This window comes from Rutidosis leptorrhynchoides, chromosome 7, assembly GCF_046630445.1.
Source record: "Rutidosis leptorrhynchoides isolate AG116_Rl617_1_P2 chromosome 7, CSIRO_AGI_Rlap_v1, whole genome shotgun sequence".
In the NCBI taxonomy this organism is placed as follows: domain Eukaryota; kingdom Viridiplantae; phylum Streptophyta; class Magnoliopsida; order Asterales; family Asteraceae; genus Rutidosis; species Rutidosis leptorrhynchoides.
Genome location: NC_092339.1, coordinates 374606503 through 374678591, shown reverse-complemented (window position 1 = coordinate 374678591; position 72089 = coordinate 374606503). Strand labels below are relative to the sequence as shown.

General features: G+C 33.0%; 1 protein-coding gene across 1 annotated transcript; it reads left to right on the top strand.

The window, feature by feature from the left end:
* The first annotated feature begins 14567 nt into the window (after positions 1 to 14567).
* LOC139860531 (uncharacterized mitochondrial protein AtMg01250-like) lies at positions 14568 to 63514 on the top strand. The gene is made up of 3 exons (XM_071849282.1): positions 14568 to 14605; positions 14704 to 14791; positions 63128 to 63514. The coding sequence occupies exons 1-3, from the start codon at positions 14568 to 14570 to the stop codon at positions 63512 to 63514; spliced, it is 513 nt and encodes a 170-aa protein (XP_071705383.1).
* Positions 63515 to 72089: the final 8575 nt, after the last annotated feature.

Here is a 72089-nt window from a genome sequence, read left to right as displayed (position 1 = left end):
ATAGAGATAAAAATCATTCATATGGTGAACACCTGGTAACCGACATTAACAAGATGCATATATATAAGAATATCCCCATCATTCCGGGACACCCTTCGGATATGATATAAATTTCGAAGTACTAAAGCATCCGGTACTTTGGATGGGGTTTGTTAGGCCCAATAGATCTATCTTTAGGATTCGCGTCACTTAGGGTGTCTGTTCCCTAATTCTTAGATTACCAGACTTAATAAAAAAGGGCATATTCGATTTCGATAATTCAACCATAGAATGTAGTTTCACGTACTTGTGTCTATTTTGTAAATCATTTATAAAACCTGCATGTATTCTCATCCCAGAAATATTAGATTTTAAAAGTGGGACTATAACTCACTTTCACAGATTTTTACTTCATCGGGAAGTAAGACTTGGCCACTGGTTGATTCACGAACCTATAAAAATATATACATATATATCAAAGTATGTTTAAAATATATTTACAACACTTTTAATATATTTTGATGTTTTAAGTTTATTAAGTCAGCTGTTCTCGTTAGTAACCTACAACTAGTTGTCCACAGTTAGATGTACAGAAATAAATCGATAAATATTATCTTGAATCAATCCACGACCCAGTGTATACGTATCTCAGTATTGATCACAACTCAAACTATATATATTTTGGAATCAACCTCAACCCTGTATAGCTAACTCCAACACTCACATATAGAGTGTCTATGGTTGTTCCGAAATATATATAGATGTGTCGACATGATAGGTCGAAACATTGTATACGTGTCTATGGTATCTCAAGATTACATAATATACAATACAAGTTGATTAAGTTATGGTTGGAATAGATTTGTTACCAATTTTCACGTAGCTAAAATGAGAAAAATTATCCAATCTTGTTTTACCCATAACTTCTTCATTTTAAATCCGTTTTGAGTGAATCAAATTGCTATGGTTTCATATTGAACTCTATTTTATGAATCTAAACAGAAAAAGTATAGGTTTATAGTCGGAAAAATAAGTTACAAGTCGTTTTTGTAAAGGTAGTCATTTCAGTCGAAAGAATGACGTCTAGATGACCATTTTAGAAAACATACTTCCACTTTGAGTTTAACCATAATTTTTGGATATAGTTTCATGTTCATAATATAAATCATTTTCTCAGAATAACAACTTTTAAATCAAAGTTTATCATAGTTTTTAATTAACTAACCCAAAACAGCCCGCGGTGTTACTACGACGGCGTAAATCCGGTTTTACGGTGTTTTTCGTGTTTCCAGGTTTTAAATCATTAAGTTAGCATATCATATAGATATAGAACATGTGTGTAGTTAATTTTAAAAGTCAAGTTAGAAGGATTAACTTTTGTTTGGGAACAAGTTTAGAATTAACTAAACTATGTTCTAGTGATTACGAGTTTAAACCTTCGAATAAGATAGTTTTATATATATGAATCGAATGATGTTATGAACATCATTACTACCTTAAGTTTAGTAGGTAAACCTACTGGAAGTGACAAGAAATGATCTAGCTTCAAAGGATCTTGGATGGCTTGAAAGTTCTTGAAGTAGGATCATGACACAAAAACAAGTTCAAGTAAGATTTTTACTCGAATTAAGATAGTTTATAGTTATAGAAATTGAATCAAAGTTTGAATATGAATATTACCTTGAATAAGAAAGATAACCTACTGTATATAACAAAGGTTTCTTGATCTTAGATGATTACTTGGAATGGATTAGAAAGCTTGGAAGTAAATTAGTAAACTTGAAGGGATTTTTGAAGTGTTCTTGAAGTGTTCTTCCTATGATGATTATAGCTTGATTCTTGAAGTGATTTTTGATGAAGATGATGATTAACTACTGGAAAAATACATTCATAATAGTGTGTGTGTGTTGAGAGAGAATTAGAAAGAGAATTGGAAGTGAAATGGAGTGAATGATGAGTGGTAATTGGTGAGTGGTGAGTGGGGTTAAAAGGAGTTCTAGTTAGTTGACTAGCTCATGGTAGAAGTTAAAATTGATTAGTCATACATGACATAATCAAGAGTTGAATCCCATGCTAGTTCCTATTGGTATATACTCATAGTAAGTACGTTTTAAAGCTGTGTATAATACGGGTAAGAATACGACTAGAATTCTTGATGAAAGAAAAGAATGGAAAAGTAACTGTAACCATTTTCGTTAAGTATGAGTGTTTTGATATATGTCTTGAAGTCTTCTAAAAGTATTTTAATACATCTAAATACACTACATGTATATACATTTTAACTGAGTCGTTAAGTCATCGTTAGTCGTTACATGTAAGTGTTGTTTTGAAACCTTTAAGTTAACGATCTCAATTAATGTTGTTAACCCATTGTTTATTATATCTAATGAGATGTTAAATTATTATATTATCATGATATTATGATATATTAATATATCTTAATATGATATATATACATTTAAATGTCGTTACAACGATAATCGTTACATATATGTCTCGTTTCGAAATCCTTAAGTTAGTAGTCTTGTTTATATGTATATAACTCATTATTAATATACTTATGGAGATACTTACTTATCATAATCTCATGTTAACCATATGTATATCCATATATATATCGTCATGTCGTTTTTACAAGTTTTAACGTTCGTGAATCGCCGGTCAACTTGGGTGGTCAATTGTCTATATGAAACATATTTCAATTAATCAAGTCTTAACAAGTTTGATTGCTTAACATGTTGGAAATATTTAATCATGTAAATATCAATCTCAATTAATATATATAAACATAGAAAAGTTCGGGTCACTACAGTACCTACCCGTTAAATAAATTTCGTCCCGAAATTTTAAGCTGTTGAAGGTGTTGACGAATCTTCTGGAAATAGATGCGGGTATTTCTTCTTCATCTGATCTTCACGCTCCCAGGTGAACTCGGGTCCTCTACGAGCATTCCATCGCACCTTAACAATTGGTATCTTGTTTTGCTTAAGTCTTTTAACCTCACGATCCATTATTTCGACGGGTTCTTCAATGAATTGGAGTTTTTCGTTGATTTGGATTTCATCTAACGGAATAGTGAGATCTTCTTTAGCAAAACATTTCTTCAAATTCGAGACGTGAAAAGTGTTATGTACAGTCGCGAGTTGTTGAGGTAACTCAAGTCGGTAAGCTACTGGTCCGACACGATCAATAATCTTGAATGGTCCAATATACCTTGGATTTAATTTCCCTCGTTTACCAAATCGAACAACGCCTTTCCAAGGTGCAACTTTAAGCATGACCATCTCTCCAATTTCAAATTCTATATCTTTTCTTTTAATGTCAGCGTAGCTCTTTTGTCGACTTTGGGCGGTTTTCAACCGTTGTTAAATTTGGATGATCTTCTCGGTAGTTTCTTGTATAATCTCCGGACCCGTAATCTGTCTATCCCCCACTTCACTCCAACAAATCGGAGACCTGCACTTTCTACCATAAAGTGCTTCAAACGGCGCCATCTCAATGCTTGAATGGTAGCTGTTATTGTAGGAAAATTATGCTAATGGTAGATGTCGATCCCAACTGTTTCCGAAATCAATAACACATGCTCGTAGCATGTCTTCAAGCGTTTGTATCGTCCGTTCGCTCTGCCCATCAGTTTGTGGATGATAGGCTGTACTCATGTCTAGACGAGTTCCTAATGCTTGCTGTAATGTCTGCCAGAATCTTGAAATAAATCTGCCATCCCTATCAGAGATAATAGAGATTGGTATTCCATGTCTGGAGACGACTTCCTTCAAATACAGTCGTGCTAACTTCTCCATCTTGTCATCTTCTCTTATTGGCAGGAAATGTACTGATTTGGTGAGGCAATCAACTATTACCCAAATAGTATCAAAACCACTTGCATTCCTTGGCAATTTAGTGATGAAATCCATGGTAATGTTTTCCCATTTCCATTCCGGGATTTCGGGTTGTTGAAGTAGACCTGATGGTTTCTGATGCTCAGCTTTGACCTTAGAACACGTCAAACATTCTCCAACGTATTTAGCAACATCGGCTTTCATACCCGGCCACCAAAATTATTTCCTGAGATCCTTGTACATCTTCCCTGTTCCAGGATGTATTGAGTATCTGGTTTTATGAGCTTCTCTAAGTACCATTTCTCTCATATCTCCAAATTTTGGTACCCAAATCCTTTCAGCCCTATACCGGGTTCCGTCTTCCCGAATATTAAGATGTTTCTCCGATCCTTTGGGTATTTCATCTTTTAAATTTCCCTCTTTTAAAACTCCTTGTTGCGCCTCCTTTATTTGAGTAGTAAGGTTATTATGAATCATTATATTCATAGATTTTACTCTAATGGGTTCTTTGTCCTTCCTGCTCAAGGCATCGGCTACCACATTTGCCTTCCCCGGGTGGTAACGAATCTCAAAGTCGTAATCATTCAATAATTCAATCCACCTACGCTGCCTCATATTCAGTTGTTTCTGATTAAATATGTGTTGAAGACTTTTGTGGTCGGTATATATAATACTTTTGACCCCATATAAGTAGTGCCTCCAAGTCTTTAATGCAAAAACAACCGCGCCTAATTCCAAATCATGCGTCGTACAATTTTGTTCGTGAATCTTCAATTGTCTAGACGCATAAGCAATCACCTTCGTTCGTTGCATTAATACACAACCGAGACCTTGCTTTGATGCGTCACAATAAATCACAAAATTATCATTCCCTTCAGGCAATGACAATATAGGTGCCGTAGTTAGCTTTTTCTTCAATAACTGTAACGCTTTCTCTTGTTCATCATTCCATTCAAATTTCTTCCCTTTATGCGTTAATGCAGTCAAGGGTTTTGCTATTCTGGAAAAGTCTTGGATGAACCTTCTGTAGTAACCAGCTAGTCCTAAAAACCGGCGTATGTGTTTCGGAGTTTTCGGGGTTTCCCACTTTTCAACAGTTTCTATCTTTGCCAGATCCACCTTAATACCTTCTTTGTTCACTATGTGACCGAGGAATTGAACTTCTTCCAACCAAAATGCACACTTTGAAAACTTAGCGTACGATTCTTCCTTCCTCAATACTTCTAACACCTTTCTCAAATGTTCACCGTGTTCTTGGTCATTATTTGAGTAAATAAGTATGTCATCAATGAAAACAATGACAAACTTGTCAAGGTATGGTCCACACACTCGGTTCATAAGGTCCATGAACACAGCTGGTGCATTAGTTAAACCAAACGGCATGACCATAAACTCGTAATGACCGTAACGTGTTCGGAAAGCAGTCTTTGGAATATCATCTTCTTTCACCCGCATTTGATGATACCCGGAACGTAAGTTAATCTTTGAATAAACAGACGAGCCTTGTAGTTGATCAAATAAGTCGTCGATTCTCGGTAGTGGGTAGCGGTTCTTGATGGTAAGTTTGTTCAACTCTCGGTAGTCGATACACAACCTGAATGTACCATCTTTCTTCTTGACAAACAAAACAGGAGCTCCCCACGGTGATGTGCTTGGTCGAATGAAACCACGCTCTAAAAGTTCTTGTAATTGGCTTTACAGTTCTTTCATCTCGCTGGGTGCGAGTATGTAAGGAGCACGAGCTATTGGTGCAGCTCCTGGTACAAGATCTATTTGAAATTCAACGGATCGATGTGGGGGTAATCCCGGTAATTCTTTCGAAAATACATCGGGAAATTCTTTTGCAATGGGAACATCATTGATGCTCTTTTCTTCAGTTTGTACTTTCTCGACGTGTGCTAGAACAGCATAGCAACCTTTTCTTATTAGTTTTTGTGCCTTCAAATTACTAATAATATGTAGCTTCGTGTTGCCCTTTTCTCCGTACACCATTAAGGGTTTTCGTTTTTCTCGTATAATGCGAATTGCATTTTTGTAACAAACGATCTCTGCTTTCACTTCTTTCAACCAGTCCATACTGATTATCTCATCAAAACTCCCTAACTCTACTGGTATCAAATCAATCTTAAATGTTTCGCTAACCAGTTTAATTTCTCGATTCTGACATATATTATCTGCTGAAATTAATTTACCATTTGCTAATTCGAGTAAAAATTTACTATCCAAAGGCGTCAATGGACAACTTAATTTAGCACAAAAATCTCTACTCATATAGCTTCTATCCGCACCCGAATCAAATAAAACGTAAGCAGATTTATTGTCAATAAGAAACGTACCCGTAACAAGCTCCGGGTCTTCCTGTACCTCTGCCGCATTAATATTGAAAACTCTTCCGCGGCCTTGTCCATTCGTGTTCTCCTGGTTCGGGCAATTTCTAATAATGTGGCCCGGTTTTCCACATTTATAACAAACTACATTGGCATAACTTGCTCCGACACTACTTGCTCCGCCATTACTCGTTCTGACACCATTTGTTCCTTTCGTTCTATTAACCCCTGGTCCGTAGACCTCACACTTCGCCGCGCTATGACCATTTCTTTTACACTTGTTGCAAAATTTGGTGCAGAACCCCGAGTGATACTTTTCACACCTTTGGCATAGCTGCTTCTGATTGTTGTTGTTGTTGCGGTTATTATTGTTGTTGGGATGATTGTTGTAGTTGTTGTTGTTGTTGTTGTTGTTGTTGGGCCGTTTGTTGTAGTTGCGATTGATGTTGCGATTGTTGGAATAATTGTTGCGATTATTGTTGTAATTGCTGTTGTTGTTGTATTGGTGATTCTTATCACCGTTTTCCTCCCACTTTCTTTTGACTTGCTTCACATTGGCCTCTTCAGCAGTCTGTTCTTTAATTCTTTCTTCAATCTGGTTCACTAGTTTGTGAGCCATTCTACATGCCTGTTGTATGGAGGCGGGCTCGTGTGAACTTATATCTTCTTGGATTCTTTCCGGTAATCCTTTCACAAACGCGTCGATCTTCTCTTCCTCATCTTCGAATGCTCCCGGACACAATAGGCACAATTCTGTGAATCGTCTTTCGTACGTGGTAATATCAAATCCTTGGGTTCGTAACCCTCTAAGTTCTATCTTGAGCTTATTGACCTCGGTTCTGGGACGGTACTTCTCGTTCATCAAGTGCTTGAATGCTGACCACGGTAGTGCGTACGCATCATCTTGTCTCACTTGCTCTAGATAGGTATTCCACCATGTTAACGCAGAACCTGTGAAGGTATGCGTAGCGTACTTCACTTTGTCCTCTTCAGTACACTTACTTATGGCAAACACCGATTCGACCTTCTCGGTCCACCGTTTCAATCCGATCGGTCCTTCGGTTCCATCAAATTCCAAAGGTTTGCAGGCAGTGAATTCTTTGTAGGTGCATCCTACACGATTTCCTGTACTGCCAGATCCAAGGTTATTGTTGGTATGTAGCGTAGCCTGTACTGCGGCTATGTTTGAAGCTAGAAAAGTACTGAATTCCTCTTCATTCATATTCACGGTGTGTCGAGTAGTCGGTGCCATTTCCTTCAAAATAGTCAAATGGAACAAGTTAATCATACAGAATATTAAGAGTAGTTAATAGTATTTCGTAGCATAATATGAACTCATTTATAAAAGCTTTTTCTTCATATTAGCGTTTTATAAGTTTAAATTCGGGTAGTACCTACCCGTTAAGTTCATACTTAGTAGCTAATATACAATTCAACTACTACAATTCTATATGAAAAACTGATTGTAATAATATTTCGCGTTCAAACTTTTATACAATATTTTACAAACTTACAATACCGCTTATTTTACATAAAGCATGAAATATAGCACACAATAACTTTGATACAAGATAGTTGTGAAGATAATTCTAGCTAGTACACAAGTCGTTCAGCAAAGGCAATAAAGACACGTAATTCATACGTCCAGAAATAAGTCATGCATTCTGGTTTTACTAGGACTACTTCCCATCCTTGGTCTTGTGGAACATAACCGTTATGGTCATTGATAAGACAGCGTGTTGTAACGTCGTCAAAGGGACGAGGGTTACGTAATGACCAACAGTCTCGTAATAACCTAAAAACCTCATTTCTTACCCCAATTACCGACTCCGTCACTTGTAGGAACGTTTTGTTTAATAGTTGTAGCCCGATGTTCTTGTTCTCACTTTGGTGAGAAGCGAACATTACTAACCCGTAAGCATAACATGCTTCTTTATGTTGCATGTTAGCCGCTTTTTCTAAATCACGAAGTCCTATATTCGGATATACTGAGTCAAAATAATTTCTTAACCCGTTGCGTAAAATAGCATTTGGGTTCCCCGCAATATATGCGTCAAAGTAAACACATCGTAACTTATGGATTTTCCAATGTGATATCCCCCATCTTTCGAACGAAAGCCTTTTATAAACCAAGGCATTCTTGGAACGTTCTTCGAATGTCTTACAAACTGATCTCGCCTTAAATAGTTGTGCCGAGGAATTCTGACCGACTCTAGACAAGATTTCATCAAGCATGTCTCCGGGTAGGTCTCTTAAAATATTGGGTTGTCTATCCATTTTGTGTTTTTATACTGTAAAATAGACAAGAGTTAGATTCATAAAAAAAATACTTATTAATACAAGCAATTTTTACATATATCATAAAGCATAAGCACACTATATTACATATATTACACCACACGAATACAACTATCTTATTCCGACTCGCTCGTTTCTTCTTGTTCGGTTTTGGTTCGTTTTGCCAAGTTTCTAGGGATATATGATGTTCCCCTAATACGAGCCGTCGTTGTCCACATTGGTTTAGAAAAACCTGGTGGTTTAGAGGTTCCCGGGTCATTGTTACAACTTAAGGACTTCGGGGGTTGACGATACATATAAAGTTCATCGGGGTTGGAATTAGATTTCTCTATTTTTATGCCATTTCCCTTATTATTTTCTTTTGCCTTTTTAAATTCAGTTGGGGTAATTTCTATAACATCATCGGAATTCTCGTCGGAATCCGATTCATTGGAGAATTGGTAATCCTCCCAATATTTTGCTTCCTTGGCGGAAACACCATTGACCATAATTAACCTTGGTCGGTTGGTTGAGGATTCTCTTTTACTTAACCGTTTTATTATTTCCCCCACCGGTTCTATTTCTTCTTCCGGTTCCGATTCTTCTTCCGGTTCCGATTCTTCTTCCGGTTCCGACTCTTCTTCCGGTTCCTCTTCGGGAACTTGTGAATCAGTCCACGAATCATTCCAATTTACATTTGACTCTTCATTATTATTAGGTGAGTCAATAGGACTTGTTCTAGAGGTAGACATCTATCACATAATATCAAACACGTTAAGAGATTAATATATCACATAATATTCATATGTTAAAAATATATAGTTTCCAACAAAAATGTTAAGCAATCATTTTTAAAGAAAACACGGTCGAAGTCCAGACTCACTAATGCATCCTAACAAACTCGATAAGACACACTAATGCAAATTTTCTGGTTCTCTAAGACCAACGCTCTGATACCAACTGAAATGTCCCGTTCTTATTGATTAAAAATGTTCCATATTAATTGATTTCGTTGCGAGGTTTTGACCTCTATATGAGACGTTTTTCAAAGACTGCATTCATTTTTAAAACAAACCATAACCTTTATTTCATAAATAAAGGTTTAAAAAGCTTTATGTAGATTATCAAATAATGATAATCTAAAATATCCTGTTTACACACGACCATTACATAATGGTTTACAATACAAATATGATACATCGAAATCAGTTTCTTGCATGCAGTTTTTACACAATATCATACAAACATGGACTCCAAATCTTGTCCTTATTTTAGTATGCAACAGCGGAAGCTCTTAGTATTCACCTGAGAATAAACATGCTTTAAACGTCAACAAAAATGTTGGTGAGTTATAGGTTTAACCTATACATATCAAATCGTAACAATAGACCACAAGATTTCATATTTCAATACACATCCCATACATAGAGATAAAAATCATTCATATGGTGAACACCTGGTAACCGACATTAACAAGATGCATATATATAAGAATATCCCCATCATTCCGGGACACCCTTCGGATATGATATAAATTTCGAAGTACTAAAGCATCCGGTACTTTGGATGGGGTTTGTTAGGCCCAATAGATCTATCTTTAGGATTCGCGTCACTTAGGGTGTCTGTTCCCTAATTCTTAGATTACCAGACTTAATAAAAAAGGGCATATTCGATTTCGATAATTCAACCATAGAATGTAGTTTCACGTACTTGTGTCTATTTTGTAAATCATTTATAAAACCTGCATGTATTCTCATCCCAAAAATATTAGATTTTAAAAGTGGGACTATAACTCACTTTCACAGATTTTTACTTCGTCGGGAAGTAAGACTTGGCCACTGGTTGATTCACGAACCTATAACAATATATACATATATATCAAAGTATGTTTAAAATATATTTACAACACTTTTTATATATTTTGATGTTTTAAGTTTATTAAGTCAGCTGTCCTCGTTAGTAACCTACAACTAGTTGTCCACAGTTAGATGTACAGAAATAAATCGATAAATATTATCTTGAATCAATCCACGACCCAGTGTATACGTATCTCAGTATTGATCACAACTCAAACTATATATATTTTGGAATCAACCTCAACCCTGTATAGCTAACTCCAACATTCACATATAGAGTGTCTATGGTTGTTCCAAAATATATATAGATGTGTCGACATGATAGGTCGAAACATTGTATACGTGTCTATGGTATCTCAAGATTACATAATATACAATACAAGTTGATTAAGTTATGGTTGGAATAGATTTGTTACCAATTTTCACGTAGCTAAAATGAGAAAAATTATCCAATCTTGTTTTACCCATAACTTCTTCATTTTAAATCCGTTTTGAGTGAATCAAATTGCTATGGTTTCATATTGAACTCTATTTTATGAATCTAAACAGAAAAAGTATAGGTTTATAGTCGGAAAAATAAGTTACAAGTCGTTTTTGTAAAGGTAGTCATTTCAGTCGAAAGAACGACGTCTAGATGACCATTTTAGAAAACATACTTCCACTTTGAGTTTAACCATAATTTTTGGATATAGTTTCATGTTTATAATAAAAATCATTTTCTCAGAATAACAACTTTTAAATCAAAGTTTATCATAGTTTTTAATTAACTAACCCAAAACAGCCCGTGGTGTTACTACGACGGCGTAAATCCGGTTTTACGGTGTTTTTCGTGTTTCCAGGTTTTAAATCATTAAGTTAGCATATCATATAGATATAGAACATGTGTGTAGTTAATTTTAAAAGTCAAGTTAGAAGGATTAACTTTTGTTTGCGAACAAGTTTAGAATTAACTAAACTATGTTCTAGTGATTATGAGTTTAAACCTTCGAATACGATAGTTTTATATATATGAATCAAATGATGTTATGAACATCATTACTACCTCAAGTTTAGTAGGTAAACCTACTGGAAGTGACAAGAAATGATCTAGCTTTAAAGGATCTTGGATGGCTTGAAAGTTCTTGAAGTAGGATCATGACACAAAAACAAGTTCAAGTAAGATTTTTACTCGAATTAAGATAGTTTATAGTTATAGAAATTGAATCAAAGTTTGAATATGAATATTACCTTGAATAAGAAAGATAACCTACTATATATAACAAAGGTTTCTTGATCTTAGATGATTACTTGGAATGGATTAGAAAGCTTGGAAGTAAATTAGTAAACTTGAAGGGATTTTTGAAGTGTTCTTGAAGTGTTCTTCCTATGATGATTATAGCTTGATTCTTGAAGTGATTTTTGATGAAGATGATGATTAACTACTGGAAAAATACGTTCATAATAGTGTGTGTGTGTTGAGAGAGAATTAGAAAGAGAATTGGAAGTGAAATGGAGTGAATGACGAGTGGTAATTGGTGAGTGGTGAGTGGGGTTAAAAGGAGTTCTAGTTAGTTGACTAGCTCATGGTAGAAGTTAAAATTGATTAGTCATACATGACATAATCAAGAGTGGAATCCCTTGCTAGTTCCTATTGGTATATACTCATAGTAAGTATGTTTTGAAGCTGTGTATAATACGGGTAAGAATACGACTAGAATTCTTGATGAAAGAAAAGAATGGAAAAGTAACTGTAACCATTTTCGTTAAGTATGAGTGTTTTGATATATGTATTGAAGTCTTCTAAAAGTATTTTAATACATCTAAATACACTACATGTATATACATTTTAACTGAGTCGTTAAGTCATCGTTAGTCGTTACATGTAAGTGTTGTTTTGAAACTTTTAAGTTAACGATCTCAATTAATGTTGTTAACCCATTGTTTATTATATCTAATGAGATGTTAAATTATTATATTATCATGATATTATGATATATTAATATATCTTAATATGATATATATACATTTAAATGTCGTTACAACGATAATCGTTACATATATGTCTCGTTTCGAAATCCTTAAGTTAGTAGTCTTGTTTATATGTATATAACTCATTGTTAATATACTTATGGAGATACTTACTTATCATAATCTCATGTTAACCATATGTATATCCATATATATATCGTCATGTCATTTTTACAAGTTTTAACGTTCGTGAATCGCCGGTCAACTTGGGTGGTCAATTGTCTATATGAAACATATTTCAATTAATCAAGTCTTAACAAGTTTGATTGCTTAACATGTTGAAAACATTTAATCATGTAAATATCAATCTCAATTAATATATATAAACATGGAAAAGTTCGGGTCACTACATCTTAGACCATCAATCATTGGACCATTGACCATCGATCGACTGTCCTAACCATCAACTGGGGGTCCACCATCGATTAAAGGAGATTTTGTAATACTCATCGATTGTTATACTAAGACCATCGACCAACTGAGTTTTGACCATCGACTGAGGGTCTAAGACACTCGATTGACTGTTACATACGAAAACGTACTAATTAACCTTAATCAAAATGTTTGAAACAACTGAATACGCAAATAATGCTTATGAAGTGGCTGTCACTGGAACACATCTTCAACTGTTAATCTCTAAAAATGAATACAGAAGTCTACATAAGGTTCCTAAGTAGGAATCACTGCTGAATGATTATGTCCACCGAAAATCATTGTTTCTCATTTATATGAATGGGATAGATACGCTCATGTGGAACTGTACCATAACTGAGTATGTCTTTTTGGATGGTGGAGATGGCAATCCTAAGTAGCCACATGAATTAAAAAGTCAAGAACGTGAAGCATATGCTTTGGAGTGCAAAACCTATGCACATCTCACTCAGGTTCTGTCTAAGGATATTTATCATCAGTTCAATAGCAATAAAACTTCCCATAGAATCTAGCATGCAATAGAAACAGGAGTTCGGGGAAATGAGTATATTTAAATATGAATTCATCTAATGGAAGTCCAAAAACAAAATACAATGAAATTTAAATTATTACTGAGGTGTAATGTTATTTAAAAAATTATAGAATGTACCATTAGTCATTAATGAATGATTTGAAATTTCGGATATTCGGTTTTCGATTATCCCCGACATATCGAATCATATCAAAAAGGGCAAGGCATTAAAGCTAGAGTGGAAGAATCTTGATGCTTTAAGTAATGAGAGGTTGGGGGATACAATTACAAGATATCGTCATCTACTATCTGAGTTGAAGAGTTTTGGGTTTGAATTGACACGGGTTAAGGCACTTAAAGGTCTGGATGATGGATTACCTGAGAAATGGGATCCGTTTGTAGAATTACTTGAATCATGAATGGTTTCAGGTATTATGACTCTTAGTCAATTTATCTGAAAGTTGATGGAAAAGGATCTGGATTTATGTACCCCAAAAAAGAGATTAAAACTACTAAAAAACCGGTTCTTTACAAGGCCCAATCATCGGATCAATCAAATCTCATGCACCTCTGCAGAAAACGTTTGTGTTTAATCATGTGTGACATGGTAAGACTCATCCGAGTCCAGGTGTTGTCTATCAAACACGTGTGAATCAGTCAAGACCAGTTCAGGATGCAAAGCCAACTATATTGAAAACTGAGAACATCCGCAAGAGAACACTCGAAGTGGTTGAGCAAGATATGGCATTGGTGGTGAACTCTTTTAATGACATGATTAACGGACATACTGGTAATAGTAATTTGTAGCTGAGGACTATGAACAGATTGATGATGATGAGATGGAAAATATGGATATATTGTGGGCCATGGGAAGCTTTATTGGAAAAGCTAAGAAGTATTTGAAGAAGACTGGTCAACAAAATCCCGGGGTGAATAAGAGCAATAAGTTTAGGCTTGATATGAACAAAATAAGGTGCTTCAACTGTGATGAGTTGGGACATTTTAAAAGAAATTGCACTAGACCTAAACAACCAGGTTTTCATAATCCATTTCACAATCAGCCAAAGGAGAACTGATCCAGATTTCAGTACCAATTGAGGAAGGAACCAAAAACTCATCCAAGGAAGTTCCCACTAAAGCACTTACTGCGGAATATTCTGATGAAGGATATGATGAGGGATATGACTGGTCTGTTGATGCTACTGATGATTATACTTACAATAGGGCGAATGTTGTAAGAATCCCTAAAACAGATGAGGAAAGTGAGGTTGAAAATCTTTAGAAAGAAAGAGTTGGATGTGTGAGTAGATCGAATGGATGTACATGCTATATTTGCAATATGAGTGCTTGTGTTGAAAGAGTAGAAACTATTGTAAGGTGGGTTCATCACAAAAAGATTCGAGAGGAGCTTGCCACAAAATTCAAAAACACTCGTGATTGGCCTGATAACTCATCAAAAAGGAAACATATACTAGAGTGGTTCGTCCTGAGATTGTGAATACTGATGAAGATAAGGTTGTGAAAGGAGCTGATGATGAGTTGAACAAGGTTGAAGAGGAATCTGTGACGACTCGGGAATTTCCGACCAAATTTAAACTCGATCTTTATATGTTTCTGACACGATAAGCAAAGTCTGTAATGTTGAGTGTCAAAATTTTGAACTATATTCATGTAGTTAATTGACCTTCGACCATTCCCGACGATTCACGAACAACTATTTGTAAATAGTTATATATATATATTTATATATATATATATATATATATATATATATATATATATATATATATATATATATATATATATATATATATATATATTACTTGTAAATATATAATATTATAATTAGTTATTTAAAAGAATTTAATTAATATATTTATTTACTTAAACTTGTTAATTAAGATCTGATATATATATATATATATATATATATATATATATATATATATATATATATAATGTGTATATTGAAAATGAATGATTTCGAGCCTAATTAGTAAACGTCAGTAACACTCGGTTGACGTTTCGTTAGTTTTAATATATATATATATATATATATATATATATATATATATATATATATATATATATATATATATATATATATATATATATATATATATATATATATATATATATATATATATATATATATATTACATGTTCATGAAGGACTAAAATAAAAGTTGAACCGTAAATCGATTACGAAGATGTTAGATTTGTTAAAAATATTTTTACCTTCTTAAGTTTAAATATTAGTACTCCGTACATATAAATTGGAACAGAAAATAAATAATTATCGAACCTTTTTAATCAGGTTTCAAACAGTTAATGAGTGAAATAATTAAATATATTTAATCTAAAAATTTGGGATTTTTAGGGACACTTTTATACGTTAACTGTTTAGCAATGGACACGATATATCCATCCCGGGAAAAGCGTCGGCAGATAATGTTAAATTCAAAGGCTGCTATACTGTTCTGGTAACTGTTTGTTTTGATTCATTTATCCACAATCATATTATATATATAATAAATAATAATATATTCATCTCTAACTTTATGAAAGTATTGTGCATATATGCACACAATATAGTACGTACTAAAACACAAATCATTAACTAACCACCATTATTACCACCAAGAAAACCATCATTCTTCATCATCATCATATTTTTGTTACTACTTCCATTCATACATTTTATTCGATCAAGCAAAGAACCAAGAACCAACAACCATTCAACCACTTTACAACCATCAATATCTATATTTCCTCCATTCTCTATACAATATATATCTATCTTTTACTTTATACCCGATTATAAACTTGCTTAGCTATCTATCTATTTCTCTATGTAATACATACATACATACATACATATATTCATTATATACATCGAACATCATCAAACCCACTTCTACATATCTGTTACCATCGAAACCCACCATTCAACTTGTCATCACCTTGTTGTTTACAACCGATATTCGATGAAGACTGCCATTCGATCATCTTTGGTTTTGTTAACCGAGATAACCATCAATCAACCATCCACCACCCTACGAATCTCCACCATATCACCACCTTTTTCTCCAACCACCGCCACCTTCACAATAACCATCACCATCATAAACTACGAATGACTTCTTCGGTTATTTCTATCTATCGTTTTCTATTGCCATCAAACCCAAGAATACCACAAACTCGCCACCACCCTTCTTGCGGGTTCTATTTCTATTTTATCACACAAACAACCACCTGCTACACAATAAAATGTTGCACGATTTAAAACCCACGACCACCACTAGTTAACCTCCTTTTTGCTACTGTTGCTGTCTCGTTGTTCTACGAAAAAGACGATGAACTAAAGCATGCGAATATATTGGCCACCTTTATGTAATTTTATTTTATTTTTTTTTCTTTTCTCTTTGTTTTGGCCGACACATATATTAAACAAAAAAAAAAAACCCACTCACCCACTAGATAGTTTAAAAGCATTTAACTATCATTTTTGTCTTTGATCTGATCGAAGTAGGGCCAAAACGAAATAACCCACTTGCAAGGTTACAAATCCTGTTTAAAACCGTAACCCAATTTAATTCATGTTACTTGGGTCGTAAAGAAGATGGTGGGTCGTAAACTTGTAAGCATGAGTCTTGGCCTATTAGTTGTTAGGCTAGCTAACAAAATTAGACTGTGTTCCAATTTTTTTTTTCTTGTTCCGAAACTAATACCACAACTTGCAACTAGAGCTGCGTTTTTCTGTTTCCGTTCCTATTATATGGCGACAGTAATGTACGTGACAATGATGATTAAGAGAAACATATGATGATGATATGATGGTATCCGTATGATGATGATAACGATTGATGATAATGATACACGAAGGTGATGAGAGGAATGATTTAGGTGATGAACGCGAAAGAATAATGATGAACGATGGTATAGTTTAGGATTGATGATGATTAGGTTACGTGATGATGATGATGGGTTATGTTAGATGATGATGATGATGATAAACAGTGTAGTGACCCGAACTTTTCCATGTTTATATATATTAATTGAGATTGATATTTACATGATTAAATGTTTCCAACATGTTAAGCAATCAAACTTGTTTCGACTTGATTAATTGAAATATGTTTCATATAGACAATTGACCACCCAAGTTGACCGGCGATTCACGAACGTTAAAACTTGTAAAAATGACATGACGATATATATATGGATATACATATGGTTAACATGAGATTATGATAAGTAAGTATCTCCATAAGTATATTAACAATGAGTTATACACATATAAACAAGACTACTAACTTAAGGATTTCGAAACGAGACATATATGTAACGATTATCGTTGTAACGACATTTAAATGTATATATATCATATTAAGATATATTAATATATCATAATATCATGATAATATAATAATTTAACATCTCATTAGATATAATAAATAATGGGTTAACAACATTAATTGAGATCATTAACTTAAAGATTTCAAAACAACACTTACATGTAACGACTAACGATGACTTAACGACTCAGTTAAAATGTATATACATGTAGTGTATTTAGATGTATTAAAATACTTTTGGAAGACTTCAAGACATATATCAAAACACTCATACTTAACGAAAATGGTTACAGTTACTTTTCCATTCTTTTCTTTCATCAAGAATTCTAGTCGTATTCTTACCCGTATTATACACAGCTTCAAAACGTACTTACTATGAGTATATACCAATAGGAACTAGCATGGGATTCCACTCTTGATTATTTCATGTATGACTAATCAATTTTAACTTCTACCATGAGCTAGTCAACTAACTAGAACTCCTTTTAACCCCACTCACCACTCACCAATTACCACTCATCATTCACTCCATTTCACTTCTAATTCTCTTTCTAATTCTCTCTCAACATACACACACTATTATGAATGTATTTTTCCAGTAGTTAATCATCATATTCATCAAAAATCACTTCAAGAATCAAGCTATAATCATCATAGGAGGAACACTTCAAGAACACTTCAAAAATCCCTTCAAGTTTACTAATTTACTTCCAAGCTTTCTAATCCATTCCAAGTAATCATCTAAGATCAAGAAACCTTTGTTATATACAGTAGGTTATCTTTCTTATTCAAGGTAATATTCATATTCAAACTTTGATTCAATTTCTATAACTATAAACTATCTTAATTCGAGTAAAAATCTTTCTTGAACTTATTTTTGTGTCATGATCCTACTTCAAGAACTTTCAAGCCATCCAAGATCCTTTGAAGCTAGATCATTTCTTGTCACTTCCAGTAGGTTTACCTACTAAACTTAAGGTAGTAATTATGTTCATAACATCATTCGATTCATATATATAAAACTATCTTATTCGAAGGTTTAAACTCGTAATCACTAGAACATAGTTTAGTTAATTCTAAACTTGTTCGCAAACAAAAGTTAATCATTCTAACTTGACTTTTAAAATTAACTACACACATGTTCTATATCTATATGATATGCTAACTTAATGATTTAAAACCTGGAAACACGAAAAACACCGTAAAACCGGATTTACGCCGTCGTAGTAACACCGCGGGCTGTTTTGGGTTAGTTAATTAAAAACTATGATAAAATTTGATTTAAAAGTTGTTATTCTGAGAAAATGATTTTTATTATGAACATGAAACTATATCCAAAAATTATGGTTAAACTCAAAGTGGAAGTATGTTTTCTAAAATGGTCATCTAGACGTCGTTCTTTCGACTGAAATAACTACCTTTACAAAAACGACTTGTAACCTATTTTTACGACTATAAACCTATACTTTTTATGTTTAGATTCATAAAATAGAGTTCAATATGAAACCATAGCAATTTGATTCACTCAAAACGGATTTAAAATGAAGAAGTTATGGGTAAAACAAGATTGGATAATTTTTCTCATTTTAGCTACGTGAAAATTGGTAACAAATCTATTCCAACCATAACTTAATCAACTTGTATTGTATATTATGTAATCTTGAGATACCATAGACACGTATACAATGTTTCGACCTATCATGTCGACACATCTATATATATTTCGGAACAACCATAGACACTCTATATGTGAATGTTGGAGTTAGCTATACAGGGTTGAGGTTGATTCTAAAATATATATAGTTTGAGTTGTGATCAATACTGAGATACGTATACACTGGGTCATGGATTGATTCAAGATAATATTTATCGATTTATTTCTGTACATCTAACTGTGGACAACTAGTTGTAGGTTACTAACGAGGACAGCTGACTTAATAAACTTAAAACATCAAAATATATTAAAAGTGTTGTAAATATATTTTAAACATACTTTGATATATATGTATATATTGTTATAGGTTCGTGAATCAACCAGTGGCCAAGTCTTACTTCCCGACGAAGTAAAAATTTGTGAAAGTGAGTTATAGTCCCACTTTTAAAATCTAATATTTTTGGGATGAGAATACATGCAGGTTTTATAAATGATTTACAAAATAGACACAAGTACGTGAAACTACATTCTATGGTTGAATTATCGAAATCGAATATGCCCCTTTTTATTAAGTCTGGTAATCTAAGAATTAGGGAACAGACACCCTAATTGACGCGAATCCTAAAGATAGATCTATTGGGCCTAACAAACCCCATCCAAAGTACCGGATGCTTTAGTACTTCGAAATTTATATCATATCTGAAGGGTGTCCCGGAATGATGGGGATATTCTTATATATATGCATCTTGTTAATGTCGGTTACCAGGTGTTCACCATATGAATGATTTTTATCTCTATGTATGGGATGTGTATTGAAATATGAAATCTTGTGGCCTATTGTTACGATTTGATATATATAGGTTAAACCTATAACTCACCAACATTTTTGTTGACGTTTAAAGCATGTTTATTCTCAGGTGAATACTAAGAGCTTCCGCTGTTGCATACTAAAATAAGGACAAGATTTGGAGTCCATGTTTGTATGATATTGTGTAAAAACTGCATTCAAGAAACTGATTTTGATGTAACATATTTGTATTGTAAACCATTATGTAATGGTCGTGTGTAAACAGGATATTTTAGATTATCATTATTTGGTAATCTACGTAAAGCTTTTTAAACCTTTATTTATGAAATAAAGGTTATGGTTTGTTTAAAAATGAATGCAGTCTTTGAAAAACATCTCATATAGAGGTCAAAACCTCGCAACGAAATCAATTAATATGGAACGTTTTTAATCAATAAGAACGGGACATTTCAGTTGGTATCCGAGCATTGGTCTTAGAGAACCAGAAAATTTGCATTAGTGTGTCTTATCGAGTTTATTAGAATGCATTAGTGAGTCTGGACTTCGACCGTGTTTTCTTTAAAAATGATTGCTTAACATTTTTGTTGGAAACTATATATTTTTAACATATGAATATTATGTGATATATTAATCTCTTAACGTGTTTGATATTATGTGATAGATGTCTACCTCTAGAACAAGTCCCATTGACTCACCTAATAATAATGAAGAGTGAAATGTAAATTGGAATGATTCGTGGATTGATTCACAAGTTCCCGAAGAGGAACCGGAAGAAGAGTCGGAACCGGAAGAAGAATCGGAACCGGAAGAAGAATCGGAACCGGAAGAAGAAATAGAACCGGTGGGGGAAATAATAAAACGGTTAAGTAAAAGAGAATCCTCAACCAACCGACCAAGGTTAATTATGGTCAATGGTGTTTCCGCCAAGGAAGCAAAATATTGGGAGGATTACCAATTCTCCGATGAATCGGATTCCGACGAGAATTCCGATGATGTTATAGAAATTACCCCAACTGAATTTAAAAAGGCAAAAAAAATAATAAGGGAAAGGGCATAAAAATAGAGAAATCTAATTCCAACCCCGATGAACTTTATATGTATCGTCAACCCCCGAAGTCCTTAAGTTGTAACAATGACCCGGGAACCTCTAAACCACCAGGTTTTTCTAAACCAATGTGGACAACGACGGCTCGTATTAGGGGAACATCATATATCCCTAGAAACTTGGCAAAACGAACCAAAACCGAACAAGAAGAAACGAGCGAGTCGGAATAAGATAGTTGTATTCGTGTGGTGTAATATATGTAATATAGTGTGCTTATGCTTTATGATATATGTAAAAATTGCTTGTATTAATAAGTATTTTTTTTATGAATCTAACTCTTGTCTATTTTACAGTATAAAAACACAAAATGGATAGACAACTCAATATTTTAAGAGACCTACCCGGAGACATGATTGATGAAATCTTGTCTAGAGTCGGTCAGAATTCCTCGGCACAACTATTTAAGGCGAGATCAGTTTGTAAGACATTCGAAGAACGTTCCAAGAATGCCTTGGTTTATAAAAGGCTTTCGTTCGAAAGATGGGGGATATCACATTGGGAAACCCATAAGTTATGATGTGTTTACTTTGACGCATATATTGCGGGGAACCCAAATGCTATTTTACGCAACGGGTTAAGAAACTATTTTGACTCAGTATATCCGAATATAGGACTTCGTGATTTAGAAAAAGCGGCTAACATGCAACATAAAGAAGCATGTTATGCTTACGGGTTAGTAATGTTCGTTTCTCACCAAAGTGAGAACAAGAACATCGGGCTACAACTATTAAACAAAACGTTCCCACAAGTGACGGAGTCGGTAATTGGGGTAAGAAATGAGGTTTTTAGGTTATTACGAGACTGTTGGTCATTACGTAACCCTCGTCCCTTTGACGACGTTACAACACGCTGTCTTATCAACGGCCATAACGGTTATATTCCACAAGACCAAGGATGGGAAGTAGTCCTAGTAAAACCAGAATGCATGACTTGTTTCTGGACGTATGAATTACGTGTCTTTATTGCCTTTGCTGAACGACTTGTGTACTAGCTAGAATTATCTTCACAACTATCTTGTATCAAAGTTATTGTGTGCTATATTTCATGCTTTATGTAAAATAAGCGGTATTGTAAGTTTGTAAAATATTGTATAAAAGTTTGAACGCGAAATATTATTACAATCAGTTTTTCATATAGAATTGTAGCAGTTGAATTGTATATTAGCTACTAAGTATGAACTTAACGGGTAGGTACTACTCGAATTTAAACTTATAAAACGCTAATATGAAGAAAAAGCTTTTATAAATGAGTTCATATTATGCTACGAAATACTATTAACTACTCTTAATATTCTGTATGATTAACTTGTTCCATTTGACTATTTTGAAGGAAATGGCACCGACTACTCGACACACCGTGAATATGAATGAAGAGGAATTCCGTACTTTTCTAGCTTCAAACATAGCCGCAGTACAGGCTGCGCTACATACCAACAATAACCTTAGATCTGGCAGTACAGGAAATCGTGTAGGATGCACCTACAAAGAATTCACTGCCTGCAAACCTTTGGAATTTGATGGAACCGAAGGACCGATCGGATTGAAACGGTGGACCGAGAAGGGCGAATCGGTGTTTGCCATAAGTAAGTGTACTGAAGAGGACAAAGTAAAGTACGCTACGCATACCTTCACAGGTTCTGCGTTAACATGGTGGAATACCTATCTAGAGCAAGTGGGACAAGATGATGCGTACGCACTGCCGTGGTCAGCATTCAAGCACTTGATGAACGAGAAGTACCGTCCCAGAACCGAGGTTAATAAGCTCAAGACAGAACTTAGAGGGTTACGCACCCAAGGATTTGATATTACCACATACGAAAGACGATTCACAGAATTGTGCCTATTGTGTCCGGGAGCATTCGAAGATGAGGAAGAGAAGATCGACGAGTTTGTGAAAGGATTACCGGAAAGAATCCAAGAAGATATAAGTTCACACGAGCCCGCCTCCATACAACAGGCATGTAGAATGGCTCACAAACTAGTGAACCAGATTGAAGAAAGAATTAAAGAACAGACTGCTAAAAAGGCCAATGTGAAGCAAGTCAAAAGAAAGTGGGAAGAAAACGGTGATAAGAATCACCAATACAACAACAACAGCAATTACAACAATAATCGCAACAATTATCCCAACAATCTCAACATCAATCGCAACTACAACAAACGGCCCAACAACAACAACAACAACAACAGCAGCAACTACAACAATCATCCTAACAACAATAATAACCGCAACAACAACAACAATCAGAAGCAGCTATGCCAAAGGTGTGAAAAGTATCACTCGGGGTTCTGCACCAAATTTGCAACAAGTGTAAAAGAAATGGTCATAGCGCGACGAAGTGTGAGGTCTACGGACCAGGGGTTAATAGAACGAAAGGAACAAATGGTGTCGGAACGAGTAATGGCGGAGCAAGTAGTGTCGGAGCAAGTTATGCCAATGTAGTTTGTTATAAATGTGGAAAACCGGGCCACATTATTAGAAATTGCCCGAACCAGGAGAACAAGAATGGACAAGGCCGTGGAAGAGTTTTCAATATTAATGCGGCAGAGGCACAGGAAGACCCGGAGCTTGTTACGGGTACGTTTCTTATTGACAATAAATCTGCTTACGTTTTATTTGATTCGGGTGCGGATAGAAGCTATATGAGTAGAGATTTTTGTGCTAAATTAAGTTGTCCATTGACGCCTTTGGATAGTAAATTTTTACTCGAATTAGCAAATGGTAAATTAATTTCAGCAGATAATATATGTCGGAATCGAGAAATTAAACTGGTTAGCGAAACATTTAAGATTGACTTGATACCAGTAGAGTTAGGGAGTTTTGATGTGATAATCGGTATGGACTGGTTGAAAGAAGTGAAAGCAGAGATCGTTTGTTACAAAAATGCAATTCGCATTATACGAGAAAAGAGAAAACCCTTAATGGTGTACGGAGAAAAGGGCAACACGAAGCTACATCTTATTAGTAATTTTAAGGCACAAAAACTAATAAGAAAAGATTGCTATGCTGTTCTAGCACACGTCGAGAAAGTACAAACTGAAGAAAAGAGCATCAATGATGTTCCCATTGCAAAAGAATTTCCCGATGTATTTCCGAAAGAATTACCGGGATTACCCCCACATCGATCCGTTGAATTTCAAATAGATCTTGTACCAGGAGCTGCACCAATAGCTCGTGCTCCTTACAGACTCGCACCCAGCGAGATGAAAGAACTGCAAAGCCAATTACAAGAACTTTTAGAACGTGGTTTCATTCGACCAAGCACATCACCGTGGGGAGCTCCTGTTTTGTTTGTCAAGAAGAAAGATGGTACATTCAGGTTGTGTATCGACTACCGAGAGTTGAACAAACTTACCATCAAGAACCGCTACCCACTACTGAGAATCGACGACTTATTTGATCAACTACAAGGCTCGTCTGTTTATTCAAAGATTGACTTACGTTTCGGGTATCATCAAATGCGGGTGAAAGAAGATGATATTCCAAAGACTGCTTTCAGAACACGTTACGGTCATTACGAGTTTATGGTCATGCCGTTTGGTTTAACTAATGCACCAGCTGTGTTCATGGACCTTATGAACCGAGTGTGTGGACCATACCTTGACAAGTTTGTCATTGTTTTCATTGATGACATACTTATTTACTCAAAGAATGACCAAGAACACGTTGAACATTTGAGAAAGGTGTTAGAAGTATTGAGGAAGGAAGAATTGTACGCTAAGTTTTCAAAGTGTGCATTTTGGTTGGAAGAAGTTCAATTCCTCGGTCACATAGTGAACAAAGAAGGTATTAAGGTGGATCCGGCAAAGATAGAAACTGTTGAAAAGTGGGAAACCCCGAAAACTCCGAAACACATACGCCAGTTTTTAGGACTAGCTGGTTACTACAGAAGGTTCATCCAAGACTTTTCCAGAATAGCAAAACCCTTGACTGCATTAACGCATAAAGGGAAGAAATTTGAATGGAATGATGAACAAGAGAAAGCGTTTCAGTTATTGAAGAAAAAGCTAACTACGGCACCTATATTGTCATTGCCTGAAGGGAATGATGATTTTGTGATTTATTGTGACGCATCAAAGCAAGGTCTCGGTTGTGTATTAATGCAACGAATGAAGGTGATTGCTTATGCGTCTAGACAATTGAAGATTCACGAACAAAATTATACGACGCATGATTTGGAATTAGGCGCGGTTGTTTTTGCATTAAAGACTTGGAGGCACTACTTATATGGGGTCAAAAGTATTATATATACCGACCACAAAAGTCTTCAACACATATTTAATCAGAAACAACTGAATATGAGGCAGCGTAGGTGGATTGAATTATTGAATAATTACGACTTTGAGATTCGTTACCACCCGGGGAAGGCAAATGTGGTAGCCGATGCCTTGAGCAGGAAGGACAGAGAACCCATTCGAGTAAAATCTATGAATATAATGATTCATAATAACCTTACTACTCAAATAAAGGAGGCGCAACAAGGAGTTTTAAAAGAGGGAAATTTAAAGGATGAAATACCCAAAGGATCGGAGAAACATCTTAATATTCGGGAAGACAGAACCCGGTATAGGGCTGAAAGGATTTGGGTACCAAAATTTGGAGATATGAGAGAAATGGTACTTAGAGAAGCTCATAAAACCAGATACTCAATACATCCTGGAACGGGGAAGATGTACAAGGATCTCAGGAAATATTTTTGGTGGCCGGGTATGAAAGCCGATGTTGCTAAATACGTAGGAGAATGTTTGACGTGTTCTAAGGTCAAAGCTGAGCATCAGAAACCATCAGGTCTACTTCAACAACCCGAAATCCCGGAATGGAAATGGGAAAACATTACCATGGATTTCATCACTAAATTGCTAAGGACTGCAAGTGGTTTTGATACTATTTGGGTAATAGTTGATCGTCTCACCAAATCAGCACACTTCCTGCCAATAAGATAAGATGACAAGATGGAGAAGTTAGCACGACTGTATTTGAAGGAAGTCATCTCCAGACATGGAATACCAATCTCTATTATCTCTGATAGGGATGGCAGATTTATTTCAAGATTCTGGCAGACATTACAGCAAGCATTAGGAACTCGTCTAGACATGAGTACTGCCTATCATCCACAAACTGATGGGCAAAGCGAAAGGACGATACAAACGCTTGAAGACATGCTACGAGCATGTGTTATTGATTTCGGAAACAGTTGGGATCGACATCTACCGTTAGCAGAATTTTCCTACAACAACAGCTACCATTCAAGCATTGAGATGGCTCCGTTTAAAGCACTTTATGGTAGAAAGTGCAGGTCTCCAATTTGTTGGAGTGAAGTGGGGGATTGACAGATTACGGGTCCGGAGATTATACAAGAAACTACCGAGAAGATCATCCAAATTCAACAACGGTTGAAACCGCCCAAAGTCGACAAAAGAGCTACGCTGACATTAAAAAAAAAGATATAGAATTTGAAATTGGAGAGATGGTCATGCTTAAAGTTTCACCTTGGAAAGGCGTTGTTCGATTTGGTAAATGAGGGAAATTAAATCCAAGGTATATTGGACCATTCAAGATTATTGATCGTGTCGGACCAGTAGCTTACCGACTTGAGTTACCTCAACAACTCGCGACTGTACATAACACTTTCCACGTCTCAAATTTGAAGAAATGTTTTGCTAAAGAAGATCTCACTATTCCGTTAGATGAAATCCAAATCAACGAAAAACTCCAATTCATCGAAGAACCCGTCGAAATAATGGATCGTGAGGTTAAAAGACTTAAGCAAAACAAGATACCAATTGTTAAGGTTCGATGGAATGCTCGTAGATGACCCGAGTTCACCTGGGAGCGTGAAGATCAGATGAAGAAGAAATACCCGCATCTATTTCTAGAAGATTCGTCAACACCTTCAACAGCTTAAAATTTCGGGACGAAATTTATTTAACGGGTAGGTACTGTAGTGACCCGAACTTTTCCATGTTTATATATATTAATTGAGATTGATATTTACATGATTAAATGTTTCCAACATGTTAAGCAATCAAACTTGTTAAGACTTGATTAATTGAAATATGTTTCATATAGACAATTGACCACCCAAGTTGACCGGCGATTCACGAACGTTAAAACTTGTAAAAACGACATGACGATATATATATGGATATATATATGGTTAACATGAGATTATGATAAGTAAGTATCTCCATAAGTATATTAACAATGAGTTATATACATATAAACAAGACTACTAACTTAAGGATTTTGAAACGAGACATATATGTAACGATTATCGTTGTAACGACATTTAAATGTATATATATCATATTAAGATATATTAATATATCATAATATCATGATAATATAATAATTTAACATCTCATTAGATATAATAAATAATGGGTTAACAACATTAATTGAGATCGTTAACTTAAAGGTTTCAAAACAACACTTACATGTAACGACTAACGATGACTTAACGACTCAGTTAAAATGTATATACATGTAGTGTATTTAGATGTATTAAAATACTTTTGGAAGACTTCAAGACATATATCAAAACACTCATACTTAACGAAAATGGTTACAGTTACTTTTCCATTCTTTTCTTTCATCAAGAATTCTAGTCGTATTCTTACCCGTATTATACACAGCTTCAAAACGTACTTACTATGAGTATATACCAATAGGAACTAGCATGGGATTCCACTCTTGATTATATCATGTATGACTAATCAATTTTAACTTCTACCATGAGCTAGCCAACTAACTAGAACTCCTTTTAACCCCACTCACCACTCACCAATTACCACTCATCATTCACTCCATTTCACTTTCAATTCTCTTTCTAATTCTCTCTCAACACACACACACACACACTATTATGAACGTATTTTTCCAGTAGTTAATCATCATCTTCATCAAAAATCACTTCAAGAATCAAGCTATAATCATCATAGGAAGAACACTTCAAGAACACTTCAAAAATCCCTTCAAGTTTACTAATTTACTTCCAAGCTTTCTAATCCATTCCAAGTAATCATCTAAGATCAAGAAACCTTTGTTATATACAGTAGGTTATCTTTTTTATTCAAGGTAATATTCATATTCAAACTTTGATTCAATTTCTATAACTATAAACTATCTTAATTCGAGTAAAAATCTTACTTGAACTTGTTTTTGTGTCATGATCCTACTTCAAGAACTTTCAAGCCATCCAAGATCCTTTGAAGCTAGATCATTTATTGTCACTTCCAGTAGGTTTACCTACTAAACTTGAGGTAGTAATGATGTTCATAACATCATTCGATTCATATATATAAAACTATCTTATTCGAAGGTTTAAACTCGTAATCACTAGAACATAGTTTAGTTAATTCTAAACTTGTTCGCAAACAAAAGTTAATCCTTCTAACTTGACTTTTAAAATTAACTACACACATGTTCTATATCTATATGATATGCTAACTTAATGATTTAAAACCTGGAAATACGAAAAACACCGTAAAACCGGATTTACGTCGTAGTAACACCGCGGGCTGTTTTGGGTTAGTTAATTAAAAACTATGATAAACTTTGATTTAAAAGTTGTTATTCTGAGAAAATGATTTTTATTATGAACATGAAACTATATCCAAAAATTATGGTTAAACTCAAAGTGGAAGTATGTTTTCTAAAATGGTCATCTAGACGTCGTTCTTTCGACTGAAATGACTACCTTTACAAAAACGACTTGTAACTTATTTTTTCGACAATAAACCTATACTTTTTCTGTTTAGATTCATAAAATAGAGTTCAATATGAAACCATAGCAATTTGATTCACTCAAAACGGATTTAAAATGAAGAAGTTATGGGTAAAACAAGATTGGATAATTTTTCTCATTTTAGCTACGTGAAAATTGGTAACAAATCTATTCCAACCATAACTTAATCAACTTGTATTGTATATTATGTAATCTTGAGATACCATAGACACGTATACAATGTTTCGACCTATCATGTCGACACATCTATATATATTTCGGAACAACCATATACACTCTATATGTGAATGTTGGAGTTAGCTATACAGGGTTGAGGTTGATTCTAAAATATATATAGTTTGAGTTGTGATCAATACTGCGATACGTATACACTGGGTCGTGGATTGATTCAAGATAATATTTATCGATTTATTTCTGTACATCTAACTGTGGACAACTAGTTGTAGGTTACTAACGAGGACAGCTGACTTAATAAACTTAAAACATCAAAATATATTAAAAGTGTTGTAAATATATTTTAAACATACTTTGATATATATGTATATATTGTTATAGGTTCGTGAATCAACCAGTGGCCAAGTCTTACTTCCCGACGAAGTAAAAATCTGTGAAAGTGAGTTATAGTCCCACTTTTAAAATCTAATATTTTTGGGATGAGAATACATGCAGGTTTTATAAATGATTTATAAAATAGACACAAGTACGTGAAACTACATTCTATGGTTGAATTATCAAAATTGAATATGCCCCTTTTTATTAAGTCTGGTAATCTAAGAATTAGGGAACAGACACCCTAATTGACGCGAATCCTAAAGATAGATCTATTGGGCCTAACAGACCCCATCCAAAGTACCGGATGCTTTAGTACTTCGAAATTTATATCATATCCGAAGGGTGTCCCGGAATGATGGGGATATTCTTATATATATGCATCTTGTTAATGTCGGTTACCAGGTGTTCACCATATGAATGATTTTTATCTCTATGTATGGGATGTGTATTGAAATATGAAATCTTGTGGCCTATTGTTACGATTTGATATATATAGGTTAAACCTATAACTCACCAACATTTTTGTTGACGTTTAAAGCATGTTTATTCTCAGGTAAATACTAAGAGCTTCCGCTGTTGCATACTAAAATAAGGACAAGATTTGGAGTCCATGTTTGTATGATATTGTGTAAAAACTGCATTCAAGAAACTGATTTCGATGTAACATATTTGTATTGTAAACCATTATGTAATGGTCGTGTGTAAACAGGATAATTTAGATTATCATTATTTGATAATCTACGTAAAGCTTTTTAAACCTTTATTTATGAAATAAAGGTTATGGTTTGTTTTAAAAATGAATGCAGTCTTTGAAAAAGGTCTCATATAGAGGTCAAAACCTCGCAACGAAATCAATTAATATGGAACGTTTTTAATCAATAAGAACGGGACATTTCAAACAGCCCCTTACGTAATAAGGAAATAAATGTTCCAAGTATCTCAGAAAGATTAAGATAGAGGAGTGGTATGTGGTGTTGTTAGATTAACAAGAGGCCCTAAGATCGAATCTTGGCGGCTACGGTTTATATACATATATTTTTTTTTCAACAAGTGACTGTCACCTAAACCTTAAATGGTTGTAACATGGGCTTCATGAAAATATAAGTGGATTACAATATGGACATGTGTAATTCGATGTTGGGCCGAGGCATATTGGGCCGTGCTAGGTTTAGAGTTGTTTAAGTAGGTCGTGATTCTATGAGCAGTTGGGCCGAATACACATATAGACGCGGGGTATGAATTAAATTAAAAAGAAGAAGTAGAGCAGATGGTTGGGCATTTGGTTGGGGAACGAGAGGTTGCGGGTTCGAGCTTGGGCTACTGCACTTTATATATTTTTGAAGCTTATCCTTGTAGTGAGGTAGTTTTCTTATTGTATCTATTATTATTATTATTATTATTATTATTATTATTATTATTATTATTATTATTATTATTATTATTATTATTATTATTATTATTATTATTATTATTATTATTAGTACTTGTATCACTACTATTATCTTAATTATTATCAATATCAAAATAAGTATTAGAACAAGTATTATTATTATTATGATCAAGGTTATTGATATTAGGAATATTATTGACAGTCTAAAATTTGTAAGAACATTGTTATTATTAAAGGTAATATAAGTGTTATTATTGTTACTAGTAAAATTATATTCATTAGTATTAAAAAGATTGATAAAAATATTATTATTGTTATTACTAACATTAATATTGGGATTAACATTTTTATTTTCATTAATATTAGTATTAGCATCATTGTTATAGTTATTAGGATTATTATTGTTATTATTAATATAAGTAACATTATTAACAATATCATTATTATTCTTAATATTATCATTAGTAATAAAGTTATTATTATTATCATTAGTAAGTCATTAATATAAAAACTATCATTTTTAACAAATAAATATTTTGTACATAATAACACAATTATTATATATATTAAAACCATATTGATATTCCATATAACTACATATAAAACATATTAACATTTCTTATATAAATTTTTACATATAACAAATTAGGTATTTTGAATATATATACAAATTAAATATATAATATATAAATTAAGATATAATAAATAAATTTGTTAAATTTCTATCATGTGTATTAATAAATATACAAATAATATAGGTTCTTGAATCCGAGACCAACCCTATACTTGTTCAATGTCGTTCTATGTATTTTTACTACAAAATACATTTGGTGAGTTCATTTGATTCCCTTTTACTCTTTACATTTTTGAGACTGAGAATACATGCGCTGTTTTGATAAATGCTTTATTAAATGCTTTTGAAATATATTTGAATTGCGAATACATGAAATACTTTTATAAATGTTTGATGAGATAGACACAAGCAAAACATTCCTCGAATGAATTATTATGCAGACAGAAGTTCCGCGGATTATTATTGAATTATGTGGACATGATAATTGTCACCATTGAATTATGTGGACATGATAATTGCCACCATTGAATTATGTGGACATGATAATTGCCACCATTGAATTATGTGGACATGATAATTGCCACCAGTTGATGTGAATGTTATATATTTATAAACAGGTTATGTGTATGTTATTTTGTGCACGAGATATGTGTACGGTTACTAAGATTTATGAAAAATGGTTTCGTACACGAGAAAGGTGTACTGTATTTAAAAGATATCGCATGTACATTACAAGTGGGTATAGGATTCGGGCCCATTTGTACCATGCAACATTTAAATCATGTGGTTTATCAAATTGATGAATTTTATTGCTTTATGATAAACCTATGAACTCACCAACCTTTTGGTTAACACTTTTAAGCATGTTTATTCTCAGGTATGAAAGAAACCTTCCGCTGTGCATTTGCTCATTTTAAGGACAATACTTGGAGTCGATCATCGCTCTGGGATGAAAGGTTGATGACTTCGTCCGGATGGATTAGGATGGGTCTCTACAGTTGGTATCAGAGCGGTGGTCGTAGCGAACCAGGTCTTGCATTAGTGTGTCTAACAAGTAGTTGTTAGGATGCATTAGTGAGTCTGGACTTCGACCTAGTAGTTGTTAGGTTATATTAATGGGTCTAAACTTGAACCTAGTTTGCATGTCAAAAGTTTTGCTTATCGTTCTTTGTCGAAAAATATCTACCTATCATTGTCAGTCTCGACACGTCTTATTGCAATTATTGCCTAGATGGTATACAGACAAATTCATATCCAATCACATTAGACCTTGTCTGACACGTTTCCTTAATTCTCTCCGTAATCTATGGGATCTTCTGTTCTATGTACAGGTATTCTATGTAGATAGAACATCATCTGACATCCGAAATTCATTTCATATCGAAAACCCTTTATCTAGTCGTATGAAATGGAACTCACCACTAGTTCAAGTCTCTCGGATTCCGATATGGAGTTTCACCTAAGCTCTGAAGGCAGTGTCATCAGAATGACTCAACCAATCAGCCATCCTTAATTCATTTGATGGGTATGTAGTCTACTTAATCAATGGAGACGCGAAGAAGGCGATCCTTTCCACCAACCGAATTCACCTCTTGGCGAAGAACCTGAAGTACTTACCAACGAATCAGTTCGAAACACCATTTCCACCCTCATTTCCCGAACATCTCGCCATGATTATATACTATCTCGAATTCAAAACCTTATTCAACCGCTCATTCCAACCGACAATCATCCCAGAATAATAGAAGAAGTCAACGAACTTCGCGCCCGAGTTGTAGCCTCGAAAAATATGGTGCAAAACGTACCAGCTTCAGTAACATCATTGGCACCAACAGTACCACCGAAAGCAACATCCGCATCACACACCGCAACATCACAATCTGTATCTCGAACATCAACGTCATACGCACCATAGATGCCAATGAGTACCAACAACAAATAACGATGAAGTATTGAACCATAACTTCATTGATATTCTGCGAAGAATATGTGGTTTCAAAAAGTTTTAGAGTTTACTTATTCTAGCTCAAACCGAAAAGCAAATGAGATTAATATCGTATTAACTCATTAAATCCATGATTACATCTGAAGAAAATATATGTAAGTATATTTTTATAAAGATTGTGATTAAAAGTTCTTTTGTACAAAATGTTAATGGTGAAAATATTTTAACGGGTAGGTAATACCCGAGGAATATTTAGATTTCACATTAATAAGTTACATTGTACATTCTTCGAATCTGATTCAATAGTCATTTACTATCCTACTTACAACCACAGATATACGAATCCGTTCACCACAGAATAACCATTTTTATTCAATTTCATATTTGGATTTTGATTTACCAGAATCCAACAAGTGGCATAATGAAGAAAACATTGGACAAAAATAAAATTTGTTAGAAACAAACAAATTAACTATGAGAAATTTTGTTAAGAATTCACGCTAATTGTTCCTAGCTAACTGATTACATTTTATTTATCGTAATTTAATTATCGCAATTTACATTCTCGCAATTTTATTTTATCGTCATTTAATTTCTGTTATTTACATTACGCACTTTATTTATAGTCATTTAATTTCTGTTATTTATTTTTACGCACTTTAAATATCGGGACACTTATACAAGGTTTTGACATATCATATCGACGCATCTATATATATTATTTGGAATAACCATAGACACTCTATATGCAGTAATACTGGAGTTAGCTATACAGGGTTGAGGTTGATTCTACAATAATATATATAGTTTGAGTTGTGATCGAGTCTGAGACATGTACACGGGTCACGATACATATTAATTAATTCGAATATTATATATTAAATTATTGAAATGCTAATTGTGGACTATCAACTATGGACTGCCGACATTGGACAATTAAAATGTATTAAAATATTGTTTATAACATATGAAACTAAACAATTCTTCAAGTTTGCCACTTGATTTCATCTTAAACCTCATTTGAATCTTGACGATTACAATCTGCATTCAAACCTTTCATGATCCTTGAAAACACCTCAATCGAGAGGATGAACCAACCGCACTTCATCTACGGAAGAAAAGATCGATGCATATAGTTATGTGTAACGACCCAGATTTTTCCGATCGTTTTATACTTATGAGATTAATATTTACATAAAATAAACCTTACCAACATGATAAGCAATCCAAACTGTTGAGAATTATGTTTTTGAAAAGAGTTTCACACAACGTTTGACCGTCCAATTTGACCGATGATATCACGAACTATATAACACACAATAATTATACGATTATGTATATGTACATATCTATACATATTTAACATGATTTAAGGATGGTTTAACATTTCATTGTGAACTAACAACAATAAGTTATAAGTATACTTTGAGACCACTAACTTAAGTTTTCAAAAAGATAACTATATGTAACGTTCTTTGACATATATACTTACAATCTATAATGTGTTGGTGATCTATGTCACCAATATGATTTAAGTGTAATGGAATTAATTTGTAACCAAAATAATCTTGAAATTTTTTTTTTGGGCTAACATTGCTTTATTAAAAATGTCTTAAAATTTTATTTTGGCCCGGTTTGACCCAAAAATAAAAGCCCAGTTTTGAGCCTCTTTTACAGTTATAAACCCGTCCATATTTGAATTCTCGTTCCGATTCCTCAAAATTTCTACAAGTATATCTAGGGTATATGTAACCGTATCATACCCAGCTTCTATACGTATTTACTATTGGTATATACCAACAATAAACTTCAATGATTAGCCACTAGACATGATGTTACATGTGGGAACCAGCCATTTAACCTCATGTGTGACTTTTGTGCAAGAAAACAAACTAAATCTCCTATATATCCATTCCATAATCATGCTATTTTGCACACACACACATACAATTTCATTTCCAATTTTCTCTCAAGTTAATTCACTCCCTAATCTCTCTTCATTTACCTACTCAAGAACGTATCAATATAGTCATCCGATTTCAAGGAGATTACTTCCAATCTTTCAATCCCACTCCACCACTCTTTTGATTCCAAGATTTTTCTTACCTTTTCCAGTAGCTTTGTCCAAGTAACTTGAGGTAGTAACCTTATTCATAACCTTATTCGATTTATATTTATATAGCTATCTTATTTTGTGTTGTAAAATTTTAACAACAAGAACATAGTTTGAGTGATTTCAAACTTGTTCGCAAACTAAATAGATCCTTCTAATTTGATTTTTTAAAAACACTTCAAGACCGGTAATATATCATATTATGACAAAATTGGATTAATCATATCTTGGCTAATTAACATAATATTTAATATATATTTACTTATGATTTGATTTTATATATTTCAGGACCACCCGTAAACAACACGAGAAGATTAATCATAAGACCTCATGATTGTACGCAACACGTCATTTGACAACACGGTACTTTATGTACACAACACGTCACTTGACAACATGGTACCATGGGTCGAGATTAATTCTGATCAATACGAATACGATGGGGTCTTTATTTATTTTATTTAAGCAACTAATTGTGGACCACTAACATCGGACTGCTAACTACGGACTAAGAAAATATTAAAAGTATTAAAAGTATATATATATATATATATATATATATATATATATATATATATATATATATATATATATATATATATATATATATATATATATATATGTAACGATTACTTGAAAAGAAAATATGTTGATATATTATATATATGGTTAGGTTTGTGATATCAATCGGAGACCAAGTCGTGTTTATTACCTTCAAGGCAAAAGTGAGTATATAGTCCCACTTTTAAACTCTAAATATTTCGGGATGAGAATACATGCATTTTATGATTTACGTTATGGACACAAGTGATTAAAAATATATATTCTACGTTGAGTTGTACCACTGGCATACTTCCCTGTAACTTGGTAACTATTATTTACATGAGGTATTGTAAACGCGAATCCTGTTGATAGATCTATCGGGCCTGACAACCCCAACCGGACTGGACGACCAGTATTCAACGGTTGCACAGTACTTCGTTTCGGTGACTACACTTGGTACGGTGTAGTAAGATTTCATAATAAAGGGAATATGCGACGTTGATTAAATGTTAAGTATGGTTATCAAGTGCTCAACAACTTAGAATATTTTTATTAAAACGTTTATATATGAAATCTTGTGGTCTATATTTATAACGATGCCGGCATTAAACCTATATCTCACCAACTTTATGTTGACGTTTTAAGCATGTTTATTCTCAGGTGATAACTAAAAGCTTCCGCTGCAACATGTTGAATTTAAGCAAGATCTTGAGTATGCATATTTGTGTCAAAAATAAAACTGCATATCGGAGGATTTGTAATGTAAAATATGTTGGCGGTCATATTGTTATTATCACATGTAAAGTTTGTAAGTCTAAGATTATCGCTAAATGATAATCATTATTAAGTTGTCTAAACCTTGTATTTGTAATAAAAGCTATGGTTTGTATTGTAAAAACGAATGCAGTTTTTGAAAAATGTCACATATAGAGGTCAATACCTCGCGATGAAATCATATGTTATTGTATTCGTCCTTATGGTTAAGGTCGGGTTATGAGATTATGCACCTGAAAACACTCGGAACCTGAGTAAACGTTTAACACATATCTGTGCTAACTCCTTTGGCATTGTTATTATCGAAAATAACTTTGCAATCCCTTTCCAAAGTAGCAAATTTTGTCACAGCTCCAACAAGTCAACTTCGACTTTTCATTCAAAACAACCTTATTATAACCTTGATATATACGCGTGATCTTTTATTGTTACCGGGGAACCTTTTATAATCTATCATATTACCATCAGCGTTTAATCATCTAAAAACACAATTCTCCTAAAAACACCTCGGATTGATAACCGACAATTCAGATATGGTAGCATTAAATGCAAAGGAAACAGCAAACTTGTAGATGGTCTAAACGGCCGAGAGGTTGATGATAAAGAATGGAGTGTTGGGAACGCTCGATTAAAAATTTGGTACTGAAAAAAAAATGGATTGAGCTAACCCTGAAGGAGACCAAGGACCAAACCCTATATTCAAAGAACCCAGGTAATTCTGGATCCGTCGAAATCTCTAGAAAATATCTTGCTCCGAAGCCCTGTTAAAATCTTGAGGAAAAATTTTTCTTCATCAACCTTCGAACTTAGAAATTCCAAAATATAATCATAAATATCTTCGATATTTCTGAGGATATTTTCATAAATATTCTTGTCCGAAATTATCTACCTCTTTATGTTTTCTATATTCCATTATATTGGAAACTTCTGTAAAATCTAAGTATAAATTATGAATGAATTGTGGAGAAGTGTTGGGAATTGAAGCATGAGTTAGTATAATATAATGACGTCAGGCCAACGTGGTTATATTACAGTAAGTCATGCTGAATTTCTAATGGACGTGATGATGGTTCACAGTAGATCATACCATCATCATGTGTCATGTTACATAACTCCTTCATTCTACTTAACCTCCGAACATATCAAGAAAAATATATTCTTGATAGTTCTATCTTCTGTAATTCTGGTATTTTAACCAATCAAATTGTGATATTACAATTCTTCTGCTTAGTATATTATGATCATTCAAAATTTCATACATATGAATTTTGGACCATTATTCGCTTGACTTAAAGTCGGGAAGAGAAAACCAAAGTATGAAACTCCAAAATATAAAGGGGAATATAAAGCTCAATAACAACACATAAATTACAAACCGTGTATATCAATGTTTATAGCAACATAAAGACACGAGAGAATTAAAAACATTATAACCCCAAGGGCGAAGTTGAAGAAAATAGATTTCTCCGGTGGAAGTTGGAAAAGGAGAATGATTGTTGCGATAGTTAGGAAAATGACAAGGATCAGACCTGGATTAAGCATTTTTACAAGCTTTAGAAGTATGGATTAAAGAAGAAAGTATAGGGATGGTTAGAATAATAAAACGGAAGAAGTAAATTTATAATGGAAATATTCGACAGAACAATCGAGGCAGATGATCACATTAATATCAGAGATCTTAATTTCCATATTCGCTGAAGAATCAAATCTTTTAGATTTCGAAGATTTCCTCTAAATCCCTAGAATTTCGGGAATCAACCGTGACTACGTCACCGGTTAAGACGAACTTGCATTTATTCATTCTTTTGTGATAGCTTCACTTGTACTCTTCGAGTAATCGAATTGTTTTATCCATATTACTCAATGATGATAAAACTCTATTTATCAACACATATTCATCATGAAAACATTTTTATTGATAGCCATGACCACCTCACTCAAATTTCGGGACGAAATTTCTTTAACGGGTAGGTACTGTGACGACCCGAGAATTTCCGACCAAATTTAAACTCGATCTTTATATGTTTCCGACACGATAAGCAAAGTCTGTAATGTTGAGTGTCAAAATTTTGAACTATATTCATGTAGTTAATTGACCTTCGACCATTCCCGACGTTTCACGAACAACTATTTGTAAATAGTTATATATATATATATATATATATATATATATATATATATATATATATATATATATATATATATATATATATATATATATAAAATATTACTTGTAAATATATAATATTATAATTAGTTGTTTAAAAGAATTTAATTAATATATTTATTTACTTAAACTTGTTAATTAAGATCTGATATACATATATATATATATATATATATATATATATATATATATATATATATATATATAGAATGTGTATATTGAAAATGAATGATTTCGAGCCTAATTAGTAAACGTCAGTAACACTCGGTTGACGTTTCGTTAGTCTTAATATATATATATATATATATATATATATATATATATATATATATATATATATATATATATATATATGTATATATATATATATATGTATATATATATATATATATATATATATATTACATGTTCATGAAGGACTAAAATAAAAGTTGAACCGTAAATCGATTACGAAGATGTTAGATTTGTTAAAAATATTTTTACCTTCTTAAGTTTAAATATTAGTACTCCGTACATATAAATTGGAACAGAAAATAAATAATTATCGAACCTTTTTAATCAGGTTTCAAACAGTTAATGAGTGAAATAATTAAATATATTTAATCTAAAAATTTGGGATTTTTAGGGACACTTTTATACGTTAACTGTTTAGCAATGGACACGATATAGCCATCCGGGGAAAAGCGTCGGCAGATAATGTTAAATTCAAAGGCTGCTATACTGTTCTGGTAACTGTTTGTTTTGATTCATTTATCCACAATCATATTATATATATAATAAATAATAATATATTCATATCTAACTTTATGAAAGTATTGTGCATATATGCACACAATATAGTACGTACTAAAACACAAATCATTAACTAACCACCATTATTACCACCAAGAAAACCATCATTCTTCATCATCATTATATTTTTGTTACTACTTCCATTCATACATTTTATTCGATCAAGCAAAGAACCAAGAACCAACAACCATTCAACCACTTTACAACCATCAATATCTATATTTCCTCCATTCTCTATACAATATATATCTATCTTTTACTTTATACCCGATTATAAACTTGCTTAGCTATCTATCTATTTCTCTATGTAATACATACATACATACATACATACATACATACATACATACATACATACATACATATATTCATTATATACATCGAACATCATCAAACCCACTTCTACATATCTGTTACCATCGAAACCCACCATTCAACTTGTCATCACCTTGTTGTTTACAACCGATATTCGATGAAGACTGCCATTCGATCATCTTTGGTTTTGTTAACCGAGACAACCATCAATCAACCATCCACCACCCTACGAATCTCCACCATATCACCACATTTTTCTCCAACCACCGCCACCTTCACAATAACCATCACCATCATAAACTACGAACGACTTCTTCGGTTATTTCTATCTATCGTTTTCTGTTGCCATCAAACCCAAGAATACCACAAACTCGCCACCACCCTTCTTGCGGGTTCTATTTCTATTTTATCACACAAATAACCACCTGCTACACAATAAAATGCTGCACGATTTAAAACCCACGACCACCACTAGTTAACCTCCTTTTTGCTACTGTTGCTGTCTCGTTGTTCTACGAAAAAGACGATGAACTAAAGCATGCGAATATATTGGCCTCCTTTATGTAATTTTTTTTTTCTTTTCTCTTTGTTTTGGCTGACACATATATTAAACAAAAAAAAAAAACCACTCACCCACTAGATAGTTTAAAAGCATTTAACTATCATTTTTGTCTTTGATCTGATCGAAGTAGGGCCAAAACGAAATAACCCACTTGCAAGGTTACAAATCCTGTTTAAAACCGTAACCCGATTTAATTCATGTTACTTGGGCCGTAAAGAAGATGGTGGGCCGTAAACTTGTAAGCATGAGTCTTGGCCTATTAGTTGTTGGGCTAGCTAACAAAATTAGACTGTGTTCCAATATTTTTTTTTCTTGTTCCGAAACTAATACCACAACTTGCAACTAGAGCTGCGTTTTTCTGTTTCCCTTCCTATTATATGGCGACAGTAATGTACGTGACAATGATGATTAAGAGAAACGTATGATGATGATATGATGGTATCCGTATGATGATGATAACGATTGATGATAATGATGCACGAAGGTAATGAGAGGAATGATATAGGTGATGAACGCGAAAGAATAATGATGAACGATGGTATAGTTTAGGATTGATGATGATTAGGTTACGTGATGATGATGATGATGGGTTATGTTAGATGATGATGATGATAAACAGCCCCTTACGTAATAAAGAAATAAATGTTCCAAGTATCTCAGAAAGATTAAGATAGAGGAGTGGTATGTGGTGTTGTTAGATTAACAAGAGGTCCTAAGATCGAATCTTGGCGGCTACGGTTTATATACATATATTTTTTTTTTCAATAAGTGACTGTCACCTAAACCTTAAATGGTTGTAACATGGGCTTCATGAAAATATAAGTGGATTACAATATGGACATGTGTAATTCGATGTTGGGCCGAGGCATATTGGGTCGTGCTGGGTTTAGAGTTGTTTAAGTAGGCCGTGCTTCTATGAGCATTTGGGCCGAATACACATATAGACGCGGGGTATGAATTAAATTACAAAGAAGAAGTAGTGCAGATGGTTGGGCATTTGGTTGGGGAACGAGAGGTTGCGGGTTCGAGCTTGGGCTACTGCACTTTATATATTTTTGAAGCTTATCCTTGTAGTGAGGTAGTTTTCTTATTGTATCTATTATTATTATTATTATTATTATTATTATTATTATTATTATTATTATTATTATTATTATTATTATTATTATTATTATTATTATTATTATTATTATTATTATTATTATTATTATTATTATTATTATTATTATTATTAGTACTTGTATCACTACTATTATCTTAATTATTATCAATATCAAAATAAGTATTAGAACAAGTATTATTATTATTATGATCAAGGTTATTGATATTAGGAATATTATTGACAGTCTAAAATTTATAAGAACATTGTTATTATTAAAGGTAATATAAGTGTTATTATTGTTACTAGTAAAATTATATTCATTAGTATTAAAAAGATTGATAAAAATATTGTTATTGTTATTACTAACTTTAATATTGGGATTAACATTTTTATTTTCATTAATATTAGTATTAGCATCATTGTTATAGTTATTAGGATTATTATTGTTATTATTAATATAAGTAACATTATTAATAATATCATTATTATTATTAATATTATCATTAGTAATAAAGTTATTATTATTATCATTAGTAAGTCATTAATATAAAAACTATCATTTTTAACAAATAAATATTTTGTACATAATAACACAATTATTACATATATTAAAACCATATTGATATTCCATATAACTACATATAAAACATATTAACATTTCTTATATAAATTTTTACATATAACAAATTAGGTATTTTGAATATATATATACAAATTAAATATATAATATATAAATTAAGATATAATAAATAAATTTGTTAAATTTCTATTATGTGTATTAATAAATATACAAATGATATAGGTTCGTGAATCTGAGGCCAACCCTATACTTGTTCAATGTCGTTCTATGTATTTTTACTACAAAATACATTTGGTGAGTTCATTTGATTCCCTTTTACTCTTTACATTTTTGGGACTGAGAATACATGCGCTGTTTTGATAATTGCTTTATTAAATGCTTTAGAAATATATTTGAATTGCGAATACATGAAATACTTTTATAAATGTTTGACGAGATAGACACAAGCAAAACATTCCTCGAATGAATTATTATGCAGACAGAAGTTCTGCGGATTATTATTGAATTATGTGGATATGATAATTGCCACCATTGAATTATGTGGACATGATAATTGCCACCATTGAATTATGTGGACATGATAATTGCCACCATTGAATTATGTGGACATGATAATTGCCACCAGTTGATGTGAATGTTATATATCAAAAGAATGATTTTATACACAGGTTATGTGTATGTTATTTTGTGCACGAGATATGTGTATGGTTACTAAGATTTATGAAAAATGGTTTCGTACACGAGAAAGGTGTACTGTATTTAAAAGATATCGCATGTACATTACAGGTGGGTATAGGATTCGGGCCCATTTGTACCATGCATCATTTAAATCTTGTGGTCTATCAAATTGATGAATTTTATTGCTTTATGATAAACCTATGAACTCACCAACCTTTTGGTTGACACTTTTAAGCATGTTTATTCTCAGGTATGAAAGAAACCTTTCGCTGTGCATTTGCTCATTTTAAGGACAATACTTGGAGTCGATCATCACTCTGGGATCACGATCATCACTCTGGGATCAAAGGTTGATGACTTCGTCCGGATGGATTAGGACGGGTCTCTACAGAATCGATAACCGACGAGTTTCCTAAGATTCACCTGATTCGGGAGAGACCAACATGGTTAATTTCTTTCTTAAAAACGTTAAACAAATAGTGTATATATTGGGATATAATAATACATATATGCAGACCAACGCTAAATAATACATCTCGAAAGCAACATTTTATGAATTCTAACAATGAGATTGACTTTGTATACCATTGATAACCAGATGACAATAATAAAAATATAAAATGGAAAACTTATAGAACACATACAATTGAATATCAATAACGCGTTTTAGCAAAAGAATGTGATACACCAACTTAGCAAAACACGCATACACGTTTTGCAGTTTTATGATTATTTTTTAAGACAAGTTGTTGGCATCAAATACTCTCATTTTCCACGCACGTACGCGCTTTGGGGCTGAAACCCGAATCGCATTACATGGATCCGAACGTTAAACCATCCCGAGGGGCAGGCGGGCCGACCTGGGTCCTGAATACAGGTCAGTAAAACCTCCCCGGGGCAATCTAGCTTTCAGGAAATAAATTTCACGGATATTGAAAGGACCCGTCCTAATTCATCCGGACAAAGTCCATATCGATTACAAACGATTCACAATAGTTGGTTACATCGCGAGGTACTTGACCTCTATATGATACATTTTACAAACATTGCATTCGTTTTTAAAAGACAAACTTTCTTTACATTGATAGTTGACGGCAAACACACCATTTCATAATATATCTAACTATAAGTGACTTAATAATAATCTTGATGAACTCAACGACTCGAATGCAACGTCTTTTGAAATATGTCATGAATGACTCCAAGTAATAACTTTTAAATGAGTAATTGCACAGCGGAAGATTTCTTTCGTATCTGAGAATAAACATGCTTTCAAGTGTCAACCAAAAGATTGGTGAGTTCATTAGTTTAACATAAATAATCATTTCCATCATTTTAATAGACCACAAGATTTTCATTTCTCATAAATATACGTCCCATGCATAGAGACAAAAATCATTCATATGGATTGAACACCTGGTAACCGACATTAACAATATGCATATAAGAATATCCCCATCATTCCGGGATCCTCCTTCGGACATGATGTAAATTTTGAAGTACTAAAGCATCCGGTACTTTGGATGGGGCTTGTTGGGCCCAATAGATCTATCTTTAGGATTCGCGTCAATTAGGGTGTCTGTTCCCTAATTCTTAGATTACCAGACTAAAAGGGGCATATTCGATTTCGATCATTCAACCATATAATATAGTTTCGATTACTTGTGTCTATTTTGTAAAACATTTATAAAAGCAGCGCATGTATTCTCAGTCCTAAAAATATATATTGCAAAAGCATTTAAAAAGGGAGCAAATGAAACTCACGCATATAAATATTGTAAAACAGTTAATAAAGTATTTGCATGTATTCTCAGCTCAAAAATGAAATGAGTAAAAAGGGATTAAATGAAACTCACGCATATAAATATTGTAAAACAGTTAATAAAGTATTTGCATGTATTCTCAGCCCAAAAATGAAATGAGTAAAAAGGGATTAAATGAAACTCACGCATATAAATATTGTAAAACAGTTAATAAAGTATTTGCATGTATTCTCAGCCCAAAAATGAAATGAGTAAAAAGGGATCAAATGAAACTCACGCATATAAATATTGTAAAACAGTTAATAAAGTATTTGCATGTATTCTCAGCCCAAAAATGAAATGAGTAAAAAGGGATTAAATGAAACTCACGCATATAAATATTGTAAAACAGTTAATAAAGTATTTGCATGTATTCTCAGCCCAAAAATGAAATGAGTAAAAAGGGATCAAATGAAACTCACGCATATAAATATTGTAAAACAGTTAATAAAGTATTTGCATATATTCTCAGCCCAAAAATGAAATGAGTAAAAAGGGATTAAATGAAACTCACGCATATAAATATTGTAAAACAGTTAATAAAGTATTTGCATGTATTCTCAGCCCAAAAATGAAATGAGTAAAAAGGGATTAAATGAAACTCACCTAATGTATTTTGTAGTAAAAATACATAGAACGACATTGAACAAGTATAGGGTTGGCCTTGGATTCACGAACCTATATCCAGTATATATATTAAAACATATAATCGTAATCGAATAAGTTTATGTATTGTATTAGTAATAATATACTTGTTATTTTAGTAACCAATTATATGTTATATTAATTAAATCTATTTATCATGTATTTTAATTAAATTAAAATTTAATATTATCAATTTGTTAAATACTTATTAATACATTATATTGTTCTAGTATATCTATATATATATATATATATATATATATATATAAATATTACTTGTAAATATATAATATTATAATTAGTTATTTAAAAGAATTTAATTAATATATTTATTTACTTAAACTTGTTAATTAAGATCTGATATATATATATATATATATATATATATATATATATATATATATAGAATGTGTATATTGAAAATGAATGATTTCGAGCCTAATTAGAAAACGTCAGTAACACTCGGTTGACGTTTTGTTAGTTTTAATATATATATATATATATATATATATATATATATATATATATATATATATATATATATATATATATATATATATATATATATATATATATATATATATATTACATGTTCATGAAGGACTAAAATAAAAGTTGAACCGTAAATCGATCACGAAGATGTTAGATTTGTTAAAAATATTTTTACCTTCTTAAGTTTAAATATTAGTACTCCGTACATATAAATTGGAACAGAAAATAAATAATTATCGAACCTTTTTAATCAGGTTTCAAACAGTTAATGAGTGAAATAATTAAATATATTTAATCTAAAAATTTGGGATTTTTAGGGACACTTTTATACGTTAACTGTTTAGCAATGGACACGATATAGCCATCCGGGGAAAAGCGTCGGCAGATAATGTTAAATTCAAAGGCTGCTATACTGTTCTGGTAACTATTTGTTTTGATTCATTTATCCACAATCATATTATATATATAATAAATAATAATATATTCATATCTAACTTTATGAAAGTATTGTGCATATATGCACACAATATAGTACGTACTAAAACACAAATAATTAACTAACCACCATTATTACCACCAAGAAAACCATCATTCTTCATCATCATCATATTTTTGTTACTACTTCCATTCATACATTTTATTCGATCAAGCAAAGAACCAAGAACCAACAACCATTCAACCACTTTACAACCATCAATACCTATATTTCCTCCATTCTCTATACAATATATATCTATCTTTTACTTTATACCCGATTATAAACTTGCTTAGCTATCTATCTATTTCTCTATGTAATACATACATACATACATACATACATACATACATACATACATACATATATTCATTATATACATCGAACATCATCAAACCCACTTCTACATATCTGTTACCATCGAAACCCACCATTCAACTTGTCATCACCTTGTTGTTTACAACCAATATTCGATGAAGACTGCCATTCGATCATCTTTAGTTTTGTTAACCGAGACAACCATCAATCAACCATCCACCACCCTACGAATCTCCACCATATCACCACATTTTTCTCCAACCACCGCCACCTTCACAATAACCATCACCATCATAAACTACGAACGACTTCTTCGGTTATTTCTATCTATCGTTTTCTGTTGCCATCAAACCCAAGAATACCACAAACTCGCCACCACCCTTCTTGCGGGTTCTATTTCTATTTTATCACACAAATAACCACCTGCTACACAATAAAATGCTGCACGATTTAAAACCCACGACCACCACTAGTTAACCTTGTTTTTGCTACTGTTGCTATTTCGTTGTTCTACGAAAAAGACGATGAACTAAAGCATGCGAATATATTTGCCACCTTTATGTAATTTTATTTTATTTTTTTTCTTTTCTCTTTGTTTTGGCTGACACATATATTAAACAAAAAAAAAACCACTCACCCACTAGATAGTTTAAAAGCATTTAACTATCATTTTTGTCTTTGATCTGATCGAAGTAGGGCCAAAACGAAATAACCCACTTGCAAGGTTACAAATCCTGTTTAAAACCGTAACCCGATTTAATTCATGTTACTTGGGCCGTAAAGAAGATGGTGGGCCGTAAACTTGTAAGCATGAGTCTTGGCCTATTAGTTGTTGGGCTAGCTAACAAAATTAGACTGTGTTCCAATATTTTTTTTTCTTGTTCCGAAACTAATACCACAACTTGCAACTAGAGCTGCGTTTTTCTGTTTCCCTTCCTATTATATGGCGACAGTAATGTACGTGACAATGATGATTAAGAGAAACGTATGATGATGATATAATGGTATCCGTATGATGATGATAACGATTGATGATAATGATACACGAAGGTAATGAGAGGAATGATATATGTGATGAACGTGAAAGACGATGGTATAGTTTAGGATTGATGATGATTAGGTTACGTGATGATGATGATGATGGGTTATGTTAGATGATGATGATGATAAACAGCCCCTTACGTAATAAAGAAATAAATGTTCCAAGTATCTCAGAAAGATTAAGATAGAGGAGTGGTATGTGGTGTTGTTAGATTAACAAGAGGTCCTAAGATCGAATCTTTGCGGCTACGGTTTATATACATATATTTTTTTTTTCAATAAGTGACTGTCACCTAAACCTTAAATGGTTGTAACATGGGCTTCATGAAAATATAAGTGGATTACAATATGGACATGTGTAATTCGATGTTGGGCCGAGGCATATTAGGCCGTGCTGGGTTTAGAGTTGTTTAAGTAGGCCGTGCTTCTATGAGCATTTGGGCCGAATACACATATAGAAGCGGGGTATGAATTAAATTAAAAAGAAGAAGTAGAGCAGATGGTTGGGCTTTTGGTTGGGGAACGAGAGGTTGCGGGTTCGAGCTTGGGCTACTGCACTTTATATATTTTTGAAGCTTATCCTTGTAGTGAGGTAGTTTTCTTATTGTATCTATTATTATTATTATTATTATTATTATTATTATTATTATTATTATTATTATTATTATTATTATTATTATTATTATTATTATTAGTACTTGTATCACTACTATTATCTTAATTATTATCAATATCAAAATAAGTATTAGAATAAGTATTATTATTATTATGATCAAGGTTATTGATATTAGGAATATTATTGACAGTCTAAAATTTATAAGAACATTGTTATTATTAAAGGTAATATAAGTGTTATTATTGTTACTAGTAAAATTATATTCATTAGTATTAAAAAGATTGATAAAAATATTGTTATTGTTATTACTAACATTAATATTGGGATTAACATTTTTATTTTCATTAATATTAGTATTAGCATCATTGTTATAGTTATTAGGATTATTATTGTTATTATTAATATAAGTAACATTATTAATAATATCATTATTATTATTAATATTATCATTAGTAATAAAGTTATTATTATTATCATTAGTAAGTCATTAATATAAAAACTATCATTTTTAACAAATAAATATTTTGTACATAATAACACAATTATTACATATATTAAAACCATATTGATATTCCATATAACTACATATAAAACATATTAACATTTCTTATATAAATTTTTACATATAACAAATTAGGTATTTTGAATATATATACAAATTAAATATATAATATATAAATTAAGATATAATAAATAAATTTGTTAAATTTCTATTATGTGTATTAATAAATATACAAATGATATAGGTTCGTGAATCCGAGGCCAACCCTATACTTGTTCAATGTCGTTCTATGTATTTTTACTACAAAATACATTTGGTGAGTTCATTTGATTCCCTTTTACTCTTTACATTTTTGGGACTGAGAATACATGCGCTGTTTTGATAAATGCTTTATTAAATGCTTTAGAAATATATTTGAATTGCGAATACATGAAATAATTTTATAAATGTTTGACGAGATAGACACAAGCAAAACATTCCTCGAATGAATTATTATGCAGACAGAAGTTCTGCGGATTATTATTGAATTATGTGGATATGATAATTGCACCATTGAATTATGTGGACATGATAATTGCCACCATTGAATTATGTGGACATGATAATTGCCACCATTGAATTATGTGGACATGATAATTGCCACCAGTTGATGTGAATGTTATATATCAAAAGAATGATTTTATACACAGGTTATGTGTATGTTATTTTGTGCACGAGATATGTGTATGGTTACTAAGATTTATGAAAAATGGTTTCGTACACGAGAAAGGTGTACTGTATTTAAAAGATATCGCATGTACATTACAGGTGGGTATAGGATTCGGGCCCATTTGTACCATGCAGCATTTAAATCTTGTGGTCTATCAAATTGATGAATTTTATTGCTTTATGATAAACCTATGAACTCACCAACCTTTTGGTTGACACTTTTAAGCATGTTTATTCTCAGGTATGAAAGAAACCTTCCGCTGTGCATTTGCTCATTTTAAGGACAATACTTGGAGTCGATCATCACTCTAGGATCAAAGGTTGATGACTTCGTCCGGATGGATTAGGACGGGTCTCTACAGAATCGATAACCGACGAGTTTCCTAAGATTCACCTGATTCGGGAGAGACCAACATGGTTAATTCTTTCTTAAAAATGTTAAACAAATAGTGTATATATTGGGATATAATAATACATATATGCAGACCAACGCTAAATAATACATCTCGAAAGCAACATTTTATGAATTCTAACAATGAGATTGACTTTGTATACCATTGATAACCAGATGACAATAATAAAAATATAAAATGGAAAACTTATAGAACACATACAATTGAATATCAATAACGCGTTTTAGCAAAAGAATGTGATACACCAACTTAGCAAAACACGCATACACGTTTTGCAGTTTTATTATTATTTTTTAAGACAAGTTGTTGGCATCAAATACTCTCATTTTCCACGCACGTACGCGCTTTGGGGCTGAAACCCGAATCGCATTACATGGATCCAAACGTTAAACCATCCCGAGGGGCAGGCGGGCCGACCTGGGTCCTGAATACAGGTCAGTAAAACCTCCCCGGGGCAATCTAGCTTTCAGGAAATAAATTTCACGGATATTGAAAGGACCCATCCTAATCCATCCGGACAAAGTCCATATCGATTACAAACGATTCACAATAGTTGGTTACATCGCGAGGTACTTGACCTCTATATGATACATTTTACAAACATTGCATTCGTTTTTAAAAGACAAACTTTCTTTACATTGATAGTTGACGGCAAACACACCATTTCATAATATATCTAACTATAAGTGACTTAATAATAATCTTGATGAACTCAACGACTCGAATGCAACGTCTTTTGAAATATGTCATGAATGACTCCAAGTAATATCTTTTAAATGAGTAATTGCACAGCGGAAGATTTCTTTCGTACCTGAGAATAAACATGCTTTCAAGTGTCAACCAAAAGGTTGGTGAGTTCATTAGTTTAACATAAATAATCATTTCCATCATTTTAATAGACCACGAGATTTTCATTTCTCATAAATATACGTCCCATGCATAGAGATAAAAATCATTCATATGGATTGAACACCTGGTAACCGACATTAACAATATGCATATAAGAATATCCCCATCATTCCGGGATCCTCCTTCGGACATGATGTAAATTTCGAAGTACTAAAGCATCCGGTACTTTGGATGGGGCTTGTTGGGCCCGATAGATCTATCTTTAGGATTCGCGTCAATTAGGGTGTCTGTTTCCTAATTCTTAGATTACCAGACTAAAAGGGGCATATTCGATTTCGATCATTCAACCATATAATGTAGTTTCGATTACTTGTGTCTATTTCGTAAAACATTTATAAAAGCAGCGCATGTATTCTCAGTCCTAAAAAAATATATTGCAAAAGCATTTAAAAAGGGAGCAAATGAAACTCACGCATATAAATATTGTAAAACAGTTAATAAAGTATTTGCATGTATTCTCAGCCCAAAAATGAAATGAGTAAAAAGGGATTAAATGAAACTCACGCATATAAATATTGTAAAACAGTTAATAAAGTATTTGCATGTATTCTCAGCCCAAAAATGAAATGAGTAAAAAGGGATTAACTGAAACTCACGCATATAAATATTGTAAAACAGTTAATAAAGTATTTGCATGTATTCTCAGCCCAAAAATGAAATGAGTAAAAAGGGATTAAATGAAACTCACGCATATAAATATTGTAAAACAGTTAATAAAGTATTTGCATGTATTCTCAGCCCAAAAATGAAATGAGTAAAAAGGGATTAAATGAAACTCACGCATATAAATATTGTAAAACAGTTAATAAAGTATTTGCATGTATTCTCAGCCCAAAAATGAAATGAGTAAAAAGGGATTAAATGAAACTCACCTAATGTATTTTGTAGTAAAAATACATAGAACGACATTGAACAAGTATAGGGTTGGCCTTGGATTCACGAACCTATATCCCGTATATATATTAAAACATATAATCGTAATCGAATAAGTTTATGTATTGTATTAGTAATAATATACTTGTTATTTTAGTAACCAATTATATGTTATATTAATTAAATCTATTTATCATGTATTTTAATTAAATTAAAATTTAATATTATCAATTTGTTAAATACTTATTAATACATTATATTGTTCTAGTATATCTATACAAAATGTTACATTATAATTACTTGATGATTATTATAGCATAGGTCTTATCTAAGAATTTTGTATTTTTATATAAAAATATGTTTATTCATATATATATATATATATATATATATATATATATATATATATATATATATATATATATATATATATATATATATATATATATATATATATATATATATATATATATATACATCTAATTTTAATCATCGCAAATCCTAATCTTCAAGGTATCCTATTATATGTACATATATTTTCATACCAATTCTTTATATCAATCTTTTATTTACAATCATATTCATTTTATAAATTCCTTTTCATATTTATCATAAGAGTATCATTAACATTTACAATAATAATAATAATAATAATAATAATAATTATAATATTTAAGTACTAATAACAATAATAATAATCATAAAAATAATAACAATACTAAAATTAATGATAATAATAATAATAATAATAATAATAATAATAATAATAATAATAATAATAATAATAATAATAATAATAATAATAATAGTAATAATAAATATAGTAATGGTAATAATAATAATAACAATAATAATAATAATAATATTAATATTAATAAAAATTTTGAGAACTACCTCTAAAAAACGAATGTTAAAAAGAAAAGACCGCTGCAAGGTTCGAACCCGCGACCTCATGATAACCCGTAACTCTCTTAACCATTACACCAATTTCATTTTTCCTGAATTATTTCCTTCTCACTTTCATTTAACCGATATTCTGTTTTTCTTATATCTTCTTCTTCATCTTCATACACCCCATCGACCGAAACTTTATCCAATCTGTTTTTTTTTATCATGTCGTATTAAAACAGAAATCCCTAGCTGTGATATTAAATAACAACACAAAAACAAAATGAATTTAAAAGAGATGTTCACAGCCGCTGTATGTAAAAAAATATAACGAAGAACACAGATTCAAATTTAGGGTTTTAGAATGTTTTAGACAAATGTTTCTTCATGAATTAGTTAGAAAATCGTTCTTAAAAACTTCCTGAATCATCAATTTGTCCAGAAATATAAACATATGTTCGAATTTTTCTATGAACAAATTCGTTGACTTTTTCTTTGAAACTTTGACCTCTAAAATTAAAACTCAAGAGAGGGAATTAGAACTTCAACTTTTGAAGATAGTTTTAGTCGGAGATTCTAAATAGAACTACATTTCTACATTTTGACATTAATTTGAATTTGATATTTAGTTAAAAACGTTTCAAGAACAGAGAAGAACTTGTTTTTTTTTTGTTTACACAATAAAAAGCTGTAGTAATTTTGTTTGAATATGAAACTGAATACTTGAATGATTTTTCCTTCACAATGTTGAGCCCAATCAAATGTTATACGCGATTTCAGTCCACAGATATTTTCAAAGCAGACAAAAAGTAAATAATTAAAAAAAATAAAATGGATACCGATTGTTAACAGATTTTGTTTGATACTGTGACTTAATTTCAATCTATGACTAAATTAGAGACATAAGTCAATTATCTATACAGTTGATCATGATATTAAACTGTTGTTTGTTTCTTTAGTTGATTGATACACCGTAATCTAATTATATATATATATATATATATATATATATATATATATATATATATATATATATATATATATATATATATATATATATTAATATATTAATAATCATAATTCTTATTAATATTAATAATAATAATAAATAATAATACTAATAATAATATAAATGTATAAAGAATTTATAATTTCAGTTAATAAAGATAATAATAGAAATGATAATAGTATTAGTAAAAATAATAACAATAATATTACTACTAATCATACTAAATATAACAAATTATATACATATCAAGTTTCATCTTTATTTATATTAAAAATACAAATAATAGTTTTTAATATTACTGATTGTAATAATAATAATAATAATAATAATAATAATAGTAATATCAATTATAATTATAATATTAGTAATAATAATACTACAATAATTTTATATATATCAAATTCGTATCTATAGATTATATATTTTAAGTAATAATATTAATAACACTATTACTGATATTAATAATGATATTATTATAACACTATTTTATAATTAAATTTAATATAATAGTATTACATATTATTGGTTATGTAATCTAATTATACATTATGTAATAACTTATTTTGAATATTAAATCTTTTATATAATTTAACATGTATTACAATATATATATATAATTACAGATAGAATTTATATAAAGTTTTATTTTAATTACAACTTAATTGTTTTATATTTTATTTTACATATTTAATTTTAAATGTTTAAATTATATTATATTATTTCTTTTTATTATTATATATATACATTCATTTATATTTACTTCTTTAATTACACATAATTGTTCGTGAATCGTCGGGAGCAGTCGAAGGGTAATTGGATACATGAACATAGTTCCAAAATTTTCTAGACTCAACATTTTAGACTTTGCTTATCCTGTTGAAACATATAAAGATTAAGTTTAAATTTGGTCGGAAATTCCCGAGTCGTCACAGTACCTACCCGTTAAAGAAATTTCGTCCCGAAATTTGAGTGAGGTCGTCATGGCTAACAATAAATATGTTTTCCTGACGAATATGAGCTGATAAATAGAGTTTTATCATTATTGAATAATACAGATAAAATAATTCAATTATTCGAAGAGCACTAATGAAGCTATCACAAAAGATCGAGATAAAGAAATGGAGATTTTCCATAACTTTTGACGTATTCGCGATTGAATTCCGGAATTCAAGGGATTTAAGGAAAATCTTGAAAATCTATAAGATCTGATTCTTTGGGATTTATGGAAGTTAAGATCTCTTTAATTAAATACGGTGATCTGCTTCGATTGTTCTGTCTGATATTTCCATTATAAATTTACCTTTTTCGTTCCATTAGTTTCCACCACTTCTATGCCTTCTTTCTCAGTTCATATATCCAAAAGATTATAATAATGCTTAATCCGGTTCAGATCCTTGTCCTCATTCTTACTATCGCAACAATTATTCTTCTTTTCCAACTTCCACCAGAGGAATCTGCTTACTTCTACTTTGCCCTTGGGGTTATAGTACTTATAATTCTCCCGTGTCTTTATGTTGCAATAAACATTGATATACACGGTTTGTAATTTATGTGTTGTTATCGGGCTTTATATTCTCCCTTATATTTCAAAGCTCTATGCTTTTATTTTCTCTTCCCGACTTCAAGTCAAGCGATTAATGGTCCAAAATTTGTAGATATAGAGTCTCGAATGATTATAATGTTCTAAGCAGGAAGGAACGTGATAGCACGATTTGATTTTCAAATTTATCAACATCACGGAAGATAGAACCATCAAGAATACATTTTCTTAATTTGTTCCGGAGTTAAGTAGGATGAAAGAGTTATGTAACATGGCACATGATGACGTTATGATCTGTGAATCATCACGTTCCATTTAGAAACTCGGCATGACTTACTGTAATATAATCACGTTGATCAAGTGTTATTATATTATACTAACTCATGCATCAGTTCCCAACATTACTTCAATAACATTCATATTTTAGGCTCGAAAGTTTACAGAATATAGAAACTAACAGTTTCTATATGATGTGACACTAATATCAGGAAGAGATTAATAATTTCAGATAAGAATAGTTATGAAAATATCTTCAGAAATATGGAGAATATTTATAATGAAAGATACGATGATATCTTGGAATTTCTAATATCGATGGATGATGAAGAAGATTTATCCGTAAGGGTTTAGATTCGGAAGCAAGGTATTCGCTAAAGACTTCATCAGAAACAGAATCATTTGGATTCTTTGAAGTCTAACTTATTCTTTGTGATTTGTTCACGGCTTTCTTCATAGTTTCGTATAATCTGCTTTTCGGTACTAAATTTTCTATTGAATGTTTCCACTATAATGATACACAGGAAGCACGAGAAAGTATATAATTTCAAACGAGAATATTTATGAAAATATCCTCAGAAATATCAAAGATATTGATGATGATATTTTGGAATTTCTAAGTTCGATGGTTGATGGAGAAAGATTTTCCGCAAGATTTTAACATGACTTCGGAGCAAGATATTCTCTAAAGATTTCAACGGATCCAGAATTACCTGAATCCTTTAAATATAGGGTTTGGTCCTTGTATTTGTCCTTGGTCTCCTTCATGGGTAGCTCAATCTGTTTTTCAATACCCAATCTTCTATCGAGCGTTCCTAACACTCCTTTCTTTATCATCAAACTTTTGGTCGTTTAGACCATCTACCATTTTTCTGTTTCCTCTGCATTTAATGCTATGATATCTGAATCATCGGTTATTAATCCGAGGTGGTTTCAGGAAAATTGTGTTTTTAGATGATTAAACGCTGATGGTAATATGGTGGAATATGAAAGGTTCTCTGGTAACAATAAAAGAGCACGCGTATATATCAACGTTATAATAAGGTTGTTTCGTACGAAAAGTCGAAGTTGTCTTGCTGGAGCTGTGACAAAACTGGCTATCTCGAACAGCAAATGCAAAGTTATTTTCGGTAATAATAACGCTAAAGGAATTAGCACAGCTACGTGTTAAACGTTTACTCAGGTTTCGAGTGTTTTCAGGTGCATAACTATATGCATCAATCTTTTCTCCCGTAAATGAAGTGCGGTTGATTCATCCTATCGATTGAGGTGTTTTCAAGAATCATGAAAGGTTTGAACGCATATTGTAATTGTGATGATACGAATGGGGTTTAAAATGAAATCAAGTGGCAAACTTGAAGAATTGTTTAGTTTCATATGTTATAATCAATATTTTAATTCATTTTAATTGTCCATTGTTGGTAGTCCACAGTTGATAGTCCACAGTAACAGTCCAGTAATTCATATATAGTTTAATATATAATATTCGAATTAATTAATAAATATCGTGACCCGTGTACATGTCTCAGACTCGATCACAACTCAAAGTATATATATTATTTGAGAATCAACCTCAACCTTGTATAGAGAACTCGATCATTACTGCATATAGAGTGTCTATGGTGATTCCAAATAATATATATAGATGCGTCGATATGATATGTCAAAACCTTGTATACGTGTCCCAATATTTAAAGTGCGTAAAATAAATAACAGAAATTAAATGATGATAAATAAAGTGCGTAAAGTAAATAACAGAAATTAAATGACGATAAATAAAGTGCGTAAAGTAAATAACAGAAATTAAATGACGATAAATAAAATTGCGAGAATGTAAATTGCGATAAATAAACTGCGATAAATAAATTGCGATAATTAAATGGTAATACGGAATTAACAGTTAGCTAGGAACAGTTAGCTAGGATTTTGTTAGTGTGGATTCTTAATAGAATTTCATATTGTTAATTAATCTGTTTCTAATCAATTTTTATTGTGTCCATTATTTCTTCATTATGCCACTTGTTGGATTCTGATAGGTAAAAATCTAAATATGTAATTGGATGAATATGGTTATTCTGTGGTGAACGGATTTGTATATCGGTGGATGTAAGTAGGATAGTATATGACTGTTGAAACAGATTCGAAGAACGTACAATGTAAATTATTAATGTGAAATTTAAATAGTCCTCGGGTATTACCTACTCGTTAACATATTTTCACCATTAACAGTTTGTACAAGAGAATTTTTAATTACAATCTTTATGAAAACATATATACATATATATTTTCTTCAGATGTATTCATGGATTTAATGAGTTAATATAATATTAAACTCATTTGCTTTTCGGTTGGAACTAGAATAAATAATCTTTAAAACTTTAGAGATTACATATTCGACATGTCGAACGAAGATCATACTCAAAGTACAGATGATGATATTGAAGCATGGATTGTTGATGGTACTGGTGCTGTTATTGATTGTACTGTTGGTGCCGGTGATGTTGCTGAAGCTGGTACATTTTGTACCATATCCTCCGAATTGATTATTCGAGCGCGAAGTTTGTTGACTTATTACTCCAGGATGACTGTTGGTCGGAACGAGCGGATGAATAAGGTTCAGAATTGTGGATAGAATATAATCTTGTCAAGTTACCCCGGAAATGAGACTGAAAATGGTGTCTCGAATAGATTCGCCGGTAAACGCTTCAGGTTCATTGTCAAGAGGTGAATTTGGTTGGTGGAAGGGATTGCCTTCTGCGCGTTTCCATTAATTAAGTCGACTACGAACCCATCAGATGAATTGATAATGGCTGATTGGTTGATTCATGCTGATGACGCTGTTTTCGGAGCTTAGGTGAACATCTACGTCGGAATAGCTGTCGGAATGACTATCGGAATAGCTATCGAAATCTGAGGGACTCGAACTGGTTTAGGGATTCATCCTGTACGATCAGATGAAGTATTTTCGATAAGAAATAGATTATAGGATATAGATTAGTACCCTGCAGTACATAATTTACATATGCATATATAATACTAAAATCCCATAAGTTACGGAGGAATCTACGGAAGCTGTCAGGCATCGATAACAATAACAGGTACGCTAAGATATGAATTAGTAGATATGCTAAGATATAAATTTTTTTATCTATACACTAATCATGCAATTAATGCAATAAGATGTGTCTAGACTAAGGATGATAAGCAAGTGATTCTCTAAGAATGATAAGCAGGAAAATTTCGACACAAAATGATAAGCAAAACTTTTGACATGCAGACACGGTCAAAGTCCAGACTCACTAATGCATCCTAACGACTTATCAGTTAGACACATTAATGCAGACCTGGTTCACTAAGACCACCGCTCTGATACCAACTAAAAGGACCCGTCCTAATCCATCCGGACAAAGTCCATATCGATTACAAACGATTCACAATAGTTGGTTACATCGCGAGGTACTTGACCTCTATATGATACATTTTACAAACATTGCATTCGTTTTTAAAAGACAAACTTTCTTTACATTGATAGTTGACGGCAAACACACCATTTCATAATATATCTAACTATAAGTGACTTAATAATAATCTTGATGAACTCAACGACTCGAATGCAACGTCTTTTGAAATATGTCATGAATGACTCCAAGTAATATCTTTTAAATGAGTAATTGCACAGCGGAAGATTTATTTCGTACCTGAGAATAAACATGCTTTCAAGTGTCAACCAAAAGGTTGGTGAGTTCATTAGTTTAACATAAATAATCATTTCCATCATTTTAATAGACCACAAGATTTTCATTTCTCATAAATATACGTCCCATGCATAGAGACAAAAATCATTCATATGGATTGAACACCTGGTAACCTACATTAACAATATGCATATAAGAATATCCCCATCATTCCGGGATCCTCCTTCGGACATGATGTAAATTTTGAAGTACTAAAGCATCCGGTACTTTGGATGGGGCTTGTTGGGCCCGATAGATCTATCTTTAGGATTCGCGTCAATTAGGGTGTCTGTTCCCTAATTCTTAGATTACCAGACTAAAAGGGGCATATTCGATTTCGATCATTCAACCATATAATGTAGTTTCGATTACTTGTGTCTATTTCGTAGAACATTTATAAAAGCAGCGCATGTATTCTCAGTCCTAAAAATATATATTGCAAAAGCATTTAAAAAGGGAGCAAATGAAACTCACGCATATAAATATTGTAAAACAGTTAATAAAGTATTTGCATGTATTCTCAGCCCAAAAATGAAATGAGTAAAAAGGGATTAAATGAAACTCACGCATATAAATATTGTAAAACAGTTAATAAAGTATTTGCATGTATTCTCAGCCCAAAAATGAAATGAGTAAAAAGGGATTAAATGAAACTCACGCATATAAATATTGTAAAACAGTTAATAAAGTATTTGCATGTATTCTCAGCCCAAAAATGAAATGAGTAAAAAGGGATTAAATGAAACTCACGCATATAAATATTGTAAAACAGTTAATAAAGTATTTGCATGTATTCTCAGCCCAAAAATGAAATGAGTAAAAAGGGATTAAATGAAATTCACGCATATAAATATTGTAAAACAGTTAATAAAGTATTTGCATGTATTCTCAGCCCAAAAATGAAATGAGTAAAAAGGGATTAAATGAAACTCACCTAATGTATTTTGTAGTAAAAATACATAGAACGACATTGAACAAGTATAGGGTTTGCCTTGGATTCACGAACCTATATCCAGTATATATATTAAAACATATAATCGTAATCGAATAAGTTTATGTATTGTATTAGTAATAATATACTTGTTATTTTAGTAACCAATTATATGTTATATTAATTAAATCTATTTATCATGTATTTTAATTAAATTAAAATTTAATATTATCAATTTGTTAAATACTTATTAATACATTATATTGTTCTAGTATATCTATACAAAATGTTACATTATAATTACTTGATGATTATATATACATCTAATTTTAATCATCGCAAATCCTAATCTTCAAGCTATCCTATTATATGTACATATATTTTCATACCAATTCTTTATATCAATCTTTTATTTACAATCATATTCATTTTATAAATTCCTTTTCATATTTATCATAAGAGTATCATTAACATTTACAATAATAATAATAATAATTATTATTATTATAATATTTAAGTACTAATAACAATAATAATAATCATAAAAATAATAACAATACTAAAATTAATGATAATAATAATAATAATAATAATAATAATAATAATAATAGTAATAATAAATATAGTAATGGTAATAATAATAATAACAATAATAATAATAATAATAATAATAATATTAATATTAATAAAATTTTTGAGAACTACCTCTAAAAAACGAATGTTAAAAAGAAAAGACCGCTGCAAGGTTCGAACCCGCGACCTCATGATAACCCGTAACACTCTTAACCATTACACCAATTTCGTTTTTCCTGAATTATTTCCTTCTCACTTTCATTTAACCGATATTCTGTTTTTCTTATATCTTCTTCTTCATCTTCATACACCCCATCGACCGAAACTATATCCAATCTGTTTTTTTATTTTTTATCATGTCGTATTAAAACAGAAATCCCTAGCTGTGATATTAAATAACAACACAAAAACAAAATGAATTTAAAAGAGATGTTCACAGCCGCTGTATGTAAAAAAATATAACGAAGAACACAGATTCAAATTTAGGGTTTTAGAATGTTTTAGACAAATGTTTCTTCATGAATTAGTTAGAAAATCGTTCTTAAAAACTTCCCGAATCATCAATTTGTCCAGAAACATAAACATATGTTCGAATTTTTCTATGAACAAATCCGTTGACTTTTTCTTTGAAACTTTGACCTCTAAAATTAAAACTCAAGAGAGGGAATTGGAACTTCAACTTTTGAAGATAGTTTTAGTAGGAGATTCTAAATAGAACTACATTTCTACATTTTGACATTGATTTGAATTTGATATTTAGTTAAAAACGTTTCAAGAACAGAGAAGAAGAACTTGTTTTTTTTTTTTTGTTTACACAATAAAAAGCTGTAGTAATTTTGTTTGAATATGAAACTGAATACTTGAATGATTTTTCCTTCACAATGTTGAGCCCAATCAAATGTTATACGCGATTTCAGTCCACAGATATTTTCAAAGCAGACAAAAAGTAAATAATTAAAAAAAATAAAATGGATACCGATTGTTAACAGATTTTGTTTGATACTGTGACTTAATTTCAATCTGTGACCAAATTAGAGACATAAGTCAATTATCTATACAGTTGATCATGATATTAAACTGTTGTTTGTTTCTTTAGTTGATTGATACACCGTAATCTAATTAAATATATATATATATATATATATATATATATATATATATATATATATATATATATATATATATATATTAATAATCATAATTCTTATTAATATTAATAATAATAATAAATAATAATACTAATAATAATATAAATGTATAAAGAATTTATAATTTCAGTTAATAAAGATAATAATAGAAATGATAATAGTATTAGTAAAAATAATAACAATAATATTACTACTAATCATACTAAATATAACAAATTATATACATATCAAGTTTCATCTTTATTTATATTAAAAATACAAATAATAGTTTTTAATATTACTGATTGTAATATTAATAATAATAATAATAATAATAATAATAATAATAATAATAATAATAATAATAATAATAATAATAATAGTAATATCAATTATAATTATAATATTAGTAATAATAATACTACAATAATTTTATATATATCAAATTCGTATCTATAGATTATATATTTTAAGTAATAATATTAATAACACTATTACTGATATTAATAATGATATTATTATAACACTATTTTATAATTAAATTTAATATAATAGTATTACATATTATTGGTTATGTAATCTAATTATACATTATGTAATAACTTATTTTGAATATTAAATCTTTTATATAATTTAACATGTATTACAATATATATATATAATTACAGATAGAATTTATATAAAGTTTTATTTTAATTACAACTTAATTGTTTTATATTTTATTTTACATATTTAATTTTAAATGTTTAAATTATATTATATTATTTCTTTTTATTATTATATATATACATTCATTTATATTTACTTCTTTAATTACACATAATTATTCGTGAATCGTCGGGAGCAGTCGAAGGGTAATTGGATACATGAACATAGTTCCAAAATTTTCGAGACTCAACATTTTAGACTTTGCTTATCATGTTGAAACATATAAAGATTAAGTTTAAATTTGGTCGGAAATTCCCGGGTCGTCACAGTACCTACCCGTTAAAGAAATTTCGTCCCGAAATTTGAGTGAGGTCGTCATGGCTAACAATAAATATGTTTTCCTGACGAATATGAGCTGATAAATAGAGTTTTATCATTATTGAATAATACAGATAAAATAATTCGATTATTCGAAGAGCACTAATGAAGCTATCACAAAAGATCGAGATAAAGAAATGGAGATTTTCCATAACTTTTGACGTATTCGCGATTGAATTCCGGAATTCAAGAGATTTAAGGAAAATCTTGAAAATCTGTAAGATCTGATTCTTCGGGGTTAGATTAAATCGTGTTTGATATCATCCTCCGTATCGATTCTTGTTAATGGTTCACCTACAAAAGAATTTAATCTTGGGAGGGGTGTTAGACAAGGTGACCCTCTTGCACCATTTCTCTTTATCATTGCGACGGAGGGTCTTAATTGGTTAACCAAGTCGGCGGTTTCGAAAAATCTTTATAGCGGTGTTGAAATTGGAAAGGATAAGTTTCCTCTCTCCCATTTGCAATATGCCGACGATACTATATTTTTTGGCAAATGGAGTTTGGATAATTTTGAAAATCTTATGAAGCTTTTAGAGTGTTTTGAATTGTGTTCGGGGTTAAAAGTTAATTATACTAAAAGTAATCTTTTTGGAGTAGGTGTTGAAAAGAATGACGTATATGGCTAATTCTTTCGGTTTTAAGGTGGGTTCTTTTCCATTTATATATCTTGGTTTGCCGACTGGTGCAAATATGAGTAAAATGGCAAGTTGGAAACCAGTAATTGACAAATTCGAGAAAAGGTTGGCGGATTGGAGAGCGCGTACGATGTCTTTCGGTGGGCGTTTAACACTCGTGAATTCGGTCCTAAATAGTTTACCGTTGTACTACTTTTCACTCTTCAGTGCTCCACCTTGCGTGCTTAAAAAACTAGAGTGTGTAAGACGTATATTATTTTTGTGTAACGACCCTACCCGTTATTCCTTCCAAAAACGTGCCATAAAAAAATTTTGATACGCAGTACATCTGGACGGCGTCCAGCTATCTGGACGGCGTCCAGCTCTGAAGGACTGGACGGCGTCCAGCCATCTGGGACGGCGTCCAAATACACTAAAAGTGACTGATCAGTTTTTCAATTTTACGCGAGCGAAAAACCCGCTTCCCGACACTTTTAACCCAAAACACTTTCACAATATGTTATAATAATTAAACCTAAGAGTTTTCCATAATAAAACCGAGTTTTATAACCCCGGGCCCACATCGACCCAAATTACAAACAAGTGACCATTTCGACCCATTTAGTTAAATTCAAAACATAGACCGAGCATGGGATTGGGGAATACGCTACCCAATCCTAATCAAATCCAAAAGCAAGTCTTCTAAAGCAACTACGCAAGTCCACTAATTCCCGCGCTTACCCGAGCCACCGCATCCATGCAAATCTATAAAAAGGTAAACAACGAGAGGGTAAGCTAATGCTTAGTGAGTGAGAATATACTACATACATATATATGCATAAAATGGACACGCCACACAATTAAACAAATACCGCATACCGGAGCATCCAAGCATAAAGGCAAGCTAGTCTAAGCATACCGTACAATCACTAAGCAACGAGCTAAAGATACATCAACAAAATATAAGTTCGCCAACAACGAGGTGAACAACGCCAACAAGCTACACCCGGAGGGTTAGCTACATCACAACAATGCATTTATATATAACAATATATAAACGCCCAAGGTTAACCCCTTAACCCAATACCGAAAACCGAATACCACAATGAAGATTGGCCGAACTACACGAGCCTTAGTAAATCCGCAACCACACGAGACTACTATCTTCAATATCACAACAACATCAAGGTTGGCCGAACGACACGAGCCTTAGTGAATCCGAACTACACGAGATCACTACCTCAATAAGATGACCGAACTACACGAGTCATCGTGAATCCGAACTACACGAGACTCACTTTCTCAATACGATGACCGAAACTACACGCGTCATCGTGAATCCGCATCCACACGTGATCCGCTTCACAACTCAATAAGATGACCGAAAACTACATACGTCATCGTGAATCCGCATCCACACGCGACTCACTTCTCCAATCGCAACACAATACCAACCCTTCGCCATTTGGGGTTGTATAAACCACATCACAAGAACGTGTGATAATGTACACACAAAATGTGTACCTCGCCAAAGGTGGTCAACCAAAACGCACAACCGTGCCAATTGGACCTATTACACAAGTCCATCAAATCCACCTATATGTGAAGTGAGCTCTATAACCGAGAACCACTTCACCCGACCCGCACCCATCCTAGACATACATATGCACATAGGATATTAACACTCACCTTGTCGCCTTGATGAATGCAACCGAAAGATCCGCAACCCGTTGATGGAATGTACCTATTCCATAATCACAAATACAACAATACGATTAGGGTTGACTTACAAACCAACCCAATTTGACACTTAGTGCATTTTCGACCCAAATGCACTTCCAATCACAACATGCGCCCAAACTAACCAATAATCACTAACACAAGCGAAAATGGTCCTAATATGCCAATTAAACCCGAACACAAGTGTTAAACACTCGTCTTGCCCAAATTGACACCAAAACCCTAATTTTGACCCATTTCAAAATTAGTTAACCAAACACACCCAAAAGTGTTCCAACAGTTCCGTAATCACTAAACCTAGTGATTAAACTCAAGATCAAAGCCTAATCAAGGCCAAATCGCCAACCAACCCAAAACCCGCCAAGTGACAAGAATAACTAGTCACCATAAACCCATTTCATCATCTAAGAGGGTTTCACAACTAATCAAGCTCAAACCATAACTTGAATATCAAATCTAACAATTGAAATTCGGAGTTTGAACTTACCAATACTACCACAACGTAGCCAAGAACGAGATGAACAACTTTAAAACCCGAGCTTTGGTGAGAAACCAACTCCTTCTTCTCCAAATGGAGCTTCCTCTCTCTAGCACTCTCCTCTCTCTCTAGATATGGATGAGAGTGTTTGTGTGGATGAAATATGATCCATAAATGGCTAATGGATCAGTTTTGAGGCTCCAAACCGACACCCAAGTGAAATTACCAAATTACCCCTTTTTAAACCAAAATAACACAGCTGGCTCGACAGACCAACTGGACGGCGTCCCACATTCTGGACGGTGTCCAGTCCTTCACTACTGGACGGCGTCCCAAATCCTGGACGGCGTCCCATATAACTGATCAAAACTGAAACCGAAACAGGGTCTTACAACTCTCCCCCACTTAAACATGATCGTGTCCTCGCTATCTGTGCCACCTAACCGAACGGACCTCACTCAACAGTCCTCAAACATAAGTCCCAATCCGACTTTCCTAGGCAATTCTTCTCAATGAATCACCTTTCATAACTAAAACGTCACTCGCGACTATCAAATCACAATCAGAGCACTAAAACCTTACTCATTCCCTCACGTCGGGAAAACTCAACCAATCTCGAACCGAGATATCAATCCCTTAACGTACCATACCAAGTAATTCATTAGTAACAACCTCACATCAAAATAAAGTCAACCATCTAAATCGACGAAGACCGAAAAGAAGCGTATCCTTACGGATAACACTTACCACTTAACATCCCTTGTAGTTCGCAATACAACCAATACGCCACTATCATAACATCATAAGAAACGGCTAAAACCGGTAGCGCCCAAAACGACTATGGCAACGCTAATCCAAAGGTGTACAAAATCGACTATTGTCACACCCGTAACAACATGTGAGCGAAACACTGCTTTCGCATCACTAATCACACAACATGGTCCTCGCGACCCCACCATCGGTGTATAAAACAACCGATAGTTCACACAACATGGTCCTTACGACCCCACCATCGGTGTATAAAACAACAGATAGATCACACAACAAACAACATAAAGGCTGGCCGAAAACTACACGCGCCTTAGTGAATTCGCAACCACACGTGACTCACTACCTCCACCGCACAACAATCGGGATTGGCCGAACTACATGCGCCTTAGTGAATCCGAACTACACGAGACTCACTATCCCAAAACAATGACCGCAACCACACGCGTCACTTGTGAATCCGAACTATACGAGACTCACTTCTCAATACAATGACCGAAACCACACGAGTCATTTGTGAATCCGAACTACACGCGACTCACTTCCACAATAAGATGACCGAACTACACGTGTCATCGTGAATCCGCATCCACACGAGATCCATTTCCCAAATCTCAACACAGGAATGGTACTCGAATTTCCCATCGGTGTTCATAACAACCGTTAGAGTACTTAACACTTCGTACACTAATCCCACGGGTGGCATCTTAACACGTCGATGCTTCACCCCGGGTGGTGTCTTAACACGTCGACACTTCACCCCGAGTGGTGTCTTAACACGTCGATACTTCACTCTTCATTTTACTTGAGGTGGCATCTTAACACGTCGATACTTCACCTCGAGTGGCGCCTTAACACATCGGCACTTCACCCTTCATCTTACTTTGAGTGGCATCTTAGCACATCGATACTTCACTCTGGGTGGTGTCTTAACACATCGACACTTCACCCATCATATTACTTTGAGTGGTGTCTTAGCACATCGACACTTCACTCGTCACGTGAACGTGGTGTCTTAGCACATCGACACTTCACATCTCACGCTACACAAATAAATACATTATATATCTACGCATATAATTATTCCACTCACTTGAAAATCCTCGCACACGCATCACACGTACGTGTACACATAGCCACCACAATCGAGCAAGAACCACCTATATCGCACATAGGCACAACACAATAATTCTCTAGAAGAGAATCCGACACACATATCCCTTAGCCGAGGGATTTCGTCTTACTCGTCAAACACGTCCTTTATCTCTCAAAAAGATTTACCACATTACCACCTCGGTGATAATTTAAATCCAAACCATAAGTACAATTTAACCAAAATTTTACTCTACCACAAATCGACCCAAAACTAGGTCCCGATACAAAATCCGGATCTACCAAAAGCATCGTCCGAAATCTCACACCAAAACCTCCTCGTGCGGGAGTGTAACTCCCCCACTTGGAATTATATTCCATAACCACAACTTGTACACCCGTACAATGCTACCAAAGGTAGACTTTACCAATAATTGGATTCACACGACCCATCACTACATCTTGCTCCAATCTCGAGCACATAAAGGATCTTAACAAATCCTTAACCACTCCGAACGAAGAGTTCACCACAATTTACACAAACTTTACCCTCGCAATCATCCGATTGCTATCGTTTGTCAAATTTCCCACCTAGTCACTCATGTACCTAAGGGTTTCTCTCCGGTACCCTAAGTACAATGTAACCGCGGCACCATCAGAGTCGAACACCACGCTAGTAGGTATAAAAGATGCACCTATCGTTGCGTCCCGTAGACTCCATTACCAACGTTCATCGAGATTCAAAACACTTGACCTCAAGGGTTTTATCCACCCGTCGAACCTCAAGGTTCCTCAACTTCAACAAGGAAGCAAACATGCGCTTAACAACCCAACACCAAAGCCCATTTCCAAGGCTTGGTAGAAACATTTCCCAACACTAAGGAATGCTTGGTTGCATCAAGTCTTAAGCCCTTCACCCATAATCAAAACATCACCATAGGGTACTTCCATTAGGAACGTCACCCATAACAATAACATGCACAACACAAGGCTTTTAACAAATCCAAACTCAACGGCACATAATAAATAATCAAAGGACATATTTATTAAAACAAAACGTACCTTAACGTCTCCTTGCCACACCCGTCCCCGCTAACTCAGGACATTCCGACTTACGATATCCTTCCTCTTGGCAATTGAAGCACACCGGGCCATCACCTTTTGGCACCGAACATTCCCAAGACTTGTGACCCCTCACGCCACAATTGTAACATCTAGGCACACTAGAATCCGATATACTCGTCCGTGTACCACCCGTGCTCACACTCGGACCCTTAGTCCTCTTACTTGGAGCACCATACGAAACAACCCTTATCTCACTTGAAGGTTCACTTATCTTCGATCGTGAATACGACTCGAAACCTCTAGCCACGGCGAATAATTCCGCAAACGATTTTGCGTAACCCCGGATAATTTTATTCTTCAAGTCATCATTCAAAGTCCGATAGAAATCCTCCATCAACAAACGATCATTCCCCAAATACTCCGGGAAAAAACGAGCCTTCGCCATAAAGGTCATCTTGAGAGTATTCAAATCCATAGAACCCTGTTGCAAATTTCGCAACTCATTACGCATTTTCGATAAATCGGCAGAAGTCCGGAACTCCTCGAAGAATTCCTTCTTAAACTCGTCCCACGATAATGCCATAAACGTTTCGCCACCGACAATATCAATCTTACCATCCAACCAATCCTTCGCCCTACCCCGCAACAAACTAGTAGCGAGTCTTGTCTTTTTCTCGGGAGGGCATTCAATAGTACGAAAACACCCTTCGACATCCGAGATCCAAGTTGTGCTTATCAAAGGATCCGGTTTTCCGTCGTACATTGGGGGTTTAGTCCTCATGAAGCTCTTAAGACAACGCTCCATTCCACTATTACCCTGAAGTTCGGAATACTTCCTATCCATTTCTTCTCGTAACGCACTCATTTGCTCCGCAACGGCTGCCGCAACTCTAGCGTTAAACTCCACGTCGTTCGTCTCGATCCCGTTTCCCGTCGCCATTCTAAGGAATGCAAAAGCAATTAGATCACGAACGTATAAAGCACACACACAATACCACCCCCATCTTGCTAAAAAATCGTCGTACATTACTTGCTAGACACGATTTGCACCCGTAATAAGGTTTGCAAGTCCTTATTAAGCACACACGCCGTATCAACTCGTTAGTACAACGACCGCCTCGTTCGATGATATAAACAAACACAAACAAAATTCTACGCGATATAAACACACGCGAGAATTATTATCACAACACAATAATATATTAATAATATCCGCATTACTAATATAAACGTTAGTCCACCTACAAACAAGGCACTAACTATAACCCATTCCGACCCGTAATCCTACAAGTCCCGCAACAATTTAGCACACACACAAAAATCTAAGTCTAGGCACCTATCTCAAGTCACATAAATCCCTTAGACCATGCGCTGATACCACTTGTAACGACCCAACCCGTTATTCCTTCCAAAAACGTGCCATAAAAAAAAATTTGATACGCAGTACATCTGGACGGCGTCCAGCTATCTGGACGGCGTCCAGCTATCTGGACGGCGTCCAGCTCTGAAGGACTGGACGGCGTCCAGCCATCTGGGACGGCGTCCAAATACACTAAAAGTGACTGATCAGTTTTTCAATTTTACGCGGGCGAAAAACCCGCTTCCCGACACTTTTAACCCAAAACACTTTCACAATATGTTATAATAATTAAACCTAAGAGTTTTCCATAATAAAACCGAGTTTTACAACCCCGGGCCCACATCGACCCAAATTACAAACAAGTGACCATTTCGACCCATTTAGTTAAATTCAAAACATAGACCGAGCATGGGATTGGGGAATACGCTACCCAATCCTAATCAAATCCAAAAGCAAGTCTTCTAAAGCAACTACGCAAGTCCACTAATTCCTGCGCTTACCCGAGCCACCGCATCCATGCAAATCTATAAAAAGGTAAACAACGAGAGGGTAAGCTAATGCTTAGTGAGTGAGAATATACTACATACATATATATGCATAAAATGGACACACCACACAATTAAACAAATACCGCATACCGGAGCATCCAAGCATAAAGGCAAGCTAGTCTAAGCATACCGTACAATCACTAAGCAACGAGCTAAAGGTACATCAACAAAATATAAGTTCGCCAACAACGAGGTGAACAACGCCAACATGCTACACCCGGAGGGTTAGCTACATCACAACAATGCATTTATATATAACAATATATAAACGCCCAAGGTTAACCCCTAACCCAATACCGAAAACCGAATACCACAATGAAGATTGGCCGAACTACATGAGCCTTAGTAAATCCGCAACCACACGAGACTAATATCTTCAATATCACAACAACATCAAGGTTGGCCGAACTACACGAGCCTTAGTGAATCCGAACTACATGAGATCACTACCTCAATAAGATGACCGAACTACACGAGTCATTGTGAATTCGAACTACACGAGACTCACTTTCTCAATAAGATGACCGAAACTACACGTGTCATCGTGAATCCGCATCCACACGTGATCCACTTCACAACTCAATAAGATGACCGAAAACTACACGCGTCATCGTGAATCCGCATCCACACGCGACTCACTTCTCCAATCGCAACACAATACCAACCTTTCACCATTTGGGGTTGTATAAACCACATCACAAGCACGTGTGATAATGTACACACAAAACGTGTACCTCGCCAAAGGTAGTCATCCAAAATGCACAACCGTGCCAATTGGACCTATTACACAAGTCCATTAAATCCACCTATATGTGAAGTGAGCTCTATAACCGAGAACCACTTCACCCGACCCGCACCCATCCTACACATACATATGCACATAGGATATTAACACTCACCTTATCTCCTTGATGAATGCAACTGAAATATCCGCAACCCGTCGATGGAATGTACCTATTCCATAATCACAAATACAACAATACGATTAGGGTTGACTTACAAACCAACCCAATTTGACACTTAGTGCAATTTCGACCCAAATGCACTTCCAAGCACAACACGCGCCCAAACTAACCAATAATCACTAACACAAGCGAAAATGGTCCTAATATGCCAATTAAACCCGAACACAAGTGTTAAACACTCGTCTTGCCCAAATTGACTCCAAAACCCTAATTTTGACCCATTTCAAAATTAGTTAACCAAACACACCCAAAAGTGTTCCAACACTTCCGTAATCACTAAACCTAGTGATTAAACTCAAGATCAAAGCCTAATCAAGGCTAAATCGTCAACCAACCCAAAATCCGCCAAGTTACAAGAATAACTAGTCACCATAAACCCATTTCATCATCTAAGAGGGTTTCACAACTAATCAAGCTCAAACCATAACTTGAATATCAAATCTAACAATTGAAATTCGGAGTTTGAACTTACCAATACTACCACAACGTAGCCAAGAACGAGATGAACAACTTTAAAATCCGAGCTTTGGTGAGAAACCAACTCCTTCTTCTCCAAATGGAGCTTCCTCTC

Coding starts and splice junctions, on each gene's coding strand:
- LOC139860531 (XM_071849282.1), top strand. CDS start 14,568: ATGAGTGCTTGTGTTGAAAGAGTAGAAACTATTGTAAG. Junction 14,606..14,703: donor AGAGTAGAAACTATTGTAAG/GTGGGTTCATCA, acceptor AACATATACTAG/AGTGGTTCGTCCTGAGATTG. Junction 14,792..63,127: donor ACAAGGTTGAAGAGGAATCT/GTGACGACTCGG, acceptor CTTCGGGGTTAG/ATTAAATCGTGTTTGATATC.